The 60,948-nt window shown below is 44.7% G+C and overlaps 2 protein-coding genes across 2 annotated transcripts in view; both read right to left on the reverse strand.

Moving 5' to 3' along the window:
- The window catches only part of LOC146348440 (pepsin B-like), a 14,565-nt gene extending 12,060 nt beyond the window's left edge, over positions 1–2,505 (reverse strand). Inside the window, exons 1-3 of the mRNA XM_084848328.1 lie at positions 2,438–2,505; positions 1,938–2,091; positions 248–365 (exon numbers count right to left, since the gene is read on the reverse strand). Coding sequence (XP_084704454.1) covers positions 248–365; positions 1,938–2,091; positions 2,438–2,493 — 328 coding nt within the window. The 5' untranslated portion in view covers positions 2,494–2,505. The remainder of the gene's footprint in view (positions 1–247; positions 366–1,937; positions 2,092–2,437) is intronic.
- A 30,717-nt stretch (positions 2,506–33,222) lies between these two features.
- Positions 33,223–48,799, reverse strand: LOC146348441 (pepsin B-like). The gene is made up of 9 exons (XM_084848330.1): positions 48,732–48,799; positions 48,237–48,390; positions 45,667–45,784; positions 44,547–44,665; positions 42,012–42,208; positions 40,448–40,570; positions 38,639–38,786; positions 36,443–36,541; positions 33,223–33,375 (listed from the first exon to the last, which is right to left on the reverse strand). The coding sequence occupies exons 1-9, from the start codon at positions 48,785–48,787 to the stop codon at positions 33,223–33,225; spliced, it is 1,167 nt and encodes a 388-aa protein (XP_084704456.1). The 5' UTR covers positions 48,788–48,799.
- Positions 48,800–60,948: the final 12,149 nt, after the last annotated feature.

Below are 60,948 nucleotides of genomic sequence, written 5' to 3' on the forward strand. Positions count from 1 at the left end.
ATCCCCCTTCCCTCCTTTTTTCCTTCTTCTTTTGCTATCCTCCCCCCCCCCCCGAATACTGTATTGTTGGAAACTGAAGATTCTGATTATGTTGTTGGTATTGTTTATTTCATTTATAAAAATAAAAAAATAGATTAAAAAGAAAGAAAGCTGTCTACTTGGGCAGATGTTTAGCTGTGTTTTAAATAAACATAATCAATTGGTGAGCTCACTGAAACAAATCTCTCTATAGCTGGGTCCTACTCACCACAGGCCCTGGTTTTACAATACACAGAAGGTACCCAGAGATAGGAAGATCCAGTGTCCATGAGAACCTTGAAGTACTGTGGTGGAGTCCCAATACTGATCTCTCCAAAATAGTAAGTCTGCCAAATGAAAAACATTAGTAAGATGGAATACTTCAACACACCTTTAAATACTTTGAATCTTTTCACTATTTCTCTAGTACTTCCCTATCAAAATCTCAAAAGGACTATAATAAAGGATTCATTTTATCAATAATTCATCCCATGCAGAAGGTTGTCATAAGCCTCAATGCTTCCTACTTAGAATTAAAGAAAAATCTGAAAAATTTAAAATGTATTGTAATAAGGCATCTTCAAAAACTGACAGGGGGGATCTTCACGACAATGGAATGAGAAATGCATTGGAGTATTACCCAGATTTTCATGGAATAGGATTTGATCCATCAGGGATACATGAAGCAAGATAAGCTGAGTGTACCATACCTTTAAAATCCAGTTTTTAGGGTGTCACACAGCACTTGAAAGGAACATGCTTCCAGGTGGGGTGGGGGGAGTAGAACTGAACATCATCTGCTCAACCAATGAGAGAGGCTTGTTTCTCACCTCTGTCTAGGTTCCCCAGTGCTACTACATTATTATGAATGGACAGCAACTAATTTTTTTCCATGTGTGTAGATTTTCCTGAAAAAGCCCAAATCCTTGATTCTCGAGTAGAGCATCTGAGGCTCCCCCTGAAAGTGTTCCCGCCCCGCCCCAATTTCACCACATTCCAGCAATCTTCCGTGGAGTTATTGCTTCTAACCTCCATTTTCTCCCTTTCTCCCTTTTCCATGCCCAGGTTTTAATGCGGGGGGGGGGGGGTACATTGCACACTGTGGCAAAACTGCCAGGGAGCCGCTTTAATTAAAAAACTTAGAGTAAAAGGCATTTCAGAAAGTGCGGCTTTTCAAGATGGAAGTGGCTGGTTGGCAGTGGATTGGTGACAACGTCATCTGTCACGAAGGACCTCAGACTGCTCTAAACTTCACACCAAATCACTTGTGAAGACAGACCCCAGGACAGACACCATTGCACTATTTTCAAAAAACAAAGAACCAAATGACATGGACCTCTGAGCACACACAGAAAATTGTTTTGTTCATTCTTTTGGAACCCATCTAGTGGATGGGTTGTTTGATTGCATCATCACTTGCTTTGCTCAGCCATCAACTCCAGGGACAGGAAGAAATCTAGGGGTGTTCAGCAGCATTTTAATGCAAAATTACCAAATTTTGCTCGTTTGGACCAATATGCAAGCCAAAACTCAGTTATCCTTTGAAATTTGCACTTCTCCAAATTTTGCAGTGGAGTGGTCCAATGAAAAATGAGTGTATTAGGGAAATGTGCAAGCAAAAATGTGTATGTTAGTGAGCATAATGTTCAAAATGCATTATAACAGGAAAATTACTTGCAAGAATCCATGTATTAAGTAAAATGTGCACAAATATGTATAGGAATGTTAATGCAAACTGAGAATTTTTTTCATAGTTTGGGATGAACTGAACTTAAATTTGGAAAAATGAGAAACCGAGAGAAACCAAAATTGACAGATTTGTCTGTCCCTAATTCTGCATTGAGCAATGTCACTTATTTCCTCAACCCCAAAGGGAGAAAACGCACAAAGGTACACATTTGCTCTGCTATAATACTCACATTCAAGTAATTGGTTATTGGTTCATAAACAACATTGTATTCATTCCAGTGGTATTTCAATCCAGGATCAACACGGTGCTTCTTAAGAAATTCCTCCTTCACTCCGTTCTCTTTCATGTTCTCCCAAATGGATTTCCCTTTCTTCAGAATTATTCTGTGCAGTGCAACATAAAAAGAGTTTACCAGATCAGCAGAAGTATTTTGGACCCTCCACATATGTCGTATGTCTTCTTGTTCACAGACTCTTCATTGGTATTGGAAATTCACTCTTCATTGGTATTGGAAATTGCTGATAGACCATCATGCTACTTGCTACTCAAAACAAGGAAATCTATGAAAGATGAATGGATTCACAAAGCTTGAGAAGCTGAAGTTTAACTTTGCAAGGTAAAGATAAGATCATAGTTTACCCACAAAACAAACATTGACTGAAAATGTGTCCCCTGAATTAACTACCAGTGGTACTTCAGTCTCAGTCATGCCCAAGGTGGGATTCTCACCTCTCCAGACCCTCTGACAGGTGCAGAAAAACCAGTACTAGGACCAGCCACTTCATGGTGCTCAGTTTCTTGACCAAGGCGATGGATGTGCTTGAGAAGTGAGAAATCCTGCGGCTGTTCTGCCCCTACCTTTATACTCAGGACAACTTTCCTCTTCTGGCTTATCTGTGTACACTTATTTCGCCGTGTCATTATGCACACCCAATATGTACATATTCTGTTTTCTTAAGGATGATAATGTGTCCAACTCCTTTGTTTAAAAAAATGTTTTAGAACCAATTGGTACCCTTGATTTTTAAAAGATTGAATTATACAAATTGGCTTTGGAGCAAAGCTTTGCTATTAGAAAAGAAAATCAGTGATAAGATAACAATAAACCAAAGTATAATCAGTCACCTTGGAAAACAGGTACTATTCTTTTCATAATTAATGAAGGGCATGTTAATAATCCTAGTGTCTGTGACGAGTGTTACATAAACACTAGTGGACAAGCTAAGATTTTGTTTTACTTATGTGCAGACCATATCTAGAGCAGGGGTCCCCAATGCAGCACCTGTGGGCACCAGTGGCACGCACGAAGTTCTCCACTCCCTGCCACCTTCAAAAAAATTATTTTTGTAAAAAAATCTTTGAAAACTGTTAAGGCACCAAGTTCTCCTGTTCCTGAACCTGCCACAGATCAGCTTTTGGCGGGCAGGCAGTGAAGGCCCTGCCCAATCTTTCACCCACACAGACCTTTCCCTGCTGCTCTCTCTCTCCCCACTCCCAGTTTCTAGCCTTTGCTATTTCTCTCCCTTCCATGTCCTTAGCCTTCTTTTTCTCCCTTTCTAGCCTCTAGCCTTGCTCTTTCACTCCCCTTTGCCTTGCTATTCTCCCCTCCCAGCCTCTAGTCTTTCTATTTTCCCCTCCCTCTTTAGGTCACTGTTTCTACCCTTCCTAGCCTGCTCTTTCTCTACTGCTTTGCCTTTCCCCCTCCCTCCCAGCCTCTAGCTGGTTAAATGCCCCATTGGGGACCCTGCTCTAGTCTCACTGTTTCTCTCCCCCACCCCTCCATCGCCTTAGCTCACTTTTGACTAGTTAGACCCCCATAGCAGCCCTTAATGTGACTAGCCACATACTCTGTGGGAGTCACTTTGTGGTGGTGCCCACAGCAGTTTCTCAAATTCCCAAATGTGCCCACAGGTCCAAGGTTGGGGACCCTTGATCTAGAATAACTCCAAGTTTCTCTTCACTGAGATACTGGGCCATGCCCTACCTAAAACTATCTTCAATGTGGTGCTTGCATTTTAAAACACTGATCAGTTCAGATAGCCTTCAGCTCCCAGCTAGATGTTGGTTTAATATATAGGTTTTTCACCCTGATCTATATGTCAAAATAAACTCTGTCGTTTGGTCAACTTGTCCTTTAGAAGTTAATGGATAATAAGTTTTTGAAATATATTTTTATGAATTTCATTTCATTTATTAATGAATTTATCAAGATGGGTGGGAACTTTTAAAAAAGGAAATTCTCAAGGCACAATCACAAACAATTCCAACAAGAAGAAAAGGTGGAAGACAACAGAAGAAGCCAATGTGGCTTCACAAAAAGCTTAGGGATGACCTGAAAACAAAAAAGGACACATATAGGAAGTGGAAAGAAGGCCAAGTAACAAAGGAAGAGTACAGGCAGGTAGCACAGAATTGCAGGGATGGCGTCAGGAAGGCTAAAGCGGAGAACGAGGTGAGGTTAGCGAGGGATGCTAAAAACAACAAAAAGGCTTTCTTCAGCTACGTGCATAGTAAAAGGCAGAGGAAAGAAATGGTTGTTCAGCTATTAAATAAGGATGGCAAAATGATAACAGAGGACAAAGAAAAGGCAGAGGTGCTCAATTCCTACTTTGGCTCAGTCTTCTCCCAAAAGAGGGTCTATGACCCCCCTGGCAAAGGCGAAGTACAGGCTGAAGGGGCAGGATTGCAGCTTGAGATCGACAGGCATATGGTCAAGGAACACCTCATTACTTTGAATGAGTTCAAATCTCCAGGGCCAGATGAACTGCATCCTAGAGTCATAAAGGAACTGGCAGAAGAACTCTCAGAACCGCTGTCTATTCTCTTTGAGAAATCATGGAGGACCGGGGAAGTGCCAGATGACTGGAGGAGGGCTAACGTTGTCCCTATCTTCAAAAAGGGTAAAAAGGAGGAACCTGGGAACTACAGACCAGTCAGTCTGACATCAATCCCTGGGAAAATTCTGGAGCAGATCATAAAGCAATCCATCTGGAAGCACCTTGACAACAATGCCGTGATTACTCGAAGCCAACATGGATTTGTCAAAAACAAGTCCTGCCAGACAAATCTGATCTCATTTTTTGATCAAGTCACCTCCCTTGTAGACCGTGGGAATGCTGTAGACATCATATACCTCGACTTCAGCAAAGCTTTCGACAAAGTGCCCCATGATATCCTGATGAGCAAACTAGCTCGAAGTGGGCTAGATGAAACAACGATCCGGTGGATCCACAGTTGGCTACAGAATCGGACTCAAAGAGTGCTTATCAATGGGACCTTCTCAAGCTGGGGAGAGGTAACGAGTGGGGTACCGCAGGGCTCAGTCCTGGGCCCAGTGCTCTTCAATATTTTTATTAATGACTTGGAGGAGGAGGTGCAGGGAATGCTGATCAAATTTGCAGATGACACAAAATTGGGAGGGATAGCTAATACTTTGGAAGACAGAAACAAAATTCAAAGTGATCTGGATAGACTGGAGTGCTGGGCAGAAAACAACAGAATGGCATTTAATAGGGACAAATGCCAAGTTCTGCACCTAGGAAAAAGAAACCAAATGCACAGTTACAAGATGGGGGATACGTGGCTCAACCACACTACGAGCGAGAAGGATCTTGGAATTGTCGTCGATCACAAGCTGAATATGAGCCAACAATGTGATGTGGCTGCAAAAAAGGCAAATGCTATTTTGGGCTGCATTCATAGAAGCATCGCTTCCAAATCCCGGGAAGTACTAGTTCCCCTCTACTCAGCACTGGTTAGGCCTCATCTGGAGTACTGTGTCCAGTTCTGGGCACCACACTTTAAGAAGGATGCAGACAAGCTGGAGAGGGTTCAAAGGAGGGCAACAAAGATGATCAGGGGACTGGAAACAAAGCCCTATGAAGAGAGACTGAAAGAACTGGGCATGTTTAGCCTTGAGAAGAGAAGACTGAGGGGAGATATGATAGCACTCTTCAAGTACTTGAAAGGTTGTCACAGAGAAGAAGGCCAGGATCTCTTCTTGATCATCCCAGAGTGCAGGACACGGAATAATGGGCTCAAGTTACAGGAAGCCAGATTCCGACTGAACATCAGGAAAAACTTCCTGAGTGTCAGAGCAATACAGCAATGGAACCAATTACCTGGGGAGGTGGTGGGCTCTCCCACACTGGAGGCCTTCAAGACGAGGCTGGACAGCCATTTGTCAGGGATGCTCTGACTTGGATTCCTGCATTGAGCAGGGGGTTGGACTCGATGGCCTTGTAGGCCCCTTCCAACCCTACTATTCTATGATTCTATGATTCTATGATTCTATTATATTTCTGTACCACCCCATAGCCGAAGCTCTCTGGGCGGTTCACAAAAATTAAAAACCATGAAAATACATTATATAAAGTATTAAAACCATTCACATAAGGACATAAAACATGAATATATTTTTGAACCTCACACATTTGCGAAATAGATTGGAATAGATGTTTAATCCAAATTTGAAGATGTCTTTATTTCATAACTAACAATTTATCAGTACTCTCCCATAACAGATCACATGAAATAACACAGAAACATTAAGAATCTTGTTAGAATTGTGTTTCTTCTTATAGAAACTGATCCGTCAAATGTCCAAAAAACCCCACCTTTCTATTTCTGTTGAAATTCCAAGTTCAAAGCTTATGAAATGTGGTATTTTGAATTTTTAGTGGTAATTTTTTAAATAAGGTGTTTGGGGTGCAATCCTATGCATGTTTAGACAGAAAAAGCCCTACAACTCCAAGCATTCCCCAGCCATCATGGCTGGTTGGGTATGCTGGATGCCGTAGGACTTTTTTCTGTCTAAACATGCATAGGATTACGCCCTTACTGTTGCAAATGCAGAAATCGCAAAATGCTAGAGATAGTGTGAGAGTCCAAAGAGGGGGCAGTGTCCCATGGACTCCCCCCCCCCCGCTACCCAACCACCCAGACTCTGCTCAGCCTGTGGCAGGCTCACTTGCCCACTCGGCAACCGGCAGGAAGCACTGCGAAGCTGGCAGTCACCTTACTGAGTCACCAGTGTGTGCAGAAATTGCAGCTTGGTTACTTTCACAAATCTAATGTTGCATCTCTGGCTGCCTTAAAGGGGCGATGACTCAACATGACAGGGCTCATAGTGCTTCCTGGGCAGTCGCCAAGCCATCCCATAGCTCTCACAAGCAGCTCATGGTGATGGGGCTTGTCAATCGCCCAACAGGACAGGATGAGGAGGAGTCCGTCCACCCCTACAAAATGCTATGCTTTCTAATTTTTAATTGCAAATAAAGCTACATTTAAAGTCGAAAATAATATCTTGGCAGGGCCAGCACAAGCTCTCTTGCCCTCTGTGCAGTCAATCTCTTGGACACGCCTATGATGCCTGGCTCTCAGGAAGGACCCCCTCAGAGCCAGGCATTCGGACCTTGCCAGATCTCTGAAAAGAGCCAGTTTGGCTCTTCAGAAAGCCTCTGAATTGCCCTGAGAGAATCCTCAGGGTGAGCCAGAGGGCAGGTGGCTGCTCCAGAAAGTCATGTTGGTTGCTCTACCCCTGTGGCATTTGCTGCAGCAGGAGACATGCCAGTGGGGTTCTACAGAGCACCCACTGTATGCAGCTGGACAGGCGGCAGCTCCGGAGAGCCCTGCTGGCCTGCTGCAGCAAATGCCACAGCGGGAGAGTGGCCAGCAGGGCTCTCCAGCACACCGGCTGGAGGTGGAAGCAGTGGCTCTTCCTGGTTGGGGTGGGGCGAGTATGCAATTTGCCACATCTCTTCCTCTGCCAGCTGAGCCAGGGGATTCTGCCAGCCCTGGACCTTGGATTTTTACGACGTTGAATCTTTCAAAATAATGCAGCAGATAAGCAAAACTAAAGACATAACAAAACCAGATCTGAATTGGAAATCTCAGCGTCTGTGAGATCTAAAATTTTGATCTAGCAAGTGAAATATCCATTTCTTCCTGGCTGCTCTTATTCCTTCCTGAATCACTAACCCAAGATTTTCCATGCTGCATTTTTTTCTTTCACAGATGTGCTCCTAAAAATGTTAAATGGGGAGGATTTATATATATATCACTCCTGGATTCTCTGCTTTCCTATGTGTCAGGGTGGACACTGAGCCCATGGAGTCCCAGAGTAGTTCTGATTCTGAGGAAGAGCAGTCGCTCCTGGGAGAGGAGCGCGCTCCTCTTTCCCAGGGCCAACAGCTGACGGAGATTCCTCCCACCAGCATTCCTAGCTTAGAAAGCAGTCCAGGGAGTGACTGAGCGCAGATAGCAGACTTGGTGGATGCGCGACGCCGATGCAGAGAGCGGCGCCAGATAGAGGGCGTGGAAAGGAGGCGTAGTGCCCGGTTGGCGCGCAAACAACGGCTGTGCCCAGAGGATCCAAGGGAAAAGGGGAGGGACTCTCCCTAGTCCTTAAGTTCAGGGGTCTGCCAGTAATTCCCTTTCAAACGGGGACCAACTGTTCCAACTTAGGGCATAGGTACTGTGCTGCTCAGATGTAGTTGCAAACGGTATAGTTGTTAAGTTGTAAAAGAAGAATAAAGCTTTGAAAGGAATCCCTTTGTCTGTGTCTAGACTTGGCTACTGGATTAGACTGAGAGAGGCCTCCAAGGAACCCTTGACACTATGTGTGAGTGCAGGGATAACATTTCAACAAACAAAGTAATATCGGGCAGCAATGTTCAAAGTCCCTTCCATTCAGTTTGGGGATATGCTGTGTAGCTCCTGGTTTTCTTTTCCAGTTCCAAGCCCAGGGTAGCCTCTCAGAGTGAATATTGATAGGAACATATTCATGTGCAATTGTGAAATAATAGACTCTCTTTTCTGCTGGGTGTTGTGCCACTCGGAATATTTCAATACACAGTATTCAGAAGTGTGGTATTGTTGACCACACTGATGCCCTCCTAAACTGTTATCCATTCTAAGAATTCACAGGCTAGGCCAAATGACCATAAACGTCATTGGTTTAAACACAGTCCCAGCCACAGCTCACTGTATAATAATGTACCTAATGTTTAAAGACGAGTCAGACTTGACCTACCACATTTCATTTTATATGTATTTATTTATTTATTACACAGATTTGTAAACTGCTTTCCAATAAAATGATCAAAGCAGTTAAATTAATAATAATAATAAAGAAACAATAAAATACAGTAAGATAATCACAGTGGAACCATAACATTATAACTGTAAATGCCTGGGTCACACCTCAGGGCAGGCCAGTGTAAAGAGGTAGGCCTTAAGCAGGTGCCTGAAAGTCAAAACTGTAGATGCCTGACTGGTGGTAAAAGGGAGTCCGTTCCAGAGGGTGGGTGCTGCAACACTAAATGCTAACTATATGGAAGAACCATTGCTAACATATGGAAGCATACTCTGCATAACTTCATGTTGACCATAAGCATCAAAAGGGGGCTGTTAAGTGCTATTTAGAAGCACTTATTTAATCATCTTTGATCAGGGTGATGAGCTGAAACCTCCTATATGCACCACCACCATTCCCAAGGATATGTCAGCAGGTCAAGCTGGTGCCAACATGGAAAACCACCAGTCTCCTCCATCACCCTTGAGCAACCATATATCATGAAGCAATCCAGTATAGGTCCGAGCCTTGGCAATGGCTGAATCAGTCGTTCTTATCCAGTAAGAATGTAACTGTGTACGCAGAGTGTTTGGAAAGGATCACTGCTCATTTGGTATTCACATTTACATGGGAAAGCAGGGAAAGTGTAGATAGTGTTATCTATCCACAAGTTGACTGTTGATATATTGTTTAACTGGACTATGTAATGTCATGTTCTGGTACAATCTAATTTTGTGTGTGTGGAAACATTACGTCTTGGATGAATAAACGATTCCATCTCTTTATTCAGATTTAGATTTGAGAACCAGATGATTTTTGTCATAGCTGTGCAAGGTTTGACTGGGGACTGTTAGGGAAATCGTGGTCCAAAAGGCTGGAGGTCACACGTGTTTGGAGGATTTGGTAAAGCACTCTATTCATGCATGAGGTTGCTCTCCTGAGAGAAGAACAACACTTCCAAAAGGGTGGCACACATATATATGGATTCCTGCATTGAGCAGGGGGTCTTATAGGCCCATTCCAACCCTACTACTCTATGATTCTGTGATTCTATGATATACATATAAGAGGCGACCTCTGGGCAGGGCGGTTCTGCCTTCAAGGCGGCCTCCATGCAATGGCAACATTTGGCGGCAACTTACAATCAATCATATTAATATAACACAGGAAAAGTTCTGCACATGCTCAGTTATACCTTACTGATGTGGGCATGATGATCTCATCATGACTCTTGGCACATACACAATGGTATCTGTTATCAGTGACCTGAGTACTTCAAGGCACTTCCTTAGATGAACACAATAGAACTGTGAATGTGCTTTGTCCATCTCCAGCTACTGGAAATAGTCTCTTACTGTTCGCCCACAGGGCTTGTTTGCTTGTGTGAAGTATTTTTATCCTATCCCTCAGCCCCAAAGATTTCCGGAGTGGCTTACGTATAATCAGCAAAACAAGATAGTCCCTGCCCACAGGCTGACAATCTAATCTAATCTTTTGCTAACATGATCTGGAGAAATCAGCAAGATGAAGCTTTCCAGTGCATGGAGATAAGCATTACCACTTGCTGAAACTATAGAACATCAAGCTGCTTTTAAGGGCACAGAAGCCAACTGAGAAATTGGCAACCCCTGATTTTCTAGGCCCTTCTAGTCTTTTACTGCTTCCCCCACAATTTCCCCCTTTAATACTCCCCTGGAGTATCATTATCATAACACATGATTTTTCCCAGATGGTCTGCGTCTTCTAGGATGCTCTTACCATCACCGTCATCTTGGCTTTTTGCCATCAATAGGAGGGCAATATCCTTGTCATTTTTAGTGCAGGGAAATGGTTTGGGTTTTTTGTTTTTACTGCCAGATATATTGGCTTGATAACAACAAAACAAATGTTATCGTTACTCTGAATTAAGGCAGTAAAGTTCAATGGAAATCCAACCATTGGGATTCCATCGCTGGGGTTAGTAGGATTATGGGTACATACCCAACACGTAATTGTTTAACTGCTGCTGCAAATTCTTTTACAGCTTTGAGGGAATTGTTTGAGTCCCAACTAGGGATGTATGAAACTCACTTACCTTTGCTCCGTCCTTCCCCGTGGAATCCTCGACGGGGGGGAGGCAATCCAGTCCTCCCCCCCGGAATCCTCGACGGCCGGCTCCGCTCTGCGGCCAGGCCGCAGAGCAGCCGGCCAGGGCCGTCCACAGCCGGATTTCCAGCCATGGACGGCCTGGTGCGGACAGACAACCGTGATAGGTTACATAAGAATTTACATAGCCTATCACGGCTAACCTAAAAAAAAACACCCCAAAACTGCAGCGTACGCAAATGGCGGCAGCTACGGCGGCCGCCATTTGCGTTCCCTATTTTTCGCCAATTTATCTTACGTAAATATTTACGTAAGATAAAACGGCAAAAAACCAGGGGGAACGCAAATAGCATAGTGGACGCTATTTGTGTTCCTTTATTTTTCGCCGTTCTGGCGTTCTAGCCGACCAGGAGACCAGCTGCCGCTGCCGCTGAATCCACCCCAGGTAAGTGCCGTCCCGGGGGGATTCCGCCGGGGGTGGGGGGGCAGGAGGCCATTCCACCACGGATTCCGGGTCCGTGAAATTCTCCGCCATCCCTAGTCCCAACCACACCATGCTACAGTCATGCAGCAACTCAACAACAGTACCCACTTCATGGTCATTTTCTGTGAGTTGCAGTGATGTTATTCTCGAGGCTACTCCTCACTTCTCTGGAGTCCTCAGTTGGTTGGAGAACTGGGTCTCAGTGAGTGAGAGATGGTGCAAGTTACATGAGACACTGGTTTAGGGGAGAGGTTACTAGCACATCACCTTGAGGTAGCTTTTACTGTAAGTTTCAGTGAGTTTTTGCTGTTTGGATGCACTTCCCACTGTTTGAGAATTGCTGTTCTTCACACCTTGGAACTGTTGGGGGCTTGGTTCTTTTTTCCAGTGGTGGAGGTTGTCGCTCTTTGTGGTTTAAAGCTGTCGAAGGCTTGAGTCTTAGGTCAGGCGCTGCTTTCACATGCAATGCATGGATCCACGTGGGACGCTCTACAAGTCAGACTGCTGTGTGAGTCACCACAAGAACTTGGTACAACCCTTCCCAGGTGGGCTGCAAGCAGTTCTTTCTGCAGTGGTTTTTCACATACATGTGCTGTCCAGGCTGGTTGTTATGGCACTGTGTCATGGCCGGTTCTCCCCATGCATTTCTCACCTGGTTCTGGGAACTGGAAGAAACATGAGTTAGTGCCACAACATAGTTAGTAATATCATTAAACTGTTCACCCGGCTCCGGAGGGAGCTTGGGGGGGATCCCTGTGGGCAATGGCCTTCCAAACACAATTTCATGGGAGCTGAGACCATGTTTCCTATTTGGAGTATTTTAATTCTCATTAAGGCCAGAGGTAGGGCTTCTGGCCATTTGAGCCAGTATTTGTGCAAATAAGGGCAACAGTTTGTTTGTTTTTTTGTTCCATTCATGTGTTCCACTTGCCCTGAAGACTGGGGATGGTAGGACATATGGAACCTTAAATCAACCTGTAATACAGCGCAAAGATACTTGATCAATGTGGCAATGAAGTGTGACCCTTGATTGGATTCCAAGTGGGAGGGAACCCCAAATCTAGGGATATAATCAATGAGTAACTTCTTGGCCACAGTGACAGTTTCTGCCCTGTGCATAGCGTATGCCTCCACCCAACCACTAAACATACATACAATAACAAGACAGTATTTCAATCCCATCAAGGGTGGCATCTCAATGAAATCCATCTGCAGGGCTTCAAACGGGATGATAGGCCTTGGTGGTGTGGCCATTTGAACCTTGTTAGCACATGCAGGCACAAAAGCTTTACATGTTACACAATTCTGAGAGATTTTTGCAGCAGCTATGTGTGCTCTGGGAGCAAACCACTGCTTTAAGAGTTGTTCACAAACCTATAAATGGGGTGTCCTTGCTCATCCAGTTTTCCTTCTTTCTTTACAGGAAATATAGGGGTGTTACATGGTGAAGTACAAAATCGGAGGACCCCTCAATTGAAGAAGCTGAGTCTATTACAGGAGCAATCCCATTCTCAGAGTCCCGAGAGATGGGGTATTGCTCTACTTTGGGCCAAGGCTTGTTGTGTTTGTAAACTATTTGCACTGGTTCTGCTGATGCCAGCAATCCCACATCATTAGGGTGAGTTGCCCACAAAGAAGGAGGCACACTCGAGAGGGCCAGATGGGCAAATCTGGAGCACTTGGGTGCTGCTCACTTTCTGTTAGCATAGCAAACCATGTTGTGATTTGGTGTCCTGGGAGGTCAATCCATACTCCACCTGATGGTTGCTCTCAATTTACACAACAAATCTCATCCTAATAAGTTCACAGGAGTTGAAGGAGACAATAAAAATGCATGTACAGACATTAAAGGACCAATAGAAAAATCAACGGGTTCTGCAAAAGAGTGGGGAATGGGCCTGCCTTCAATGCCCATTGCAGTAATAGTTTTTTTTTCGATTTTGAAAGTGGGGGCAACACCTTCTCTAAGGGCTGAAGGTGTAGCCCCAGTGTCTATGAGGAATGGAACAGACTGTCCACATACAGAAAGAGTTACAGTAGGTTCTTGGGAAAACACATGGGCCTTTTGGCTATTTCATTGGGAGCTGGTTTGCAAGGCAGGAGTCAAGGCGATCTCTTGCGGTTGTTGTAGAAATTGCCTAGCTCCCCATGATTCTGCTATTGGGTTGTAAAAGGCTGATGGGGGTGGAGCGAGAGTAGCTGGTGAAGAGGAAAGAAACTGTTGTGGTTGCTGTCCCTGGACTTGAGGGGGGGGGGGGCTTTTCCTTGCTGTTCATCCCGAAGCTGCTTTCGGCATTCATTTTTCCAATGTCCTTCTTTTTTTACAGTAATGACATTGTCCCTTTTTTTCTGCATGCATTGCTGATGGGGCCCTGCTGGAAATTTTGTTGAGTTGGTTGGAACCGTGGTTGGGACTGCAGCTGGGCTGATTGTTGGGTGCCTGAGATGGGCATGCCTTGCCACTGTTGGAGCTCACTGATTTGCATGCTCATGAGAGTGGTTTTTAATTCTTTCTTTTTGCTCTTTTCGGCCTGCACATTTTCCCAAAACTGAACTGCTGCCTCAATGATCTGTGTACTCATTGTCCATTCCATCCCACAACAGTGTTCTTGATTCTGCTGGCAATTTCTGGTAATAAATTGTCTAACAGCGAGGCTATAAGCAGCTGGCGGTTTCCCGCTGCCTCCAGGTCCAATGATGTGGAACTCCAGAAGGTTTCAAGGAAGTGCTCTTGAAAGGCGGAGGGGTGTTCCCCCTCGTTCTGCTTGCTTGCCTGAACTTTTGACCAATCAGGGTAGGCTTCCACAACTGCATTCAACAACCCTGCTAAGTCATAGAATCATAGAATAGTAGGGTTGGAAGGGGCCTCTAAGGCCATTGAGTCCAACCCCCTGCTCAATGCAGGAATCCAAGTCAGAGCATCCTGACAGATGGCTGTCCAGCCCCATCTTGAATGCCTCCAGTGTGGGAGAGCCCACCATCTCCCTACGGAATTGGTTCCATTGTTGTATTGGTCTAACAATCAGGAAGTTTTTCCTGATGTTCAGCCAGAATCTGACTTCCTGTACCTTGAGCCCATTATTCCATTCCATTATTCTGTCCTGCATTCTGGGATGATCGAGAAGAGATCCTGGCCTTCCTCTCTGTGACAACCTTTCAAGTACTTGAAGAGCGCTATCATATCTCCCCTCTTTTCAAGGCTAAACATGCCCAGTTATTTTGGTCTCGCTTCATAGGGCTTTGTTTTCAGTCCCCCAATCATCTTTGTTGCCCTCCTCTGAACCCTCTCCAGCTTGTCTGCATCCTTCTTAAAGTGCAGTGCCCAGAATTGGACACAGTACTCCAGATGAGGTCTAACCAGTGCTGAGTAGAGGGGAACTAGTACTTCCCGGGATTTGGAGGCTATGCTTCTATTAATGCAGCCCAAAAGAGCATTTGCCTTTTTTGCAGCCACATCACATTGTTGGCTCATATTCAGCTTGTGATCGACAACAATTCCAAGATCCTTCTCGCTTGTAGTGTTGTTGAGCCATGTATCCCCCATCTTGTAACTGTGCATTTGATTTCTGTTTCCTAGGTGCAGAACTTGGCATTTATCCCTACTAAATGTCATGCTGTTGTTTTCTGCCCAGCGCTCCAGTCTATCAAGATCACTTTGAATTTTGTTTCTATCTTCTAAGGTATTAGCTACCCACCCAATGTTGTGCCATCTGCAAATTTGATCAGCATTCCCTGCACCTCCACCTCCAAGTCATTAATAACAATGTTGAAGAGCATTGGGCCCAGGACTGAGCCCTGCGGTACCATGCTCGCTACCTCTCCCCAGTTTGAGAAGATCCCATTGATAAGCACTCTTTGAGTCCGATTCTGTAGCCAACTGTGGATCCACACGATAGTTGTTTCATCTAGCCCACTAGTTTGCTCATCAGGATATCATGGGGCACTTTGTCAAAAGCTTTGCTGAAGTTGAGGTATATTATGTCCACAGCATTCCCACAGTCCACAAGGGAGGTGACCTGATCAAAAAATGAGATCAGATTCATCTGGCAGGATTTGTTCTTGACCAATCCTTGTTGGCTTTGAGTAATTCCTGCATTGTTTTCAAGGCGCTTACAGATGGATTGCTTTATAATCAGCTACAGAATTTTCCCAGGGATTGATGTCAGACTGACTGGTCTGTAGTTCCCAGGTTCCTCCTTTTTACCCTGTTTGAAGATAGGGACAACATTCCCCCTCCTCCAGTCATCTGGCACTTCACCCGTCCTCCATGATTTCTCAAAGATAATAGACAGTGGTTCTGAGAGCTCTTCTGCCAGTTCCTTTATTACTCTAGGGTGCAGTTCATCTGGCCCTGGAGATTTGAACTCATCCAAAGTAATTAGGTGTTCCTTGACCATATGCCTATCGATCTCAAGCTGCAAACCTGCCCCTTCAGCCCGTACTTAGCCTTTGCCAGCGGGGTCATAGACCCTCTTTTGGGAGAAGACTGAGCCAAAGTAAGAATTGAGCACTTCTGCCTTTTCTTTGTCATCTCTTATCATTTTGCCATCCTTATTTAATAGTTGAACCACCAACCAACCACCAATCATCCTCCATCTGTCTCCTTTGTGCTTCATCTTGGGGCGGGCTGGGCAAAGGCTCTGGCCATTGATTTCCAGCATGGATTGGGGCTTCACCCTGGGCTCTCCATGCTTGCTGCATGACTTGGGCATTGTCATGGGCTGGCAAAGTGCCACAGAAGAGCCAGCCCTCATCCATATGGGTTGGATTATAAATTGCAAATAGGTGAGATAATTCTTCTCGGAACTTTTTGTGGATCTTCCCGCAGGGCAGGAAGGATGGTTTTGAAATTTACAAGGTCTGCTGCAGACCATGGGATGTGGATTCTTTGGGGCCCTTGCCCTGCCTACCCAGGGAACGTGCACATCGGGTACTGACCTGTGGGGGGGTTTAAAGTATTCTGAGCTGTACAGCACCATGCCACCTCTCTCTCTCTCTTATTTTGGTCAAAATACTTCAAAGTTACTTTCCCTTGATCGACCATTGTACCCACCACTCTCCATCCTGCTTCTTTGCATTGTGGATGCAACTGGCCTTGCACTGCTTCAACCGACATTCCTTGAAGTGGGGATGATGGGGTTTGAGGGTTAAATAAGAGGGATTGGGTGGAGGAAGTAGAGGAAATGGAGGATAGAGCAGGGGTTTGGGCAGTGGATTGGAGGTATTGAGGAGGTTGGTTAGGTGGCAGGGAGTGAGGAGGGGTAGTGGAGGGAGAAGAGGAGCAGAGGAGCAGAATAAACAGGTGACCAAAGATCTAAAAGATCTTCATCAGCATCATGGGCAATTTTAGCCGTGCTTGGCAATGCTGGATATAGACTAGTGGCTGGGGTACTATAAGGAGGGGTGACAGTAGTGGGGGTGGGGGAAGGGCAGAGGGAGCAGAATGTGAGGCTGGGGCAGGGGGTGGAATGCATTTCTCTTCCAGGTCTCTGACATTCTGTTCTAACTGCTTCACTCCTTCCTTCTGACTTGCCACGACCGACTTACTAGATTCTTGCTGCACCACATCATCCCACAAATACCAATAATCTATCTGCTGTGGACGGGCTGACTCTAAAAATTCTCTCAAATATGCTAATTTACTATGCTCAAATGACCCTTCATCTGGCCACTGTCACGCTGGGTCTTCATAAGTGCCCATTCCAAACATGACATAGATACACCAAATGTTTCATGGTTAAACCTGCCGGCATTTTTCTTGGCGAAGCGCAAGCAGGCTGCCCAATGAAGTTTTGGAATCAGAGCCTCCCATGGTCACGTTCTATCCAAGAATGGACAGAACTCAGTCTATCCAAGACTTAGTGCCTAGAGGCACTAACCTAGACTATGCACTCAAGACTTTCACTCTCCTAGAGAGCTGGGCTGGCTGTTAAAAGCCACACGAGTGCCCCATTTCAAAACTCCTGTACCACTTCTGTCCAAGAAGTGATCCCAGCTCCTATCCAAGGAGCACAAACCTTTGTACTGCTTCTATCCAAGGAGTGGCCCTTAGTCAGCCAAAAGCCCTGTCTTTATCCCCTCTGAATCTATCCCCCTTAAAGAGAAAATTTTAAAATTTGGGAGAAAATTACTCTTACCACCTCCGATGAGCTGGCGCAGACTAGAGACAAGGATCAGGGGAGCAAAGATGAGATTTTCAAAAGGATCTCTTACCTATGGTTGAGCGCTCTTGTCCCCTAGTCCCAGTCACTGGGGCATCACCCCCTCAGAAGAGTTCCAGTCATCCCACTGCTGACACCAGATTGTCAGGGAAATCGTGGTCCGAAAGACTGGCGGTCACACGTGTTCGAAGGATTTGGTAAAGCACTTTATTCATGCATGAGGTTGCTCTCCTGAGAGAAGAACAACACCTCCAAAATGGTGGCGCGCGCGCACACACACACACATATATATATATATATATATATACACATACATATAAGAGGTGGCCTCTGGGTGGGGCGGTTCCACCTTCAAGGTGGCCTCCATGCAAGGGTTACACAGCCAATAGCAACATTACAACCAATCATATTAAGATAACATAGCAATGGTTCTGCACATGCTCAGTTATACCTTACTGACGTGGGCATGATGATCTCATCATGACCCTTGGCACATATGCAATGGTATCTGTTATCAGTGACCTGAGTACTTCAAGGCACTTCCTTACATGAACACAATAGAATTGTGAGTGTGCTTTGTCCAGCTCCAGCTACTGAAGATAGTCTCTTACTGTTCGCCCACAGGGCTTGTTTGCTTGTGTGAAGTATTTTTATCCTGTCTCTCAGCCAAAGAGGTTTCCAGAGTAGCTTACATATAATCAGCAAAACAAGATAGTCCCTGCCCACAGGCTGACAATCTAATCTAATCTAATCTTTTGCTAACATGATCTGGAGAAATCAGCTAGGTGAAGCTTTCCAGGGCATGGAGATAAGCATTACCGCTTGCTGAAACTATAGAACATCAAGCTGCTTTTAAGGGCACAGGACAGGAGCCAGTTGAGAAACTGGCAACCCCTGATTTTCTAGGCCCTTCTAGTCTTTTACTGCTTCCCCCACAGGACATTGATGGGATATCATATTTTATTACAGGGGATGGTGTTAGCTCTTGTTCTTTGAAGCCTTCAGAAATGTTCCCTTGTATTAATAAAAGAGCCTCGTGTGGTGCAGAGTGGTAGGGGGCAGTATTGCAACCGAAGCTCTCCCCACGACCTGAGTTCAATCCCAGTGGAAGCCGGGTCTTGGGTAGCTGGCTCAGGTTGACTCAGCCTTCCATCCTTCCGAGGTCGGTAAAATGACTACCCAGCTTGCTGGGGGGAAAGGTAGTCATGACTGGGGAAGGCAATGGCAAACCACCCCACTATAGTCTGCCACAAAAACGCCAGTGCAAGCGGTGCCCCTCTAGGGGGTCAGTAATGACCCGGTGCTTGCACAAGAGGAACCTTTCCTTCCCCCTTCATGGATCACTGCCTTGTTGTGGCGAAGGGGCTTGTGTAACTCAGTGAAGCCATAAACTATGCCGTGCAGGGCCACCCACAGACGGACAGGTCGTGGCAGAGAGTTCTGACAAAATGTGGTCCACTGGAGAAGGAAATGGCAACCCACTCCAGTATTCTTGCCAAGAAAACCCCATGGAATGTATCACAAGGCTAAACGATATGACGTCGGAAGATGAGCCCCTCAGGTCGGAAGGTGTCCAATATACTACTGGGGAAGAGCAGAGGGAATTTCCAAGTAGCGCCAGAAAGAGTGAAGCAGCTGGGCCAAAGCCGAAAGGACACTCAGCTGTGGATGTGTCTGGTGGTGAAAAGAAAATCCGATGCTGTAAAGAACCATATTGTTTAGGAACCTGGAATGTCAGATCAATGAATCAAGGTAAGCTAGAGGTTGTCAAACATGAGATGACAAGATTGAACATCGACATCTTGGGAATCAGCAAACTAAAATGGACAAGCATGGGCGAATTTAATTCAGGTGACCATTATATCTACTACTGTAGGCAAGAATCCCTTAGAAGAAATAGAGTAGCAATCATAGTCAACAAAAGGGTGGGAAAAGCAGTACTGGGGTACAATCTCAAAAACGATAAAATGATCTCAGTACGAATCCAAGGCAAACCATTCAACATCACAGTAATTCAAGTCTATGCCCCAACCACTGAGGCCGAAGAAGCTGAGGTTGATCGGTTCTATGAAGACCTACAACACCTTCTAGAACTAACACCAAAAAAAGATGTCCTCTTCATCAGAGGGGATTGGAATGCTAAAGTAGGAAGTCAAGAAATCACCGGGATAACAGGCAAACATGGCCTTGGTGTACAAAATGAAGCAGGACAAAGGCTAATAGAGTTTTGCCAAGAGAACACGCTGATCATAGCAAACACTCTTTTCCAACAGCACAAGAGGTGACTCTACACATGGACATCACCACATGGTCAATATCGAAATCAGATTGATTATGTCCTTTGCAGCTAAAGATGGAGAAGCTCTATACAGTCAGTAAAAACAAGACCTGGAACTGACTGTGGCTCAGATCATGAGCTGCTTCTTGCAAAATTTCGACTTAAATTGAAGAAAGTAGGGAAAACCACTAAACCATTCAGGTATAACCTAAATCATACCCCTTATGAATATACAGTGGAGGTGAGGAATAGATTTCAGGGATTAGACCTGATAGACAGAGTGCCCGAGGAACTATGGACGGAGGTCCGTAACATTGTTCAGGAGGCAGCAACGAAATCCATCCCAAAGAAAAAGAAATGCAAGAAAGCCAAGTGGCTGTCTGATGAGGCTTTACAAGTAGCTGAGGAAAGAAGGGAAGCAAAAAGCAAGGGAGAAAGGGGAAGATATATCCAACTGAATGCAGAGTTCCAGAGAATAGCAAGGAGAGACAAGAAGGCCTTCTTAAATGAACAAAGAAATCGAGGAAAACAATAGAATGGGAAAGTCTAGAGATCTTTTCAAGAAAATCGGAGATCTCAAGGGAACGTTTTGTGCAAAGACGGGCATGATAAAGGACAAAGAAGGCAGGGACCTAACAGAAGCAGAGGAGATTAAGAAGAGGTGGAAAGAATACACAGAAGAACTATACAGGAAAGATCTGAATGTCCCTGATAGCCATGAGAGTGCGGTCACTGAACTTGAGCTGGACATCCTCGAGAGTGAAGTCAAGTGGGCCTTAGGAAGCATTACTAACAACAAAGCTAGCAGAGATTACAGTATTTCAGCTGAGCTATTTAAGATCCTAAAGGATGATGCTGTTAAAGTGCTGCATTCAATATGCCAACAAATCTGGAACACTCAACAGTGGCCACAAGACTGGAAAAGGTCAGTTTACATTCCAATTCCAAAGAAGGGCAATGCCAAAGAGTGTTCAAACTACCACACAATTGCGCTCATTTCACATGCCAGCAAGGTTATGCTCAAAATCCTACAAGCTAGGCTTCAGCAGCATGTGAACCGAGAACTACCGGAAGTACAAGCTGGGTTTCGAAGAGGCAGAGGAACTAGAGATCAAATCGCCAACATTCGCTGGATCATGGAGAAAGCAAGAGAATTCCAGAAAAACGTCTATTTCTGCTTCATTGACTATGCTAAAGCCTTTGATTGTGTGGATCACAACAAACTGTGGCAAATTCTGAAAGAGATGGGAGTACCAGACCAACTTACCTGTCTCCTGAGAAATCTGTACGAGGGTCAAGAAGCAACAGTAAGAACCGGACATGGAACAACCGATTGGTTCAAAATTGGTACGACAAGGCTGTATATTGTCACCCTGCTTATTTAGCTTATATGCAGAGTACATCATGAGAAACGCCGGGTTGGATGAATCACAGGTTGGAATTAAGCTTGCCGGGAGAATTATCAACAACTTCCAATACGCAGATGATACCACCCTAATGGCAGAAAGCAAAGAGGATCTAAAGAGCCTCTTGTTGAGGGTGAAAATGGAGAGTGCAAAAGCTGGTTTGAAACTCAACATTAAAAAAACTAAAATCATGGCATCTGGCCCCATCACTTCCTGGCATATAGAAGGGGAAGAAATGGAAGCAGTGACAGATTTTATTTTCTTGGGCTCCAACATCACCGCAGACGGTGACTGTAGCCATGAAATTAAAACGCTTGCTCCTTGGGAGGAAAGTTATGGCAAAGCTAGACAGCATAGTAAGAAGCAGAGACATCACCTTGCCGACAAAGGTTCATATAATCAAAGCTATGGTTTTTCCAGTAGCAACATATGGCTGTGAGAGCTGGACTATAAGGAAGCCTGAGCGTCGAAGAATCGATGCTTTCAAACTGTGGTGCTGGAGAAGACTCTTACGAGTCCCCTGGACTGCAAGGAGGTCAAATCAGTCAATCCTAAAGGAAATCAGCCCTGAGTGCTCATTGGAAGGACAGATACTGAAGCTGAAGCTGAAATACTTTGGCCACCTAATGCGAAGAGAAAAGTCACTGGAAAAGACCCTGATACTGGCAAAGATTGAAGTCAAAAGGAGAAGGGGACGGCAGAGGATGAGATGGCTAGATAGCATCACCGATGCAATGAATATGGACTTGAGCACACTCCAGGAGAGGGCGGAGGACAGGAAGACCTGGCGTGCTATGGTCCATGGGGTCACGAAGAGTTGGACACGACTGAACGACTGAACAACATTAACAAAAGAGAGCCAAGTTTTCAGTTTCGCTTGTTTTTTTTCAGTTTCACTTTCTATGGTCACTTAGGGCAGGTGTCCCCAAGCTTTTCAGGTCATTGGGCGCATTTGGAATTTGGGGTGTGTTCCATGGGTGCTCCCATGAGAGGGGCTTGCCCATTCACAAATTAGCAGTCATGGAGGCCAGGACCAGCACAGGTTCTCCACCACCTGAGGTAAGAGAGCCCAAACATGCTGCCCCATCATTCTCCCCCTTGCTTCTGGCATATTGCCTGTCACCCTCACCCCTGCCCGCCCATGTCATGTGTCATCCCTTCCTCCCTACCCCATACGGATGATCTCCTGGGATACCGCTCCCACGACACCTGGCTCTAGGGAAGGCATTTGGGCCTGAGTTTCTGTAGGAAGAGCTGCCACTTTTCCAGCCGATGCTGAGAGGATCCTCAAAGCAATCCAGAGGGCCAGTAGCTGCTCTGGTGAGCCCTGCTGACTGCTCTTTCCATGCTGCAAATGCCATGGAGGGGCGGGAGGGGGAGGAGCTGGCAGCTCTCTCTGGAGCACTTGTTGCAGCCCTACCTCACTGGAGCAAGGTAGCAGCCAAGGGCCCTCTTGGTGGGAAGGCAGGAGCACAATATTCACCACTCCTCCTGCTCTGCTGGCTGAGGTGGGGATTCCCCCCCAACTCTTAGGAGGACCAGCCCTGATGGTAGGCGCAGCCTGTCACAAAGCACCCATTTCTTAGAAGGCAAACTCTGAAGCTAAAAGAAAAATGCCTTGCCCAAGAACAAGGAAGAGGTAGATTCAAAACACAAAGCCACTCTTTCTAACCCACAGTTTTTTGCTTCAACACCCATTTTACAAAAGACAAAGTGCTGAGGCTCAGGAACAAGTAGCTGGGTACAAGCCAGACATGCTGTCTGAGCCCCAAATGCCAAATTATATATTTGCTCCCACAAAGTACAACTAAACACCCATTACTCAGAAGGCAAACTTGTGATGCTCAGAGAAACACACACACACACACATAGAGCATACACCCACACCAAAAAAACCCCAAGGAAAGACATGCAGACAGAAACACAAAACCCAGGGAAGATAACCACCAAAACAAACAAAACCCAGGGAAAACACATACACACACAAACTACCAGGCAAAATGCACACCACAGCAAAACAAGCCAGCAAAAGGCAAAACAGACATACATCTCAGAGGCAAAACACACCCACCCCTCCCCACCATCCCCTCTAGCCCTCCAAGGGCTTCTGCCAGGGGAGTTGCAGTGGTAGAAGCGACAAAGGAGACAAAGGAGACAGAGACAAAGAGGTAAGTGGGCTGCAGGAAGCCCAGGGACTGTCCTTTTTCCTTCTGAGTGGCTGTGAGCTCAGCAGGTGCTCCTGAGAGCTCCAACTGAATTGGGTGTGTGTGGCCTGAGTACTCCCAGCAGCTGAGGGCAGGAAGCTTCAGTCTGTTTCCCGCATCCCAGCTGAGCAGAGCAGAGCAGAGCAGAGGAAGCTGCTCCAGCTGGTCCAGGGACTACAGAAGCAAGAAAGCTCCCAGAGAACAAGCGACCAGAGCGAGCAAACAGGGGGAGCAAACAGGAGTTGGCCAGGGGAGTTGCATTGGTAGAAGAGACAAAGGAGACAGAGGCAAAGAGTGGGACTCTGCTTTTAACCTCTAGTGAGTAGAGGAGCAGGCACAATCTAGTCTAGAACAATCAGAAAGCTAGCCACAAAAAGGGAAAGAGGCTATGGAAGGACGAGACTCTCCAGTGGTGGTGACCTGCAAGGTGTGTGCAATGTTTGTTTTCTTGCCTGAGAACAACATGGCCTATACCTGCAAGAAGTGCAAGTTGATCACGCCACTGGAAGAAAAAGTAAGAGGACTGGAGCAGCGACTGTCGACCCTCCGGGAATAAGAGAACATGAAGAGTTCTTGGACAGAATGGTGGAACTACAGCAGCAAAGTAAAGACCAGAAGCTTGAAGAGCAACAGCAAGCTGAGGCAGAAGTGGGAAATGCTGAGGTGAGGAAAAATACAGTAGAGGATACTCCTTGGAAAAGGGTGACAGTTAGGAGTAGAAGAACTAGACGCTACTCTGCACCAGTGGAAGCAGTGGAGCTATGGAACCGATTCCAGGTACTTGAGGATGAGACTGGAGGACAGCCTGCAGAGGAAGAATTACAGGGGAACCTGCATGAGAGTGAGCAAAAGGCTGAAGGACAGTTAAGCAGAGGCGATTAGGGGTGAACGAACCCCACTCACCGTTCTGGTTGGGGGCATCCACGGTGGGGGGGAGGCGATCTGTCCCTCCCCCCGGAATCCTCCCCGGCTGGCTCCGCTCCATGGCGAGTCCGCGGAGCTGCTGGCCTGGCCCGTCCGCAGCCGGACTTCCGTCCGCTGCCCCAGTCTGCGGCCGCAAATGGTGTCTGGCATAGCGGACACCATTTGCATCCCTGCTTTAGCTGTGATAGGCTATGTAAATATTTACATAGCCTATCATGGCTAAAGCAGGGACATAAATGGCATCCCGGATGCCGGACGCCATTTGTGGCCGCAGATTGGGGCAGCGGACGGACCGGACCGGACAGCGGCAGGTAGGGTCCATCTGGGGAGAATTTTGCAGGGCAGCGGAGGGGAGTGGTCTGTACCACCATGTACTATGGACTCATTGGAGTCCATGGTGGAATACACCACCATCCCTAGAGGCGATGAAATCCAGGCCTACAACAACAAGAAGAGAAGGGTAGTAGTAATGGGAGACTCCTTGCTGCGTGGGATCGAAACCCAAGTATGTTGCAAAGACCTGTGGACTTGCCAGGTATGTTGTCTCCTGGGAGGACGGATTAGAGACGTGACTGAAAGGTTGCCTGCACTCATAAAGCCCACTGACAGGTATCCCTTTCTTCTCATCCATGTGGGAACAAATGATACACCAAGCAGAGCTACGAAGAAATCACGTCAAACTTTGAAGCTTTGGGAAGGAAACTCAAGAACTTTGGGGCCCAGATAGTTTTCTCATCCATCCTTCCAATTAGAAGAGGGATAGAAAGGGAAAGAAAAATACTCCAGGTGAATGACTGGCTATGAGGGATTTGGATTCTGGGACCACGGGCTATATTTCCTGGAAGATGGGCTGTTGGCAAGGGACAGGTTGCACCTCACAAAGGCTAGGAAGAACGTGTTTGGCCACAGCATGAAGAACTTCATCAGGAGGGCTTTAAACTGAATCCTACGGGGAAGGGAGATGTAAAGTTGGGGGTAACAATGGATGAAGGCTCATGCACTGCAATGAAGAGAACAGCTCTAATAGCGCCCAATAATAGTCTTCAGAAACATGTAGGAAGAAAGCCAGACTATGAAACGCACGGTCTTTGATGTCTATATACTAATGCCCAGAGTATGGGAAACAAACAGAACAAACTTGAACTCTTAATATAAGAGGGAAATTATGACTTGATAGATGTTACTGAGACTTGGTGGGGTGACTCTCATGACTGGAATACAGCAATTGAAGGATATTGCCAGGGTTGGATCAGAGCCCATAGAGACCCAAAGCAGTTCTGATTCTGAGGAAGAGATAGAAACCGTGGGAGAGGAGCCCGCGCACTGTTCAGAGGCGCCGCCAGAGGGAGAGCCCCTCCCTGCTCACATTCCTGAGAGTGGTAGTGTCCCTGGCAGGCACGGGGAGGGACAACTGGAGCTTTGGGACGCTAGGCGCCAGCGCAGGGACAAGCGGGAGATGGAGGGCGCCGAGAGGAGGTGCTCAGCCTGCTTCGCACAATGTCAACAGCTGTGCCCCAATACCCCACGGGAAAGGGGTGGACTTTCACCTCCTAGCCCTTAAGTTCAGAGTAGGGATGGACGAAAGTCACTTACCTGTCCTCGAAGCTTTTTGCGGTGGGGGGGAGGCGCTTCGCTGCTCCCCCCGCGAAGTTCAGGCCAGGGGGGGGAGGCCTCCCACCTCGCCCGGCCGAAATTCAGGCCGGGGAGGAGGCACCTCGCCTCGCCTGGCCACGAACTAAAAAGTTTTTTTTTAAAAAAAACGCCCCCGTGATAGGCTACGTGACGATTAACGTAGCCTATCACGGCTAGATCTGCAAAGTCAGCCGTGATAGGCTACGTGAATCGTCACGTAGCCTATCACAGGTGACTTTAAAAAAAAAAAAAAAAGCACGTACGCAAATGGCGGCCCCCATAGGGAGCTGCCATTCGCATTCCTTATTTGGTCGCTGTAGTCTACGTAAATCTTTACATAGACTACAGCGACCAAATAAGGAACGGGAATGGTGGCTCCCTATGGGGGCCGCCATTATCTGTACGCGCTTTTTTTTTTTTTTTTTAAGTCACCCGTGATAGGCTACGTGACGATTTACGTAGCCTATCACGGCTGACTTTGCAAATCTAGCCTTGATAGGCTACGTTAATCGTCACGTAGCCTATCACGGGGGCGTTTTTTTTTTTCTTTTATTGGAATGGCGGCGGCGGCAGCCGGTCGAAAGACTGGCTGCCGCTCCCACCCCGGACGAAGACCCGACAAACCGCCGGCTGGACCCGCCGCCGGGAGGGACATTCGCCAAAGGTAAGTGGGGGGGTGCAGGGGGCGGGGGGGCAGAGAATTTCTCCCCAAAACTTGTTCGGGGGGCCGAACACATTGGCGCTCGGCCACCCGAAGTTTCGGGGAGAAATTCTCCGCCAACCCTAGTTCAGAGGCTTCCTGGCTTTTCCCTCCAAACTGAGACCAACTGATTCCCTAAGGCTAGAAACTCCTGGTAGGCAGCTCTCTTAAGTTTCCCTCATTAGGCTCAGGCAATTAGCATCTCTAAGCGTCATTAGGTTGAATGGAAATAAAGCCTTGGAAAAGAGCCATATCGTCTGCGTGTTGATTCTGGCTACCTGAGGATTTCAGAAGGCAGCAAGGGCATTCTCAACAGATATAACTTGTTCAAAAAGAACAGGAGGAACAGAAAGGGAGGTGGGGTTGCACTGTATGTGAAAAATACATATCTCTCTGCACAGAATTACAGGAGGATGAGCTTGGTAGCCCCATCGAGAGCGTCTGGATCAAAATAAATGGAGCAAAGAATAAAAGGAACCTGGTGGTCAGAGTCTACTACCAGCCACCCAATCAAGGAGAAGACGAGGATGAAACTTTTGAAAAGCAAATAGCCAATGTTTTAAGGAAGCATGATGTAGGAAATTCCTGACTTGTGTGGTAGATAACTTCCTCCTACAGAAAGTAGAGGAAGGAACTAGAGGATCGGCTATCCTTGACTTGATCCTAACCAACAGAGATGACTTAGTGGATAAAGTAGCAGTTACAGGAACTCTGGGGGAAAGCGACCATGTTATGCTTGAGTTCTTGGTTCTAAGGGAAGCAAAAGCAGAGTGTAGTCAAACACGTACCCTGAATTTGAGGAAAGCTGATTTTAATAAACTCAGAACAATGATAAGTAAGGTCCCATGGCAAGCAACTTGAACGAGAAAAGGAGTCCAAGATGGGTGGGAGCTTTTAAAAAAGGAAATCCTCAAGGCACAATTACAAACAATTCCAACAAGAAGAAAAGGTGGAAGGCAACAGAAGAAGCCAATGTGGCTTCACAAAAAGCTTAGGGATGACCTGAAAACAAAAAAGGACACATATAGGAAGTGGAAAGAAGGCCAAGCAACAAAGGAAGAGTATAGGCAGGTGGCACAGAATTGCAGGGATGGTGTCAGGAAGGCTAAAGCTGAGAACGAGCTGAGGTTAGTGAGGGATGCTAAAAGCAACAAAAAGGCTTTCTTCAGCTACATGCACAGTAAAAGACAGAGGAAAGAAATGGTGGTTCAGCTATTTAAAAAGGACGGCAAAATGATAAGAGATGGCAAAGAAAAGGCAGAAGTGCTCAATTCCTACTTTGGTTCAGTCTTCTCCCAAAAGAGGGTCTATGGCCCCCTGGCAAAGGCGAAGTACAGGCTGAAGGGGGAGAATTGCAGCTTGAGATCGATAGGCATATGGTCAAGGAACACCTAATTACTTTTAATGAGTTCAAATCTCCAGGGCCAGATGAACTGCATCCTAGAGTAATAAAGGAACTGGCAGAAGAACTCTCAGAACCGCTGTCTATTCTCTTTGAGAAATCATGGAGGACGGGTGAAGTGCCAGATGACTGGAGGAGGGCTAACGTTGTCCCTATCTTCAAACAGGGTAAAAAGGAGGAACCTGGGAACTACAGACCAGTCAGTCTGACATCAATCCCTGGGAAAATTCTGGAGCAGATGATAAAGGAATCCATCTGGAAGCACCTTGACAACAATGCCGTGAGTACTCGAAGCCAACATGGATTTGTCAAAAACAAGTCCTGCCAGACAAATCTGATCTCATTTTTTGATCAAGTAACCTCCCTTGTAGACCGTGGGAATGTTGTAGTCATCATATACCTCGACTTCAGCAAAGCTTTCGACAAAGTGCCCCATGATATCCTGATGAGCAAACTAGCTCAAAGTGGGCTAGATGAAACAACGATCCGATGGATCCACAGTTGGCTACAGAATCGGACTCAAAGAGTGCTTATCAATGGGACCTTCTCAAATTGGGGAGAGGTAACGAGTGGGGTACCGCAGGGCTCAGTCCTGGGCCCAGTGCTCTTCAACATTGTTATTAATGACTTGGAGGAGGAGGTGCAGGGAATGCTGATCGAATTTGCAGGTGACACAAAATTGGGCGGGATAGCTAATACTTTGGAAGACAGAAACAAAATTCAAAGTGATCTGGATAGACTGGAGCGCTGGGCAGAAAGCAACAGAATGACACTTAATAGGGATAAATGCCAAGTTCTGCACCTAGGAAAAAGAAACCAAATGCACAGTTACAAGATGGGGGATACGTGGCTCAACCACACTACAAGCGAGAAGGATCTTGGAATTGTTGTCAATCACAAGCTGAATATGAGCCAACCATGTGATGTGGCTGCAAAAAAGGCAAATGCCCACACTGGAGGCCTTCAAGACGAGGCTGGATAGCCATTTGTCAGGGATGCTGTGACTTGGATTCCTGCATTGAGCAGGGGGTTGGACTCGATGGCCTTGTAGGCCCCTTCCAACCCTACTATTCTATGATTCTATGATCCTGCCTCATTCATTTTTACAGGTGGTCCAGATGATGGCATCTTTCATATTTAACCATCCTGTGTTTCCCCACCACGTCTTCGGTGGGTTTTTTCCCCTTTCAACACACAAAATGTTAAGGAGGAAAACTCAGGATAGCTACACAATGTCTTTCGATTGGTAGGACTAAGAGCCATCCATCTGGAAGTACCCTTAATAGTTTGAAACTGTGGCCCTGGCTTGGGTGGAGGGTAAAATATCCTTTATATCTTTATCCTCACAATTACCCCATAAATTATGTTCTCCTGAGAGACAATTACTTGTCCAATATTTCCAAGTACTCTTCATGCTAAAGAGGGGATTTGGGTGGATTTTCCCATGATGCTATCCCAGCATAGAGGTTTCTCCTCCTAATAGGGTAAATAGTCAATTGGGGGGTGGGTGGGACCTGCATCAAAATTTTGCAGTGTGGAGTGCTCCTGCTCAGGTTCAGACTAGCTATCCACACAACCTTCAATTCCATTACTCCCCACAACAGACATTCAGCATTCTATGGCCACTGAGAATTGCTCACACCTACTTTGTGTTGTTGTGGTTTTGCTTCCTAGGCCATTTTTTCCTATAGATTTTTTGTACTTCTGTAAACCTTGGTGATCACTGAAGCATGCTGATATGTCTCACTGTTTTCTCACTGGACTCATTTTGGCTACATAGCTGTCAGCACTCTGCACCTGAGCTCGCTAATAAAAGGAATGGTGACTTATCTAATCACAAATCTCCCATGTCTGATCTTGTATACAGTTATACTGTAACACACTGAGGAATATGCTTTTTGTATATTGTTAAAATAAAACTGGATGTTTTACTTCCTTAAAATCGTTGGGGATACATGCTGCTTGTGCATAAATGGTCTGTAATTTACTTAACAGGTTTCTTCCAGGACTGACCCAAAACATTTTGCTGCTTTAGGCAAACTGCAATGGTGTCCCCCCTGCCCCAACAAGTTATCATACCAAAGGCCTGTCATGTTATTTAGTACATGAGGCAGTAAATCCCACAAGTGCTACCCCTTCCATGGCAGTACAATAATAACAACAGCAGCAGCAGCAGCAACAACAACAACAACAACAACATCAACAGAAAGAACCATTACTTTTCAATAGCACCCAAAATCAACTGCCTGAGGCAGCCAACTCACTCTGCCTAGCGGTAGGGCTGAGCCAGGTTTCTTCTTAATGGAAAATAACATGAGAAGTGTCTTCTTGGATCAGACCAAAGGTCCATCTAGTCCATCATTTTGCCACCATCTCTTAGTTACCCATGAGCAGGTCATAAACAGGACACAATGAAAGTATAATGCTTCATAGTTATTGTAGGTAATAGCCACTGACAGACTCTCATATACCATTTATTTTTTCTATAATTGTTATTACATTTTATTGTAAAAAAAATCAGAAAAGTAATATGGGTAAACCAAACAAACTAAAACATAAATTGATGTATTTCACTCAAGACTGCTTGTTCATGTATTACAAGATAAATGTTCTCCATTGTAGGTTTCAGAGGAGGTTGCAGATGGTCAATGGGGTTCATTTAAAGGTCTTCCATTATTATCAACAGTTATATGGAAATCTTGGGTTTAAAAATGGCTCCTCCTATGTCTCCACTTATACCACTCATAGAACATCCTGTTTTTATTGATGTACAAAAAGTATGAGCATTTTAAAGAGAAGCAGGAACATGGTATATTAGGCTGCAATCCTGCAGCCTGTTAGCTAGCTTCGGATGGGCTGCAGGATTTTGTGGAAGGGCTGCTCCACCAGCAGAGAGGTGGGAGGTTAAAAGGGGTTTGTTGGGGCTGATCTGTTGAATCCAGCCTTCTCCAACAAACACAAACACCCAAGAAGAGTGAAACATGGAGCTGGTATACTTATTTTCTCTCCCTTTCATGTAAATAGGAAGGAAAAATAAAGGCTGAACAGGGAAAATACAAAATGGGAAAACTGCCCTGCACCAACTTCTGCCCCAGCCAGCACAAGCCAGCAGGGCTTAGGAAGTGCTGGTTTCCACAACACAGCATCTCATTGCCACCACCACATTCTGGTTGCTCTACCCTGGAGGTGTATGTGAACTCTCAGCTTGTGAACAAATCTTATGAACTTGTAAGCAAATTTTCTTGATGCTATCTGGTATTAAGTCAGATTGTTTTAAAAAAAATCAAGTTGGACAGCTTTCAACTAATCCTACAATAATTTAGGGTGCAATCCTATGGGGGTAGGCAGCTGCCTCTGAACTCGGGGGCAACTGCCTATCCAATGCAGGGCAGGAGAAGCATGGAGGGAATTGTTCCCTTTGCGCTTCTCCTGCCCTGCATTTGTGACTGGACAGCCAATTTCGGCTGTCTAGCCGTGGGAAGGTGGAGCAGGGGAGGAGGCTGCTGGACAACACATAGGATGTGTAGTACCGGCATTTCCGCCTTCCCCACCCCAGAACGCCCCCTGAAACACCCTGTTTTGGCCCCTCTGCTCTTCTCTTGCGAGCATGAAGCACGGGGCCATTCCACTCTGCCTGCGAGGCAGTGCAGAAGGGGGGAAGGTCGGTTCCCGGAAACCTACATATCCTATGTCCGTCTAGCCGCTGACTAGCAGCCATAGGATCGCTCCCTCCGTGGGCCTTCCATGCTCAGACTGCTTTTGAATTGCTCATAAGTGAACACTCTTCAATGGTTAAGAGTTTGGTTTCTAACAATTTATAATATTTTTATTGACATTTCATGTGATTCAACTGAAGGTTTAAGGATAACACTGGATCCTATATCATTAATAGTTTGCGACTGAATAACTGAACACTAAAGATGCTTTCAACTAAGATAAGGGAACATTCAATTAAACTAGTTCATTGATTGATTTTAGCGCATGTATATAACATTGTCTTTTCTTTGTTGAAGAAGCTGTAAAGGCATGGGATCATATTATCATATGTGGTGAAATTGTGTTGGTTCAGATTTGTCTACTGGTTTTTAAAAGCCATCTAAACTAGTGGCCATCAACACATTTGGGTGAATAAGTACTTCCTTTTGTCTGTCCAGAGCCTACTGCCAATCAATTTCACTTGCTTATCTTGAGTTCTGGTATTTTGAGCAAATAATCAGTCACTCTCTCCACACCGTTTACAAGCTGTTCATAATTTTTCATGATTACCTTTATCAGACGACAACCATCATCAGAACTGCCATCCCCCAAAAGATGAAAAATCATGGCTGGCCAAGTTATGACATTTTGGAAATCACAATGGGGCATTGGGGGGGGACACGTCTATCATATGTACAGTTATGGCTTATACATATTTTAAGCTTCTCTAGGCAATGGCAAAGGATTAAACATCTGAAAGATGGTAGTTTGAAGCTAGCAGTTGACTCCAAGGGTGGGAACAGGCCCTTTTTTATCCATAGTTAGAAATAGTGCTAGAAATTTCAAAAAGGTACTCCTCAAATTCCACCACAGACTGATTACTCCTTGGAACCCATGATTTAAATATGAAATGTCACTTCTGAAACAAAAAGCTCAAAATAATTGTTAATCCAATTTCCTCTGTAAAACAAGGCTCAGTTTGTCATGCAAACAACAGATCAGGCAACATGTCATCATGGAGGAGTTTATACACAAATTATACATAAATCAACTTAAAGGATAAGAACAATTGGAATCACACTCCAATCATTAGATAATGACTCTCAAATTACATATCCAACACTACGCTATAAAAATATACCCTTTAATTGTTTACTTACATCATCGGTAAGATTCGTTGTTCGCTGAATGTGAATTTATGTCAGCATGACAGTCCATGCCCTTTTCCCCTTCCCTTCCTTTTATTCTTCCCCATCCCGTTTTTCCCTTAGTTCCTCCTCCTCTCTTTCTACTCTATATCACTGTGAACATTCCAACAAGATATTAAAACTTCTGTAAATATTTCTTTTAAGGAAGACAAACAACAATTAGACATATTAGAGTTTATTTTTATGTTGCAATGGATCTTCAAATAACTGATGATATGCAAACCATGGCAGACTAGAAAGGAAATGAGCTTTGCCCAGTCTAAGCTGATGGTGCAAAGCCCACCCTGTTGTTAGCCATGTCAAAGACAGAATAATACTCCTTAAGGAAGACATCGCCGAATATAAATAGAGGTTGTTGATTCAAGGAACGCAAATACGTGGGCCCAACTACAACTGCACAACGTCCATTGTACTGTAAAAGAAAAGAAAATATCTTACGTTCCACCTTTACTCAGGGAAAATGGCATGAAGTATTTTATTGATTTTTTAAATTTTAATCTTAACCAAGTATGAACTAATCTTTACATTCTTCAAATCTAATTGGAGCACAACACAAAAAGCATGTACAAACATATTGGCAATATTTCCCCATAATATACCTAATACGCATATGGCTGTACTACATCTTGAACTCTGTCATTCTAGTACATAACACATAGACACAATTTCTCCATAGAAGAGTTTTGCTGTCCTCTTCCTTTGCTTAATCTAACAATATTTTGAAGTCTAGCCATTTACATTTAGAGCTTATAGCTAATTATGAAGTTGTTAGTTGATATTAAAAGTATATTGAAATAATGTGTTGACAGTATTTTGAACATATCATAACAATATTACTATTGGGTCTAAAGGTAATATATATCCTATCATCTTTTCAATTTCATCCAAGATAGCAACCCAATATGTTTTTATCTTGGGCCAAGTCCAATACACACACACACACACTTCAGAATAATCACAACACCAGCAATTGTCATTTGCAATCCTACTACATTTGCATTGCTGGGATGAAATACCAGTGCATAAGTATTTTATAAAAACTTTCCGTAACATTCATGTAAAGTATTTTTTGTGGTACCTTTTCCTAGATCCACCTTCAAAAGTTCTAATGGTACGTCAGACTAATATCCAGTTCCCATTTTTGTTGATAAGAATTTCTTGATAGATCTAAGGCTAAATCTACACTAGTGCTTTTTATCAGTATTGAAGTACACTGATAACTGTTGGGGCACGTTACGTATTCTGTATACCACATTTCTAGTGTTATTTCCTGCTTTTTATTCCGTATAATCCAAAATACTGCAACAGATGTCATTGTATGTGGTATAAATATGGTATAAATGTGGCAAGAGGGATATAGCGTTACCATGATGGGATCGTATTGATATGACACAAGGGGTAGATCTGGCCTAAGTCTCCAGTCAAATTATATAACTGACTCAGCACTTTTCTGGTTTGTCCATTAAGCATAAATACTTCAAGCTTAGTACTCTACCAAAGTGGACCATATTTTCTCAATTGCTTGATGTTTAATCTGCAGGTATTGAAACAGTGGAGGACTAAAAGTGTCATTTCCTCAATTATATCCATATATGTTATAACTTTCCCCATTCTTAAACTTTTTTTAACTTCAATTAAACCTTTTCTTCCTCCAAAGCTTGCATATTCCCCAGTGAAATCTTCTCCAGTTCATTGTTATAATAAATTATAGTATGTGGAGAAAAGCCTACGGTTAACTTACTTTTAAATTCACTCCATACATTATGTACATTTCTAGTACAGGGATTCAGTTTTATAAAATCCTTATCAGATTTGCTACAAATCTGATACAAATACAAAAATGTGTATTTTTCAGTTGCATATTGTTATTATATTATATTGAGATATTGTTCCACGATTAATACTTTCTCATGGCAGAATTAATATATTAGATGTAACAATATGGCTATAAGATCTTTTAAAGAATGCATGAGAAAGCCGTATACAGTTCTTTTGATACACTTCTTGTATGGGCTCTATCCAATAATTTCCTGATATTTCCAGACAGGTTATGGTTCTTAATAAATCTTGTTTGATCCATACCAATTATTAAATTTAACATCTTTGCAAGAATATTTCTCCATATTTTAAGATATTGATTCAAGATGGGTATCTGTCTATATGATTCTGAGTTAAATAAGTCTTTGTCCTGTTTGGGAATTATCAGTTTTGCTTATTTCCACATCTTAGCAAAAATTAGTTTTTTCATTATCTCATTTCACATATTAAATAATAGACTGGATAATATGTTAATAAAGGCCTTATTATATTCTCCTGTATATCCATATGCACCTGGGATTCATTATATTTTAGATTTTTAATTATTCTATAAAGTTTATCAATTGTGATAGGGTCCTGCAAGTCTTTGATTTCTTGTGGGGTTAATCAGGACAAATACACTCTTTCTAAAAATTTATTTTTTCCTTCCTGAGAGGGAAGGCCTGAGGAGCCAAGAACACTTTAAAATTGTTGTATTTATTAGCTATACCTTTGAGGGGGTTATTATTTTATCCTTATCTCTCAACTGTGAGATCATACTGTTATATTGTGTCTTTTTTATCGGTGATGCTAAACTTTTGTCAAGTTTATTGTCTTTTTAAAATATCTGTTGTTTTACGAAGGCCAGACTGTTTACCATCCTAGTGCAATTAATTAAATCTGTTTCCTCAGCACTACTAATTGTTTATAGATCTTCCGAAAACTTGTCTCCTTATGTTTCTGTTTATGTATACGCATAAATCTGTGTATGTAGTTCTTTTATATCTTTATCTCTCTTCTTCAAATAAATAAAAGCTTAATGAGAAAACCTTGGATCACAGCCTTGGAAGCTACCCATATTTTATGAAGCCCCTTTAAAGAAATCGGAAATCAGGTCCTGATTGGATCACATGACAAGAAACAAAATGTCCACTGGGTCTGCTCATTGTAACCAAATTACTGTGAGAATCTACTATGTTTCCAAGGACATAGTGTGAGAATCAGTTCCACATTACACGTGCCCCGATGTGTATCTGGCTTAACTGCTTGTGCAGGTTCAGAGCTGACCCCATCGCACATAGGCTAGTCGTTATGCCAGCACAATGAATATAATCTGGCAGAACTCCTCCTCTTGCTTCCAGTGATAAAAGCAAAAGCAGACACATCTTTGAGAAGATCTTTGTATTTGCAAATCTAAGAAAACAATGCAGATCGCAATGGCAGATCCATGCAGTGTCCTTGAAAAGATGATCAAAAGAAAAGACCAGGAGAAAAATGACTAGAGAACCATTTTTTTGAGCAACGAAATTCCACTCCAGAGAATAAGACCCATACATCAGATCTTTTCCTTAAACAGCAACCCTGTTATCAAGACTACAGGAAGTGTAATATTGCCATAATCTCTAGAGATTACAACACTCAAATAACGCACTTTAAAAGATATACCAATAAAGTATACGTACATTGGAGACATAGGCAGAGGGAGGCAATGGGAACTGGGATCCATTAATGAAAAAGGTCATGGTGGGCATATTCTGGACGTTGTCGCAGTTCACCACCAACTAAAAAAGAATACAAAAGCAAGCTTAGCTCTGTGAGTAGACCAGTCAGAACCGAAGTTGGTAGATCAGACCCAGCATCAGGGGTTGTCTTGGCTGAGCAGCTGCTGAAGGCTCAGAGGTTTGTATCCCTCACCCTGAGAAGTCTACCACTATCATGGCTGCCATGGCTGTCACCATCACAGCTTTGGTGCTGCTGCTGCCACTGCCTATCACAGCAGCCACAAACTTCACCCCCATGCCACGTTTTCCTGGTGCAGGGACAAGTGGTGGCACTTCTGAATGGGAGCTGAGCCAGGCCAGCGCTCAGTTCCACTCTGTGCCAGCTGTGCCAGCCCCCAGTGTTGGATTTTCTGAAATGCAATAACAGACACTGGTATTGGGTCAGGCATTACATTTTGGATAATCTAACATGGTGGTCAGCCAGCATGGAGCAGAGTCAAGTGCCAGCTCAGTTGTTTTTCAGAAACACGGAATGTCTGGTCCCTCCTTCCACGTGCAGGGATGAGTGACTGGTGGCCGCAGGGCACAGTGTGTGTGTGTGGGTGTATGGTTGCGGCGGAGGCTTCAACATGGAAAGGGCATAAAACTCTGATGGATGGGGGACCCCATTGGCAACACCATGTGCAGGGCCCACTGGAATTTAGTGCTGGCCCTGGGTTTGATTCTGTTCCCACAAAAAAAGAGACTGAGAATCAAAATATGCTCTGTTTCATTTCTGTGCAATTAAGAGAGAAGAAGCCTTTTGGGTTCTTACTGCTGTTTTTAAGACTTGTTTCTTATTAGCTGCAACGTACTATTTTAATATAAGCCACAGTGAGGTTTTTGTTTAAGAAGAATGGGGTAAAAAATTCTAAAATAGACAAAATATATAAATACAGTTAATATACACATCCATGAAATGCATTACAGCTTTGCCATCTGCCTCTCCCACAGGCATAAGCATTAGTGTTTGGCTGGATCTAGCCTATGTCTGTCTAGCATTCTCTTTCCAATTGCATCTGATCTGATGTTTCTGGAGTGAGATTAGCACATGTCTCTTGCATTCCACTAGGCCTTTATCCTGGGTGAAGCTTCCATTTTCTGATGATACATGTTAGCACACAGGTGCTTTTTATCTTGCACGTCAGTGATCTGGCATTGCAAGTGAACACTGAGATGACCTGGTCTGAGTTGGTTAAAACAAAAATTGGATAGCAAAAGAGCTACAAAAGGATCTCTCCAAACTGAGAAATTGGCATTTAAATGGCAAATATGTTTCAATGGAAACAAGCATAAAGTGATGGATGTTGGGGCAAAAAAAATCTAAATACACATATGCACTGATGGGGTCTGAGCTGGTGGCAACTGATCAGGAAAGGGTTCTTGGGGTTGTGGTGGATTGCTTGAAAAGAATGCTGACCCAGTATGTGGTTGCTGTGGAAAAGGTAAACACCATGTTGGGCATTGTTAGGAAAGGAACTGAAAATAAAACTGCCTGTATACAAATCTATGGTGTGATCACACTTGGAATACTATGTGCGTTTATGGTCACTGCACCTCAAGAAGGATATTACAGAGCTGGAAAAGGGCAATCTAAATTCACAAGATGCTAGAGCAACTTCCCTATGAGGAAAGATTACAGTGTTTCAGGCCGTTAAGTTAGAAAAAGGGCGAGTAAGGGCTGGCATGATAGAAGGGTATACATTTATGCATAGCATGGAGAAAGTGGATCGGGAGACATTCTTCTGCCCGCACCATAATGCTAGAACCTGGGCCATCTAATGAAGCTGAAAGGTGGGAGATTTTGGACAGAAAAAAGGAAATACTTCTTCATGCATTGCATATCTAAAATTTTGGATTCTGCTTACAGAAGGTGTACTGATGGCTGCCCACTTGGATGGCTGTAAAATGGGATTAGACAAATTCATGGAGGATAAGGCTGTCATGGGCTTCCCATTGAGGCATCTGCTTGGCCACAGTGGGAACTGAATTCTGGATTCTATAGGCGTTTGGTTTGATCAAGCACAACTTTTATGTTCTTGTAGTCCTTCCCCTCTGAACTGCTGAAATACTTGGAGAGGTCATAAGCAGATCCCTGAGATTCCCTCCTCCACCTACCTCACCGTTGCTGTCTGGCTCAACACCCACAGCCTGCATGAAACTGTCCATGTACTGGCCTGGGATAGTAAGCTGATGAGTGCCAGTGTCTACAACTGCTTGGCAGCCTTGACTGCACCAGCCAGTAGCCTTGTTGCCCATGGTAACCCTACAGAGACAAGAGCAAACGTGTCAGGAAGGCAAAGTTAGTAACAAAGGAACAAAACAGATGAAAGCAGAGAGAAACACATGGACCTTCCAATCCTTAAAACTGGAGTGCCCGAGGATCAGTAAACTATAGATACAACTCCATGATGTTTCTCACTTTCAAATGTGATAACCATTGAAAAAGAAAATTGACTCAGTCCAAAATTCAGGACTCTACTATACCATGATAAGCAACCCTCTATCAACAAAGCTGAAAGTTCTGAAAAACCAAAATAGCGTCCAAGAATTCAACACACAGATCTAGTTAAAAGGATCTCATAAGCAGGTGCTAAGAAAGACTTCAAGGTAAAGCTCTGGAGAGCCAGGCCCAGTCCAAGGAGACAATTCTGAGCAGGATGGACTGATCCAGTTAAAAAAGTTCTGAGTGTGTGTGTGTGTGTTGGAATATATATATGTGTGTGTGTGTGTGTGTGTGTGTGTGTCTTCCATGTCCTGTTCATGCTGCACAGTTTATTATAGCCAACATAAGTGTAATGTGCAATTTGGCAGGGTTAGGAAGTTCTGAAAACACTCCTCCACAGTGCGTGTGTGTGTGTGTGGGGGGGTATATGTGTGTGTGTCTTCCATGTCCTGTTCATGCTGCACAGTATATTATAGCCAACATAACTGTAATGTGCAAATTTGGCACGGGTAGGAAGTTTTGAAAATTCTCCATCATTTATGTCCCAGTACCAAAACTGCCAAGTTGGGGATAAATGCACAGCAATGTATGCTTAATGGGTTAGTAAGGTTTGCCTTTACACATTAGGGTAAGAGGTGCTCTTGACAGTCCCACTATTCAGCTTTTTTCAAAACATGATAGTGCAGGTTATGGATCCATGATCCATTCTAATCATAAGATATTGTTGCCTCAGTGTTGCTACTGAATACAGAAGAATACTTTCTTGGCTGCCATAAAATTGCTGAAGGACTTTCAGGAGGGTGTGCATGTGTGTGTGCAATAAATATGTAGTTGTTATTTGTTTGCCTCCAAGTGGTGATCCAGTTGCTGGAATACTGCATTTTTGTAGCACTCGTGCTGCGATATCTTCTTGCTGAGAAAGTTGTTGTTTGTATTTGGCCTGATGGCTCATCCATTGTGACCTAGAGTGCTCTGTGAAATATGGTTACACAAGTCTCACTGTTCTCTGATGAACAAGGATGGGTGATGTGAGTCATCATGTGGCCATACCTGAATGCTCCTCTGTTGTACCACTCAAAGCAGCAACTTTCATGTAACCTTTTTTTTTTGTTTAAATATTCATCATCATTAAAGTTACCCTCACCCTTTGCAGTAGCGACTACCATTTTTTTACTCTTTTGCACGTTTTAATTATTTTATTGGTTCATTATTTTATTGTACCATCCCACTGATATTAATAGTACTTCCAAGTGTCTACCTTTGACTGGCTACCTGTGACCTTGGTCCCTGAAAGTTCATTTGTAATGCCGGAGAAGTAAAACACCCGCCCGCCAATACACATACATGTTTTAGAGGGGGAAAACCTTTTCCCCCTCTAAAACCTTCCAAAGAGGGAGAAAACCTTTTGTTTTCCTCTGGAAAATAACAGGAGATCAGAGCACAAAAGCACAGATGAGATGGGAATTACAACAATCACTTACTCCTCCACAGCAATCTGCCAGTAATATTCATAGGTGACAGGTGCCCAAGAAATTTCCCCAGTGAACAGCTGATTGTCAATACCTCCAAAAATCAGTTCCCCTCCATACTGAACAGTTGGTTGGCTAGGAGGAAAAATACAGGGATAAGATAAGGAGGAAGAGAACAATGCAGATAGTTGGGCACAGATTACTGCAAATAAACTAATCCTGAATAACCAAAAGGGTTGTTTCCACAAAGATAAGATTCTCACTCTTAGATCTGAGAGACTTCAAAGCCTGGATGAAGCATGGTAGGGATCAAAATATAACTCAACTTGCATTAAGTGATCATGAGTAGGGGTGCACGAAAGTCACTTACCTGGTCTCGCAGCTTTTCGCGGTGGGGGGTAGGCGCTTCGCGGCTCTCCCCGCGAAGTTCAGGCCGGGGGGGGAGGCTTCCCACCTCACCCGGCCGAAATTCAGGCTGGGGGGGAGGCTTCCTGCCTCGCCCGGCCGAAATTCAGGCCGGGGAGGAGGCGCCTCGCCTCGTCCGGCCACGAAATAAAAAGTTTAAAAAAAAAAACGCCCCCGTGATAGGCTACGTGACGATTAACGTAGCCTATCACGGCTAGATCTGCAAAGTCAGCCATGATAGGCTACGTCAATCGTCACGTAGCCTATCATGGGTGACTTTAAAAAAAAAAAAAAGCGCGTACGCAAATGGCGGCCCCCATAGGGAGCCGCCATTCGCGTTCCTTATTTGGTCGCTGCAGTCTACGTAAATCTTTACGTAGACTACGGCGAAAATAAGGGCAACACAAATAGCGTTGCCCTTATTTTCGCCGTAGTCTACGTAATCTTTACGTAGACTACAGCAACCAAATAAGGAACGCGAATGGCGGCTCCCTATGGGGGCCGCCATTTGCGTACGCACTTTTTTTTTTTTTAAGTCACCCGTGATAGGCTACGTGACGATTTACGTAGCCTATCATGGCTGACTTTGCAAATCTAGCCGTGATAGGCTACGTTAATCGTCACGTAGCCTATCACGGGGGCGTTTTTTTTTCTTTTATTGGAATGGCGGCAGCGGCAGCCGGTCGAAAGACCGGCTGCTGCTTCCGCCCCGGACAAAGACCCGACGAACCGCCGGCCGGACCCGCCACCGGGAGGGACATTCGGGAAAAGTAAGTCCCGTCCCGGGGGGGGGGGTGCGGGGGGCAGGGGGGTGCGGAGAATTTCTCCCCGAAACTTGTTCAGGAGGCCGAACACGTTGGCGCTCGGCCCCCCGAAGTTTCAGGGAGAAATTCTCCGCCATCCCTAAATTCATGAGTTTATACTCATACTGTGAGTTTACCCTTTCAACATGTGTTTCAACCCTTGCAATACGGATGATAAAAATCAAGACATTTCACCTTCTCTTCTCTCTGTAGAGCTCATGGCTGGAATGCCAATGCAAATAAATTTGTAATTGTAGAGAGTAGTAGGAGTACTACCAGGGAGTAGCCATTTAGTAATTCCAGATTATGGTCTCTGATCTTGGCCTTGTGTTTGCGCCCTGACAAAAGTATAGTTTTTTGGATCTTACCGTGAGAAATAGAAGCTGAAGATGGGTTCAGAAAGCTGCCCTTGTGTCATCATCTGCTGTGTGACAGGGGCTAACCCCCCTGCCAGGGAACGATAAGCCATCCCAAAAATCCCATCAAAACTGCCATAGTAGAATGGATAGGGGGGTTCGTACGTACTCAGGCCAAAAGGCTGGTTGTGAACAACAATATTCTGGACCTGAGAGAGAAATAAGAAAAAGGGATTTCACCCTTTTACCATGGAGTTAAGATAATGATGGTCAACTTGAATAACAAAAATATCAACAGTAAGGACAAGAAAATACTAGAGGTTTGCATCAATAACAAGATTTGGTATTTACCCCAATTTGGTGATTTGGTAAAACAGCTCAATTCAGCTCAGAACAATGTGTAGGCTGCCCAATTCAACTTAGGCCCAAATCCAAATATCAGGTCAGAAAGCCCAAATTTCATGCCTTCTATTCACGTCATTGGAAAACAATAAATTGCTATAACTTTTTTCAGTTGTTCAGAATTGGATGAAATTTTCAGGCATAGTAGCCCCTTATACAGGGATTGTGTTGGCCAATTTTTCACTAATAGGTGTATGGGCTTTTGTACCTTTGGATTTTGATTTTTTTTAAAGGAGACTGTCAATAACATCTTTCTTTCTTTGCAGAGTTGGATGAGTTTGGGTTAAAAAAAATAAGGATGCTCTTATTCCCCCTATGTTTTTCTAGGCAATTGTAATGAAAATGACATACAGCAGAGAAGTGTCCCTACTTTAAAAAACAAAGAAGCCCTGAAACATTTCAGAAGGATAGGTGCAGCGATTTTTGTGGAAGGAGAATGGTCACATGGGTGGGGGGAGTAGTTCACTTCCCTTATCCTCTGCCATGCTTCTATTTTGCCAATGTGTATGAAAATGCCATATGCCATAGAGGTGCCCATTGGCAAGAAACATGCAGAATTTCAGAAGGATAGTCCTAGGGGCTAGGGGGTTATGATGAATGAAAAACAGTCTAGGACTTTTTTGTGCTCTGCTCAGTTGGTACTAACATCATGAAAGTGCAATAGGATAGGGTTGGATCATGGGTGTGAAGCTACAGTGGAAGAGGCAGAAGACTTTGACCATCCAGCATTTTCGAAGTAAGCACCCAATGCTACATTCTCCACCAAACCTCATTTAATGTTCCTGCTCCTGGGAGAGAGAACTAGGAAAGAGCACTGAACACTGGAACATAGAATCATAGAATCATAATCTCTAACTGCGTAGAGATTTTATTATATTAAGTGGTATATATCTATTATTAATAAATGAATAAATAAAATACATTACTTCAGTATACCTACCCCAAAGCACTGGAAGTGGAGAAGCTTGTGATTCACTGTGATTAGAAGGTAGAGGTGCTAGTCACAAAACTATACCCCATTCCTCCCGCTCCCCATTCTCCCCACTCAGGTGTTTTCCTTCTAAGGAGAGCTTGGGGAGAAATGTATCTCTCTGTCCCTTTGAATCTAATTTGTTAATGCATCTCCAGGAGTGCTCAGATTCAGATTCAGTCTGCTTTGGAGAAGCTCTGCTTCAATTCAGATATCTCCCAAATCAGTGTGATTCAGTTCTGCATTCCAGATTTGGTGGAATCCAAGCACACCCTGAGAAAATATACATCATTTCACTGTTCAGATTTGGATTTGGTCTGCTTTGGAGGAGCCCTGCTTCAATATGCACATTTCCTGAATCTGTTCAAATCAGCCTGATTTGGTTCTTGATTCAGGATTTGGCAGAATCCAAAGCACAACCCAAGAAAATACACATTGTTTTAGGAATAATGCAAATCAGAGAGGCAAGAGCCCTATTCAGCTGTTCTCAAAGTAGTTAAAACAAAATGCGTGAGGAGAGAGAGCATGCTAGTCCCACCCCCTCCTTACACATTACCATTTTCTCATGAAAGGCGACTTTTTGAAGAGTAGAGCCTTTTCTATCCATGGAGACTCTCCACGTGATTGAGAATGCTGGTTTTCCAAAATCATTTAGTTTAACCACTTTGAGAATGCCTGAATGTGACACAGCTAAATGGACTGATTGTAAAGTCGATGGAACAAATTTAATTACCCCCCTTCTTGGGGAGAGCTTATGCAGTTCTCCTTAAACGAGGCGTGTTCACGTTGTAAATACATACATAAATAAGGGTGGGACCATAAAACGACCATTTTGATCTTCTGCCTTGGGTGCCAGAATGGCTTGAACAGACATCAGGATGAGATTATTTTCCCACTGCTGCAAATCACCTACAGCATAGACAGTGGTGTGTGGGATTGGGGGGAACCCTCATTTCCCTAGTAGTTGCACATAGCCAGTAGTATGTGGGTATCAAAAGTCACATATTTCTCTCCTAAGCTTTGGTAATGGTACTCCATCTTTTATGCTTGCAGTGCTGGGTTCTGAACAGGGGATATTTTTTCTGTAACTTTTTCAGAACTTGACAGGTGTTTGAAGATTCTTAAAATGCAGCATAATTAAAGACGGGTGACTGCATGGCGCAAAGTTCACTTACCCTCACAGTATCATAGCCTAGCCTGAGGGAAACATCGCCAAACCCATAGTACAGGGTAAAGGTCTGTTCTGTGCCAGAGTATGTAGAGGATGCACTGGGGTTGAAAACATCATGGTTAGCTGGAGTAAAAAAAGAAACAAACACCATATTTCTGTTACATATTTAGATTTGATCAAGACCCTAGCTCTCAACCTAATCTAACCAACAGGATTAATGCAAGTATAAAATGGAATAATCCCATGTACGCTAGAGGAAGAGTAGAATAAAAATGATAAATAAACTAGTTACATGTGATAACCCCTCGGAGTGCATTAAAAAATGATCTAACAAAATAATCATTGAAAAATTATGTCTGACAGGTGCACACAGTCCTATGAATGAGTTCATTGGGGCTCACTCCAGAATAAGTGTGCATCGGATTGCAGCTGTAGTGCAAAAGAAATTGCATGATTGCAGCATTTTCTAACCCTCCATTTCTATTTGTCCAATTTTTGTCTCCATTGCTTTTAAATATTTATGCTGAAGAGATACAATAGCATAAGCATGAAAATACACGTTCTCAGGAAAAGAGTACTGCCAAACCCATGTATGCCAAATGTGGGGTGAGAACCCCGGTGGAAGAAAATACATATTTAAATTCATCAGAGGGGCATTGTAGGAAAGAACATGTTGGTGATAGAAGGGTTAAGTACCCTCCCCCAACCATCAGTGCACCCCACATATACCCACCTAGCTATCACATTTGCCTTTCCATAGAAAGGCAGTGTTTCCTTCATAACATGCAGTTCCAGACATAAATGAGGTGTTTCCTTCATAACATGCAGTTCCAGTTTCTATGCACTTATCAGAGTCATATAATCTGGCCATGTCAAATGAGCTCCATTATTTTCTTCCCCATAATGTCAGTGCTGAGAAATGTAAAGGTTGCGAACAGAAGGAAAAAAGGGCCCATACCCAGCCATCCCAAAAAAGGACCTGAGAGACACTAGCCTAAATGTGGCTATTCCATTCACCTTTGAAAACTGTCTATTTGGGCAGATGTTTAGCTGTTCTAAATAAACAAACTCGATTAGAGAGCTCACTAAAACAAATTTCTCTACAGCTTGGTGATAGTACTCACCACAGGCTCTGGTATTACAATACACAGAAGGCACCCAGAGATTGGAGGATCCGGTGTCCATGAGAACCCGGAAGTTCTGTGGTGGAGTCCCAATACTGATCTCTCCAAAGTAGTAAGTCTGCCAAATGCAAAACGTTAGTAAACTGGAATATTTCAACACACTTTTAAAGATTTTGAATAATCTCTACTATTTTTCTACCAAAGATCTCAAAAGAACTATCTAGATCATAAATAATTCATTTCACCAATAATTCATCCTACAAAGAAAGCTGTGCAACCTCCTCGTCAAGACTGCACAGCAAGCCAGTGACAGACCTATTCAAAAACAGAATTACTTGACCCCCTTTTAAGTTGGCCCTCTTTTCCTGCAATCCAAAAAGGGGCATGTGCACACAACCACACAGAGGATCAAACAATAACAATACCCTTTTTAGATCATGAAAAGTGTTGGTGCATCTCATGAAGCAAGTAAGTGGCACTTAGGGATGGCGGAGAATTTCTCCATGAATCTCGGGGAGGCCAAATGCCAACCCATTCGGTCCCCCGAAATTGGCGGTGAAATTCTCCGCCCCCCCCCCCAGGATGGGACTTACCTCTCTCGAATGTCCCTCTCGGCGGCGGGTCCCGGCGGGGGTTCGGCGGGGGCGGCGGCCGGTCTTCCGACCGGCTGCCGCCGCCATTACAAAGTGAATGTAAAAAAACACACACACACACCCGTGATAGGCTACGTAACGATTTACATAGCCTATCACAGCTAGATTTCCAAAGTCAGCCGTGATAGGCTACGTAAATCGTTACATAGCCTATCATGGGTGACTTTGGGAAAAAAAAGCACGTATGCAAATGGCGGCGCCCTTATTTTCGCCGTAGTCTACGTAAATCTTTACGTAGACTACCTGGGCCCAAATAAGGAACGCAAATGGCAGCGCCCAGGGGCGCCGCCATTTGCATACGCGCTTTTTTTTTCCCAAAGTCACCCGTGATAGGCTACCTCACGATTTACCTAGCCTATCACGGCTGACTTTGGAAATCTAGCCGTGATAGGCTACGTAAATCGTTACGTAGCCTATCATGGGTGTGTGTGTGTGTGTTTTAAATTCACTTTTTTATTTCGCTGCCGGGGAGATGGGGCGCTTCTCCACAGCCTGAATTTCGGCCGGGCGAGGCGGGGCGCCTCCCCCCCGGCCTGAACTTCGGGGGGAGAACCGAAGCGTCTCCCCCCCACTGCGAAGCAAGCTGCAGGACCAGGTAAGTGACTTTCGTATACTACACTACTCCCCTACTGTGTAAGTTGACACCATTTGGGGCTATTTGGTTTTGAAAAAAGGGTAGTAAGGAGGACATGATAGAACTGTATAAAATTATGCATGTTGTGAAGAAAGTACATAAAGAGATGATTTTCTCCTTCTCTCATCATACTAGTAGCTGAGTCATCCAGTGAAGCAGAACACTGAGAAACAAAAGGAAGTACTTCTTCACACAGCAATAGGTAGGAATTCATTTCCTCAAGATGTGGTGATGGCCATCAATTTAAAAGGCTTTAAAGAGGGATTAGACAAATCTATGGAGGATAAGGCTATCGATGGCTACTAGTCATGATGATTACATACTACTTCCAGGATCAGAGCAACATGTCTCTGAATACCACTTTAAATCAATACCATGATTTAAACCTCTTCTCTAACTGCAAGATCACTGCTGGTGGTGAAAGGAGAGACATATGCACACAGCTACAGCTTTGCTTGACTTGTTCAGCCCAACAACTCCCATGGCTGAAGACAAAAGGCAGTTTTAAACAAATCATATCTTCTGTCTTCAACATTGGCTCAAGATTTCTAGTGTACCACATTTAATATATAAAAGACAAGTCAACAAGTAATGAAGATACCATGAAGCCAGAATAAAAGAAAAAGCTGAGAGATTTAAGATGTGTTTTAATAAGGCATCTTCAACACCTGCACACACACCAGTGCGCTATTTTCAAAAAACAAAGAGCCCCAATGACGTAGACCTCTGAGCACACACAGGCAAGCGTTCTGTTCATTCTTTTGAAAGCTGGTAGTCTAGTGGATGGGTTGTTTGCTGAGCTTAGCTGTCAGCTATGGGGAGAAATTCATTCAGTTCACATTTTAATGAAAAATTACCTAATTTTGTTCCTTTGAACCAATATGCAAACCAAAAAGTTATCCCTTGAAATTTGCACTTCTCCAAATTTTGCAATGGAGTGTTCCAATCACAAATGTGTATATTAGGGAAATGTGCATGCAAAAATCTGTATGTTAGTGAGAATAATGTTCAAAAATGCATTATAATAGGAAAAAAATTGCAAAAATCCATGTATTAAGAGAAATGTGCACAAAAATGCATAGAAATTTTAATGAAAACTTTGAGTTTTTTTTTCAAAGTTTAGGTTGAACTGAACTTAAGATTGGAAAAATGAAAAACCGAGAGAAACCAAAATTGACAGATTTGTCTGTCCCTAATTCTGCATTGAGCAATGTCATTTATTTCCTCTACCTCAAAGGGAAAAAATGCACAGAGGTACACATTTGCCCTGCTGTAATACTCACATTCAAGTAATTGGTAATTGGTTCATAAACAACGTTGTATTCATTCCAGTGGTATTTCAATCCAGGATCAACACGGTGCTTTTTCAGATATTCCTCCAATACTCCTTTCTCCTTCATGTTCTCCCAAATAGATTTCCCTTTCTTCAGAATCATTCTGTACAGCGTAAAAAGAGTTTACAAGATCAGCAGAAGTATTTTGGACCCTCCACATATGTCGTATGTCTTCTTGTTCACAGACTCTTCATTGGTATTGGAAATTCACTCTTCATTGGTATTGGAAATTGCTGATAGACCATCATGCTACTTGCTACTCAAAACAAGGAAATCTATGAAAGATGAATGGATTCACAAAGCTTGAGAAGCTAAGGTTTAACTTTGCAAGGTAAAGATAAAATCATAGTTTTCCCGCAAAACAAACATTGACTGAAAATGTGTCCCCTGAATTAACTACCAGTGGTACTTCAGTCTCAGTCATACCCAAGGTGGGATTCTCACCTCTCCAGACCCTCTGACAGGTGCAGAAAAACCAGTACTAGGACCAGCCACTTCATGGTGCTCAGTTTCTTGACCAAGGCGATGGATGTGCTTGAGAAGTGAGAAATCCTGCGGCTGTTCTTCCCCTACCTTTATACTCAGGACAACTTTCCTCCGCTGGCTTATCTGTGTACATTTATTTCGCCGTGTCATTATGCACACCCAATATGTACATATTCTGTTTTCTTAAGGATGATAATGTGTCCAACTCCTTTGTTAAAAAGAAGTTTTAGAACCAATTGGTACCCTTGATTTTTAAAAGATTGAATTATACAAATTGGCTTTGGAGCAAAGCTTTGCTATTAGAAAAGAAAATCAGTGATAAGATAACAATAAACCAAAGTATAATCAGTTACCTTTGAAAACTGGTACTATTCTTTTCAGAATTAATAAAGGGCACGTTAATAATCCCAGTGACTGTGACGAGTGTTACATAAAGCTGGACAAGCTAATTTTTATTTAATTGTATCCAAGAAATATCTAGAGTAACTCCAGGGGCCTGTCTTCATGGGTGATTTGCTGCAGATTGAGACTGTTTGGAGGTTCTTTGTGGCACATGACGTCGTGGCCAGTCTGCAGCCACCCCAGAATTTACCTGTGGGGAAGCCGCATTTTTGAAGAGTACTTTTACTCAGTTTTTCTTTAATTCAGCTCCTCTGCAGTTCAGCTGTGTGCACCCATCCATCTGATTTAAATTTGGTATGATCAGGCATTCCTAGGGGTGTGTCTTTCACCTGGCTGTGACCTCGATAACCTAGGTAACTAGAGTAACTAGCCTGCCTTTCCAACTCATCAAAGCACTAGAGCACTCTTCCGTGCCTTCAAAATTGTGTTGGACTTTTTGGCAGTGGGAGTAACTAGCCTCCATTTTCCAGCCTGGCCCCCTTGAGAGCCTTCTCTGATGCTTGTGTAACTTTGCTTCTCTGATGCTTGGGTTACTTTGCTGCTTCTCTGCATGAGAGAAAGAGCTGGCTGGAGTTGCCTCCGCCTGCTAGCACTGCTACTGCTACTGCTGCTGGTGGTGCTGCTGCTGCCGTCACCTCGTCTCCTCCCTCTCCTGCATTCTTTAGTTTTCACTGTATCGCCATATCAATACAGCAATACCAGGGCTGCAGGCTCCTGCTCCTCTGCCCACCTTCTCTTGCTACATAGCCAGGATTTGGAACAGTGTGGCTCCAATTTTCTCAACGGGAAAAAGACGCTACAGATTCTCAATGGGGGGAAAGAGGCAACAGAGGCTGCAGATTGAGAATGGATGAAGCAGCTAGATTGCTGTATTTACTCCCTGGAAAAGGAGAAAGGGGGTGGGAGCTCTAACTCCCTGACTGTTGGCTGGAATGGGTCAAAACTGTGCTGGTGAGGTGCTCTCATGGGGATCCTTCAGATGCTGTTGGGGATAATAATGTGGCAGTTGGAGGGAATCTGGACAGGGGTGGGAAATAAGGCTCTCTCATTAGTTGAGCAGCAGCTGCCAGGCTGATGACATTCAGTTCTACTCCCACTACCCAACCCAGAAGTATGTTGCTTTCAAGCACGTGGGTCCCATGGAAAGCAGATTTCTAAGGCACAGTACACCCAGCTTTTCTTGCTTCATATGTCCCTGCCAGACCAAAGCCAGTTCCATGAAAATCTGGAAAATACCCCAATGTGCTTCTCATTCTGTTGTCATGAAGATCCCCCTGCCCAAGTTTCTTTTCACTGAGATATTGGGCCATGTCCTAGCTAACACTACTTTCACTTAGGTGGTTGAATTTTAGAATTCTGATGAGTTCAGATAGCCCTCACTTCACAGCTAGATGTGGGATCTAGAAAATCTAGGATTTCAGCCTGATCAATATGTCAAAGTAAGCAATGTTTTTTGCTCTACTTGTCCATTAGCAGTTAATAGTTAATCAGTTCTTTAAATGTATTTTTGTATTTTATGAATATATTTTTGAACTCCACATATTTGTGAAATAGATTGGAATAAATCTTTAATCCACATTTGCAGATTTCTTTATTTTATGGATTTATCAGTATTCCCCAAATTTGATCTCATGAAATAATACAAAAACATTAATAATAATGTTAGAATTGTGTTACTTGTGATAGAAAACTATGAATGAAATGTCAAAAAAGCCTACATTACTAATTCTGTTGAAATTTCAAGTCCAAAGCTCACAAAATCTTTTATTTTGAGTTTTTAAAGCTAATTTTTAAAATAAGTGCAATCTGGGGTGCAATCCCATGCACGTTTAGACAGAAATGCCCTGTGACTCTTAGCATTCTCAAGCCGTTATGGCTGGCTGGGGAATGCTGGGAGCTGTAGGACTTTTTTTCCGTCTAAACATGCATTTGGTGTTGCAAATGCAGAAATTACAAAATTCTATGCTTTCTCGTTTTTAATTATAAATAAAGCTATGGAGGTGTCAGCAGTGGTTTCTCCTGGTGGGGCACAGGGGAGGTACGCAGTACACTGCTCCCCCTGCTCCGCCAACTGAGGCAGATGCGAAAGATCATTATTTAATCTTATGGGAGGCCCAACCCTGTACTTTGGATTTTTAACATTTTGATCCTTTCAAAATACTGCAGCCGATAAGCAAACCTAAAGAGATAACAAAGCCAAAGTTGAATTAGAAACCACAGAGTTTGTGAGACCTAAAATTTTGACCTAGCAAGTTAAATATCCGTTTCTTCCTTGCTGCTCTCATTCTTTCCTGATTCACTAACCCGAGACATTTTCATGCTGCATTTTTTTCTTTCACAGATGTGCTCCTCAGAATTGTAACATGAGAAGGATTTATATCCATGTCAGACATGGGGTGACTGAGTCACTCCTGGATTCTCTGCTTTCTTAAGTGTGAGTGCAGGAATAACATTTGCATGAACTAAAAGAATGTAGCATTGGTAAAAAAGGTAAAGGTGTCCCCAATCAGTCGTGTCCGACTCTAGGGTGCGGTGCTTATCCCCGTTTCTAAGCCGAAGAGCCAGCGCTGTCCGAAGACGCTTCCGTGGTCATGTGGCCGGCATGACTGAACACCGAGGTGCATGGAACGCTGTTACCTTTCCCGCCGAGGCGGTACCTATTTATCTACTTGCAATTTCTTGCTTTCAGACTGCTAGGTTGGCAGGAGCTGGGACTGAAGACGGGAGCTCACTCCGTCACACAGCACTCGGGTCTCAAACTGCTGACCTGCTGACCTTCCAGTCTGCAGTTCAGCATCTTAGACACCACCGTAAAATACTGAGTTCCAAGTCCCTTCCATTCAGTTTGGGGGTATGCTGGTTCCTGGTTTCCTTCTCCAGTTGCATGCTTAGGTTAGCTACTCAGAGTGAATATTGGTTGGATCAGATTCATGTGCTATTGTGAAATAATAGCCTGCCCCATGGTCTCTTTTCTGCTGGGTAATGTACCACTCAGAATGTCTCAATACATAATATTCCGGAGTATGTTATTATGGACCACACTCTGTCTCTTCTGAACTGTTATCCATTCTCCTGAACTGTTATTCAGCGGTTATCCATTCACATGTTATGCCAAATCACCATAAACATCTCGCACAGTCCCAACTGCAGTTCACTGTATGATAATGAACTAAGGTTTAAAGAAGGGTCAGACAGGACCTGGGACTTTTAATATTTATTTATTTATTTATTTATTTATTTATTTCACAGATTTGTATACTGCTTTCCAGTAATTAGATAACAATAAAATACATGTAAGATAATCACAGTGGAACAATAACACTATAACTATAAATGGCTGGGTCCCACCTCAGGGCAGGGCAGTGTAAAGAGGTAGGTCTTAAGCAGGTGCCTGCAAGTCGAAACTGTAGATGCCTGTCTGATAGTAAAAGGGAGTCTGTTCCAGGGGGTGGGTGCTGCAACACTAAATGCTAAATATATGGAAGAGCCATTGCTAACATATGGAAACATGCTCTGCATAACTTCATGTTGATCAAAAGCATCAAAAAGGGGCTGTAGAATATTATTTCGTAGTGTTTAATTATCTTTGATCAGGATGATGAGCTGAAACCTCCTATATGTACCACCACCACCAAGGATAGATCTGTCAGCAGGTCAAGCTGGTGCCAACTTGGAAAATCACATCTCATCTCCATTACCCTTGAGCAACCATCTCAAGAAGGAATCCAGTATAGGTCCAAGCCTCAGCAATGGCTGAATCAGTCATTCTTATCGAGTAAGAATTTATCTGCATATGCAGTGTTTGGAAAGAATCACAACTGCTCATTTGGTATTCACAGTTACATGGTAGTGTTATCTATCCACAAGCTGATTGCAGGTACATTGTTTAACTAGACTATGCAATGCCATGTTCTGACACAATCTAATTTTGTGTGTGTGTAAACATAGAAGTAGTTGTCTTATACCAACAAACTCTGCCATCCTTATGTGCAGTTAGATTTGAAAACCAGGTGGTTTTTGCCATAGTTATGCAATGTCTCATTAGAAACATTCATGGGATATCCTCTTCCAGAATTCATTTGGAATTCTCCTCCTCCTCCTTCCTCTGCCACCTGAGAAGTTCTCCCTGCAGACCTTCCTGGTGTGACTCTTCCGACCCCCACCCCCACTGCTGCCAGCACCACACATGTGGTGTATAGAGGGTTAAAAGGAGATTGGCTGTAGCCGCCTCTCCTCCCATCACTCAGTGGGTGGGACTTATGTTCTGTGCCCTCCTCTTCCCCTCAGTCAGTGCTGTGTTTGTGAGCCTTAAGGCCAGTTATATTTGTTACCCGTAATAAAGCTGTCCAACTGTTCTCCAGAAGTCTGCTGTGGTGAACGGTCAACAGAGAGGTGTGCATTCACATGAGTAAATGCACAGGGGACCCATACAAAACTACTACATGGTATCAGAAATAGGTCTGTTCTCCATTAATTTCCCAGCGGTGTGGTAATGGTGCAAATACAGTCCCCAGGAAAGCTAGTGCTTCAGGGCAACGGGGCCAACAACTGGAGAAAGTGGAAGCAGGGCTTCTAAGTATATACTGCGTTGTGGTGCAGATACACAGGATGAAAGATTCCAGACTGCTCTATTTCTGCATGTGGGTGAAGAAGAGGCCAGGGAGGTTTTCAGTACCTTTCAGTTTACTGAAGATGCTGAGAAGCAAAAGGTCACAGTTGTTATGAGTGAATTTGAGGCCCATTGTGCTCCAAAACAGAATGTGACTTATGAAAGACACAAATTCTTTACCAGAGCCCAGAAAGAAAGGGAAAGCACTGGTCCCTATGTTACAGATTTGAAGCTACTGGCACAAACTTGTGAGTTTGGAGATTTGTGTGAATCCCTCATTAAGGATGGCATTGTTTGTGGAGTGAACTCAGACAGGCTGAAGGCTGGGTTGCTAAGAGAGCATGATTTAACCTTGGCTCGAGCTCTAGACATTTGCGGAGCTGAAGAAGCAGCAGCACAGGTCTTGCAAGTGCTTGGGTTTGCAGAGAGCAAATTCATGCAATAGCTCAAAAGCAAGCCCCAGAGCTATGAAAAGCAACACAGTTTCCTGCAAAGTCCTCAACACAAGAGAAAGCCGGCAAGGACTGTGGTACCACCCGTAATCCCAGGAATTGCCCAGCATATGGAGCTATTTGTTTTAACTGCTCAAGCAAACTGTGCAGGGCCAAGCAAGCACTTCAGCCCAGGGCAAGGACCTTAATCCTTTGATTGTGGGCTCTGTATTTGCATGCCGATAGGGATGTACGGATTCCCCACCGTCCGTTCCAGATGGTGAGGTGGTCAGGGGGGAGAGGTGATCCATTCCTCCCCCCAGAATCCGCGTGGAGTGGTTCCACTCCACGAGGATTCTGCGGAGCTGAGGGCCGCCCCATTCCACTGTCCACATGCCCCAGATTCCCCCCTTTTTTCCGGCTCCCTGAACTTATGTAAATAATTCCACAAGTACCGCCGAAAAATCCTTTCCGCACACCCACCGTCAGTCTCTGTAAGCCTCAGGTCATAGGGAAAATGCATATTTATTTTCGTTAAAAGGGTAAAGCCCTTCGCGGGGATTCCCCATGTAACTTCCAGTCACCTGACCTCACCTGACCTCACCTCATCTCACCTGACCTCACCGGACCTGACCTCATCAGATCTGTCCTGACCTCACCTCACCGGACCTCACCTCACTGGACCTCACCTCACCGGACCTCACCGGACCGGGCCTCACCTCACCTGACCTTACCTCCACAGACAATAAACAGAAAAGATGGAGGATTTCCATGGAGTTCAAGACTCAGCCCCAGTGAAAGAAAGCCTTGGGTCACGGGGAAAATGCCTCGTAAAAAGGGTAAAGCCATTCGCGTTCTTCTTCCTCCATTTTAGATTTACGGATTTCTTTTCGTAATTATTTTCGTAAAATCCACCGTTCAGCAGACCAAAAAAAGGGTCCGCATGAGCTCCGGTCCAGGTTGACTGGGCCGCTCTGTTCCGAGGAGGATTCCGCGGACCAGATTTGTCAGAATTCAATCCCATTTAAAATTTGTGCGGAATTCTCTGACATCCTTACATGCCGAACTGCAGAGAAAAAGGCATCCACTGCTCCCTGGTGTGAGGAGGTGATTGTTGCAGGAAAGCCCATTTCTTTCAAACTGGACACTGCTGCAGATATAAACACTACATAACTAGGCAATTGCAAAGAAAGGTGCAAGAAACTACCAGGTGTCATCCTGATTGCATTTGGTGGTGCAAGAATTACACCCAGAGGGGCATTTATAGCTCTGCCAAAAAAAAAAGAGGCACATTTGAGTAGGGATGTACGAAAGTCACTTACCTGTTCACGGATTATGTTGATGGGGGGGCGCTCTGTCCCTCCCCCCAGAATCCTCGCCAGGGGGGGAGGCACTCCATTCCTCCCCCCCGGAATCTTCCGAGGCCGGCTGTGCTCCGCGGCAGCTCCACGGAGCAGCCGGCCAGGCCCAGCCAGGCCAGAGCTGTCTGCAGCCAGATTTCCAGCCGCAGAGGGCTCTGGATAAAAAAAAAAACACGTACGCAAATGGTGGCGGCTATGATGGCAAAAATCAAGGGGAACGCAAATAGCGTAGCGGGCGCTATTTGTGTCCCTTTTTGATTCCCTGTTTTAGCCTATGTAAATATTTACGTAGGCTAAAACAGGGAATCAAAAAGGGACTCAAATAGCGCCCGCTACGCTATTTGCGTTCCCCTGATTTTCGCCGTCATAATCTACGTAAATATTTACGTAGATTAAGAGGGCAAAAATAAGGAACGCAAATGGCGGCGGCCTTAGCCACCACCATTTGCGTACGCGGGTTGTTGGTTTTTTTAACCCACCCAGCCATGATAGGCTATGTAAAGATTTATGTAGCCTATCACGTCGTGTTTTTTTTTTTAAACCTAGTCATGATAGGCTGCATAAATCTTTATGTAGCCTATCACGTCTTTCTCTTTCTTTCTTTCTTTCTTTCTTTCTTTCTTTCTTTCTTTCTTTCTTACCAGAGTGGAAATGGTGGCAGTGGCAGCCGGTCGGAAGACCAGCTGCCGCCGCAGCCACCACCAGAGCCGCCACCACCGCCCAGAAGATCCGCCCCAGGTGAGTCTCGTCCCAGGGGGATCCGCGTGGGGGCGGGGGGGTGGCAGGCCGTTCCTCCACAGAGTTCGGGGGGCCGAATACACTGGCATTCGGCCTCACTGTGATCCGTGGCGGAATTCTCTGCCATCCCTACAGTTGAGGTAGATTTTATATTCTATATTACTGCCAAAGGAGATCCACCACTATTAGGCTGTGCAGCATGTGTGGCACTGAACCTGGTCAGGCGTGTGCATGAAATCTCACATCAGTTTCCCACCACTAAAGGTGATCTCTTTGCTGCGTATTCTGATGTTTTTGAAGGCCTGGGGTGCTTTCCAGGCGTGCATCACATTTATGTGGACCCGGCAGTACCCCCTGTTGTTCATGGGTGCAGGAAGATTCCTCATACCATAGTGGACCAACTGAAGCCTGCCCTAGAGCACCTTGACTCAATAGGGGTTATCTCTAAAGTGACTAAGCCCACCGCATGGGTGAGCAGCCTGGTCATCACGCAAAAGAAGAAGGGGTCACTCAGGCTGTGTCTAGATCCCCGGGACCTTAATAAGGCAGTCAAGAGGCAACATTTCTCCATCCCCACAGTCAATGATGTCTAGAGAAACCTGGCAAGGAAGAAAATCTTCATCACCCTTGATGAAAAGGATGGCTACTGGCAGTGAGTCAGCTGGACAGTGAGTCAGCTTAATTTTGCACATTCAACACTCCATGGGGGCAATATCATTTCGACAGACTCCCTTTTGGCATCAGATCTGCTAGTGAGGCCTTCCAGCAGAAGAACTATGAGTGTTTTGGAGACATCCCAGGTGTCCACATCATAGCAGATAATGTGATAATCACTGCTGCAGGTAAGACAGAGGACGACACCATTCTGATGCAAGTTCTAGAAAGAGCCCGCACCACCAGTGTCAAGTTCAATAAAGACACAAGATGCGATATCTGGTTGATCATGTCAGATATATGGGTCATATTTACTCGAGCAAGGGCATGACGCCATCAATAAAATGCCTCCACCTGAAGATAATAGAGGTTTGCAGAGGCTCTTAGGGACAGTCCAGTATTTGGATGAATTCATTCCTAATGAATCCAGCCTGACAGTGCTGCTTAGGACCCTCTGCGGAAAGACATTGTGTGGCAATGGGATCCAGAACAGCAAACAGCTTTAAACAAACTCAAGCAAGTAGGGATGTCCGGCACTGGGAAATCCAGCCCTCTTGGGCTCAGTGGATTTCCCAGGAGCCACCAGCTTGGTTCGCATTTGCAAGCCAAGCCACAGGCTCCCGCTAGAATTCCCGGACTCTCCTGTCATTGTGCACAAGTCTCCATTCCTCCGGCTGGGGTGCCAGCAGGAAGACTTGCGCACAATGACAAGTGGCGGGTGATTGCAGATGCTAGATTTGCCCGGCACTTGTCATTGCTGTTGCCGCTGCCTGCCCCCAGTGCCAGCCACTCTCCCCAACTCTCTCGCTCAAGAGAGTTGTGCAGACCAGCCAGTGGGCAATAGCGGCTGTGGGGCGACAACAGGCACTGGACTTGCCTGCTGCCTGTCTTTACCGTTGCCGCCGCCACCGCCTGCTCCCATTGCCAGACACTCTCTACAACTGTCTTGTTCACAAGAGTTGTGCAGACCAGCCAGCAGGTGATAGCGGCAGCAATCACAGGCAGTAGGCATTTCCAGCTCCTGTCGACGTGTGCAAGTCTTCCTTATCCCTGCTGGCACCCCAGCAGGGAGAAGGGAGACTTGTGTGCAATGACCCATGGCAGGCAAGTCCAGTGTGGGTTCTGCTCCCATCCTGCCACTACCGCTGCACAACTGTGCCTCCTTCTGTCAGGCACCGGCAGAGGGAAGCACGGTTGCGCGACGGCAGCAACAGGGTGGGAGCTGGGAGGGAATCGCCATGGCCCACCCCTCTCAGCTCCCACCCTGCCACCCCCAAGCGCAACCACTCACACTCTCCTTGCTGGTGCCAACAGCATTGGCAAGGAGAGCACAAGGGGTTTGGCTGGCGGCAAAAGTCCATGAACTGGCCAGACTCGAGCCAGCTCACGGACAAGTGAGCTGGGAGTCCGGGGGGGTCAAGCTACCCAAATCTCAGCAGGTTTGACTTACTGGACAGATTCCTCCAACATCCCTACAATCAAGCCATTACTCCAGCTCTGGTGCTATGCTATTATGACCCCACTCAACAGTTGGAAATTCAGGCTGATATATAAAGATGGCTTAGGAGCATGTTTCCTACAGCAGAGCCAGCCATTTGTCTTCGCTTCTAGGGCCCTGACCAGATCTGAACAGAATTATCCACAGATCAAGAAGGAACCTTGGCCATTGTCTTTGCCACTTGTAAGTTCCACCAGTATGTTTTTGGCAGTATTGTCAAAGTTCAGTCAGATCACAAGCCACTGGAGGCAATCTTCTCAAAGCCCATAGGGAAAGCTCCTGTTAGGCTCCAGTGAATGCTTCTATAGTTGCAGAAGTATGATTTACACGTTGTGTGAGCCAGAGGTAAAGTCATACTTGTTGCTGACACATTATCCAGAGCAGTTGTCTTCTCTTCATTTGAGCCAGAAGACTCTTTACCTGAAGACAAAGTGATATACAGTCTGGAAGACGCAGCACCCTTGAATAGGGACGGGCAAACTACCCCTGTCCATGCCACTCACCAGACCCCTGCTGGCTGCTTGCCCCTGCTCACCAAGCATGGCAGCCCCCTCCTCCACCGAGCCACCATTCTACACAAAATGGCGGCTTGGACTTTTCTGTAAAGGACGATTTTACATAAATGGTGGCCCTAAAGTGGTCCATTTATGCAACATTACAGGCAACATCATGCCTGTAATATTACATAAATGGGCCTCTTTACGGCCACCATTTACATAAAATTGGCCTTTATGGAAAAGGCCGAGCCACCATTTTATGCAGAGTGGGGCCCTTTGCACTTGCCTGACTTGGCAAGCCGCGTTGGGCAAGCATGGCAGTCCGCAAGCTGAGCTGGTGGTAATCCACTGAGCTTGAGCCCCCAGTAGGGATGTACGAAAGTCACTTACCTTTTCGCAGCTTGGCTTCGCAGTGGGGGGGAGGCGCTTCGCTTCTCCCCCCAAAGTTCAGGCAAGGGGCGGGAGGTGTCCCGCCTCACCCGGCCGAAATTCAGGCCAGGGGGGAGGCGCCCCGTCCCTCGCTGCCGAAATTCTGGCCGGGGGGAGCTCCCCGTCTCCCTGGCCGCGAAAGTTCTTCTTCCGGGAAGAGCGAGGAAGTAAAAAAAAAAGTGATAGGCTACGTAAAGATTTACGTAGCCTATCACAGCTAGATTTTTCAGTCAGCCGTGATAGGCTACATAAATCGTTACGTAGCCTATCACGGCTGACGTGGGGGGAAAAAGCGCATACGCAAATGGCGGCGCCCATGGGCGCCGCCATTTGCGTTGCTTATTTGGGCAGGGGTAGTCTACGTAAATATTTATGTAGACTACGGTGAAAATAAGGGCAACGCTGTTTGCGTTGCCCTTATTTTCGCCGTAGTCTACGTAAATATTAACAATCACAACGTAATTGTAAATATTACGTTGTGATTGCTTACATATTTCCTCCGTAGGGGGGAATCCCCCCGTTGCTTCCGCTGTACTCTCGCCATTGTGGATTGCCTTGGCCAGAACTTTTCCACTATTTTCGTAATTATTTACATATTTTTTTCGTTGCTTCCCGAAATATGTTTCCTGCCTTCTGTGCGCTCCCCCGCTGTCTTGTTTTCTCGGACAGGGACTGTGATTTTATTAATTTCTGTGTATTTGTGCTTGATGATCCTCGCGTTTACTGGTCTTGTTAACCTAACCGCCTCACAATAAAAAAAAAAACGGGGCTGCAGCTCCGCTTCCGCAAAATCTGTCGTCAACTTCTTGCTAACTTCCTGAATGTCGTCTGCATTTGCGCTTGCGTCTGCGTGGGGATTTGTGGGTGGAGTTCTGTGGTGTGGTGGTGGTGGTGTGTTAATGGTGGTGCTTAGTGGATTTCCTGTTGTTTGTTCATTGTTGTGGTTTTGTCTGGTCTGTGTGTGTGTGTAGTTGTGCATTGTGGAGTTTTTGTCCGGTTTGGTCTCTGTGTGTGTGTAGTTAAGTGGTGGTTGTGCGTGGCTGTCTTGGTGTGTGTGTGTTTGTGTGCAAAATGGCTGCACCAGTGCGTGGCAGGAGGTGGGACCATGAGGAGACCAAGGCCCTCCTCATCAACATTAAGAGCAGCGAGGCGGTGGCAGTGCTGTTTGGCAGCTCCTCCTGCCGCAATGAACTGTATTGGGCCCAGATAAAGAGGAGGATGGAACAAGCGGGCCACCATCGCACAGTTGGATAACTGAGGTCCAAATGGAAGGCACTCAAGCAGTCCTTCGTCAGAGAGGGGATTGCTGCTGCCGAGCGGAGGGCACCGCTGTCCAATCCCCCCACCTACTACTGGCGCATCCACAGAGTGTGGGTCAAAGCAGGCCAGCCCCCATTTTTGCAGAGGTATATGCCTGGTAAGTTATAGTTATCCCATCCCATCATCAAGCTCAACTAAATATGAAGACAAGGATGTGTACTGAAAATGAAGCTATCTCTTTGTGGTCTCATGCAGAAACAAACAAATCCTGACATTTAGCCTGCAATCCTATGCTT

The sequence above is a fragment of the Heloderma suspectum genome, chromosome 4, assembly GCF_057233095.1.
Source record: "Heloderma suspectum isolate Gila_16-S chromosome 4, 16-S_ref, whole genome shotgun sequence".
Lineage (NCBI taxonomy): Eukaryota > Metazoa > Chordata > Lepidosauria > Squamata > Helodermatidae > Heloderma > Heloderma suspectum.

Excerpts from the sequence above, each read along its gene's own strand:
- LOC146348441 (XM_084848330.1), bottom strand. The coding sequence starts at position 48,787 with ATGAAGTGGCTGGTCCTAGTACTGGTTTTTCTGCACCTGTCAGAGGGT. Across the intron at positions 48,391-48,731 it reads CTGTCAGAGGGTCTGGAGAG|AATGATTCTGAAGAAAGGGA; the intron begins GTGAGAATCCCA and ends TACGCTGTACAG. Across the intron at positions 40,571-42,011 it reads TTCAGCTTCTATTTCTCACG|CCAACCAACTGTTCAGTATG; the intron begins GTAAGATCCAAA and ends TTTTCCTCCTAG.